The sequence below is a fragment of the Hylobates moloch genome, unplaced genomic scaffold, assembly GCF_009828535.3.
Source record: "Hylobates moloch isolate HMO894 unplaced genomic scaffold, HMol_V3 SCAFFOLD_12, whole genome shotgun sequence".
NCBI classification, from domain to species: domain Eukaryota; kingdom Metazoa; phylum Chordata; class Mammalia; order Primates; family Hylobatidae; genus Hylobates; species Hylobates moloch.
Window position 1 is genome coordinate 95,322,579 of NW_026652287.1, and position 60,948 is coordinate 95,383,526.

At 43.9% G+C, this 60,948-nt stretch overlaps 1 long non-coding RNA gene and 1 pseudogene across 1 annotated transcript; both read right to left on the bottom strand.

Moving 5' to 3' along the window:
* Positions 1-13,814: 13,814 nt before the first annotated feature.
* Positions 13,815-50,999, bottom strand: LOC131380831 (uncharacterized). The gene is made up of 5 exons (XR_009209086.1): positions 50,972-50,999; positions 45,294-45,366; positions 45,100-45,183; positions 26,313-26,819; positions 13,815-13,940 (listed from the first exon to the last, which is right to left on the bottom strand). It is a non-coding gene; the product is annotated as an uncharacterized LOC131380831 (long non-coding RNA).
* LOC116479858 (U6 spliceosomal RNA) lies at positions 47,287-47,387 on the bottom strand (annotated as a pseudogene).
* Positions 51,000-60,948: the final 9,949 nt, after the last annotated feature.

Genomic DNA, 60,948 nt, shown 5'->3' on the forward strand with positions numbered 1-60,948 from the left:
TTATAAATGCAATGATACCTATGCGCTCCTTGTTAATTGACTGTAAACACAGTGTGTAGACTCTTACATGTTCTTTATTGTAACAGATACATAAAATAATTAAATTTATTTTGGAGATATATATGTTTACATACACATATATGTATATTCCAGGTATTGACACTTGGGCATGCTATGTCATGTAGCGGGAGAAATTTGCAATGTTTTCGCTTCCCAGTCTCTCCTTTTTACCCATAACCTTCTCCTACTCAACTAAGATATTGGACATCACCTAAGGCTTCTGGAAAGGGTTATGAGAACAGAAGTGTCAAATTCTTGGCTTTTGAGTTTGAGAAGTTAAGATCTGGACATATGGCAAAGGGGATATGGAAGAATATGTAATATCAGGAGCAGGTTTTTCCACCACAGAGGAGTAGGGGATAGGAAGCAGTGTGGGAGGATGAGATCCAGGTGTGAGAGGCTCCCTGAGAAACAGCCCTGTGCTGTCCTCCTTAGGCCAAGTTGTAGGACGGGGGAACTCAATAGAGGCCCCAGATCGGAAAGCCTGGAAGCTGACCTCAGGCCCAATGTAACTCAAGAGAAGGAGAACAGATGGTTGTGCGCAAGACAGTCTCCATTTCCCCACGTTCCACCCAGGACAGGAGCAAACAAGTGTTTCTCTTGTGCCAAGGACGTGGAAGCAGCTGAGAGAGAGCTTGCCCCAAGAGGCTGGGGAAACTGGGGTCCAGGGGACACAGCCGTGAGCTTCAGGGACCAATCACTGCAGACCATTTGGAGTGAAGGTGCCTGAGTATCAGATGTCAATCCCCCAATCGCCAATGCCTTGTCATTTCTTTAGCTCCCCGGAGCTGAGATGAACTCATAGAGAAAGGATTCCAGCGCTGCAAGTTTCTGCAACCTACTGGTAGGGCCTTACCTAGAAATTAAGTTGAGTGGCAGAGTTTTTTTTTTTTTCCAAGTTTCTTTTGGCCGGCCATGATGGCTCACACCTGTAATACCATCACTTTGGGAGGTGAAAGGATCATTTGAGCTCAGGATTTCAAGATCGGCCTGGGTAACATAGCAGAAACCCTGAAACCCCATCTCTACAAAAAATACAAAAATTAGCCAGGTGTAGTGGCCTGCACTCCAGTCTGGGCAATAGAGCGAGACCCTATCTCAATTAAAAAAAAAAAAGTTGTTTTTCCTGCTCACCTGGATGTGTGGATGGAGATTTGTATCCATGACAACAGTACCTTGTAGCTTACTCATCCATTGCTCAGCTGGTAGATACTTAGGTTGTCCTCCCCACTCATGGGAAGCTACCAATACCAAGACTGCGGCAACGTGGTGCTCTCCCTTCCCTGGGTATGAATAAACTCGCTTTTGTCTTGTCAACAGGTTGATATCTGGGTGATATTTTCCAGGAGCCAGCATTCTAGAGGTCATGGTTTTGTTTGGATATGTCAAGCGTGCTCTTACCAGAAGGCTTTGTTCTGACATTTCCTTCTGCCTGGAACAGTTTGCCTACAACAGCATGTCTGCCCCCACTTCCACAGGTTCTGCTCAGATGTCCCCATATCAAACAGGCCTTCCTTGGCCACTCCCAAAATAGCATCTCCCCATTCCCACTATCCTATAGTCCTTCTTACCTGCTTTTTTTTCTTTACAGCACTTTTCTCCACCTGATATGGAATATATTTATTTACTCAGCCTCCCTTCACTGAAATGTAAGCTATACAAGGGCAGAGACTTTATCTCGTTCCCTGCTGTCTCCCCAGTGCTTAAACAGTACCCACACTATTAGGTACTTTGCAATTATATGTTGAATCAATGCGTATAAATATCTTCTACAGATAGCTTTTTGTTTCAATTTTCTGTATTTTTTCTTTTTATTTATTTATTTATTTATCGAGATGGAGTCTCGGTCTGTCACCCAGGCTGGAGTACAGTGGTGCCATCTCCGCTCACTGCAACCTCTGCCTCCAGGGTTCAAGCGATTCTCCTGCCTCAGCCTCCCCAGTAGCTGGGACCACAGGTGTGCCATCATACCCAGCTAATTTTTGTATTTTTAGTAGAGACAGGATTTCTCCCTGTTGGCCAGGCTGGTCTTGAACTCCTGACCTCAAGTGATCCACCAGCCTTGACCTCCCAAAGTGCTGGGATTACAGGTGTGAGCCACTATGCCTGGCCTTTTTTTCTTTTTAAATATTGCCCTTAGGCTCCTGATAAGACAGCTCTTAACAAACAGGAACTGCATCTTACACTACTCTTTATTCTGAGTGTCTGGAATGTAATAGATGCTCAATAAATATTTACTACAGGAAGGGAAGAAAGAAGAAATATGTAAGCAAATGAATAAAACATATAGTAATGTTATGGCTGAGGGCAGGGTGAGATGGTAAAGTAACTGCACCCCTCTTCCTTGATTTCTCACTGCCACCCCCCACCTCAGGATGGCTCATCCAAATTGTTCACCAAGTAAAAGTTGGCTGATTTGGGTGTACAGCTATAATGAGTTGAATATATCTTCCATAAGAAAATGGAAAAGCTTGGAAAGGAGGGGGTGGCATGAGAGGGGAAAAAAAGGGCTCTTAAAACAGAAAAGAGAAAAAAGAGGATCCAGGAGAGGAAAACATGAAATACTGGGCAACATTTTAGGACAAAATGAACACTTCAGTACATTTTACACTCCAAGGAAATGGCTTGTATTATTCTACTGTAAATTCCCCATGACCCAAACATCAAGATACTTGGCTACCCTCACAGGCCTTGGGTGAACGGTTTTTATGTGTGAAAATTAAGAGAAGGAGCAAATTCCCCAATTGGCTCAAATCAAAAGGGTGCCAAAATAAACCTACAGATACAAGGCACAGACGAGAGAAACAGATTCCAAGGAGACGGGATGTCAAAGCCAGAGGAGACCATGAGATCATAATCCCTAAGAACTTTGCAGAAATCTTCTATGTATGTATGTATGTATGTATCATCTATCTATCTATCATCTATCTATCTATCATCTATCTATCTCTATCATTTATATCTATCTGTCTATTTATTTTTACTTGAGACAGGGCCTCGCTCTGTCACCCAGAGTGGAGTACAATGGTGCAGTTCACAGCTCACTGCAACCCCTAACTCCTGGGCTCAAAGAATCCTCCCACCTCAGTCTCCTTAGTAGCAGGACTACAGGTATGCACCACCACGCCCAGCTAAAATTTTTAAATTTTTTGTAGAGATGGGCATCTCACTATTTTGCCCAGGCTGGTCTCGAGCTCTTGGATTCAAGCAGACTTCCCGCCTCAGCCTCTCAAAGTGCTGGGATTACAGGCATGAGCACCATGCCCAGTTCAAAAATCTCAAGGAGGATATGAGACCATCCTTGGGGCAGGGAATGGGGGTCCTGCCAGTGTTATCTAGTTCTTAAGGGGCAGGGAGGCCCGGCTGATACCTGGCTCACTGAAATGACAGCCTCCCTGTTCAGCTCCCAGCCTGTGCTTTCCTAGGGTCTTGCCTTTGTGCAGGTCCCTCTGCTCTAGAGAGCCACAGATCCCCACACAGATGGTGCAACTGGATTGAGACCCATGGTCTTCCAGCCTAAGCTACTGCAAATCTGTACAGGGAACAGCCTTGGGCACGTGTGTACGTTTCCTTTTCCTTACCTGCTTTCCCAATTAGAGTGAGAGTCAGAAAGATTGCTTCCCTTTGGTCAGGAGTTAGCTTTTCTTCCGCCCCACTCCCGACTGCTTGCCACCCGCCACCCACATCCACCCCCATACCTTACCCCAAAGTTCTAGTTTGTCTGGAATCTTATGTACCTCTTAGGAAAAGAAATGCTGCCACATCCAAAAGGTGTAAAGGTTCCAAAGATAACTGGATTTGGCAAGTCACTGAATATGTTGGTGTACACAATACCTGAAGGAAGGTCAGAATAGCTTTGACAGACAGCTAGGTGCCCAGAAGGATAGATGAAATCCAGGTTAAGGAATTGATATTCATTAACAATAATAATTCTTATATAGAAAGATGTTAGCTGTCATACATATGTCCTAATTTATTTATTTATTTATTTATTTATTTTTTGAGATGGAGTCTCGCTCTGTCACACAGGCTGGAGTGGAGTGGTGTGGTCTCGGCTCACTGCAACCTCCACCTCCCCGGTTCAAGCAATTCTCCTGCCTCAGCCTCCCAAGTAGCTGGAATTACAGGTGTGTGCCACCATGCCCAGCTAATTTTTTGGTATGTTTAGTAGAGACAGGGTTTTACCATGTTGGCTGGGCTGGTCTCGAACTCCTGACCTCAGGTGATCCACCAGCTTTGGCCTCCCAAAGTGTTGGGATTACAGGTGTGAGCCACCGCATCCGGCCTATTTTATTTTTTATTCAGCAATTTACATACCAGGCACGGTGGCTCATGCTTGTAATCCCAGAACTTTCGGAGACCAAGGCAGGTGGATCACTTGAGGTTAAGAGTTCGAGACCAGCCTGGTCAACATGTTGAAACCCTGTCTCTACTAAAAATACAAAATTAGCTGGGCATGGTCCTACAAAATACAAAAATTGCCGGGTGTGTGGTGGTGGGCACCTGGAACCACTATCTAGGAGGTGAGGCAGGAGATTGGTAGAACTGGAGAGATCTCGCCACTGCACTCCAGCCTGGGTGACAGAGCAAGACTCCATCTCGGGGAAAAAAAAAAAAAAAAAAAAATCAGCAATTTACAGATAAGGCAATGGGAGGGCCAGAGAGGGTGCCTCTCACTCCCATAGCCTCTGAGCGTGATAACAGTAGCGCCACACCAGCACACAGGCTTCATGACTTTCAGCAGCATGTTCTTCCCATCCATGCATATTTCTGCACCCTCATTTTAATCCTAAATTCTTTGAAGCCAATCTGTGAATAATAACAAGGGAGTCTGGTTAGACTGGTCCTGTTAGTGGCTAGAGTGCTGGAAACCAAAGCTCTGCATTGTGACCTAGTATTTCTCAGTGAGCTCATTCCAGCATAGAGCAGGAGGATCAGGTGTCCTGACAACATCTGTGGATAGGTAGGGGTAAAGAGGGGCTGAGGATGATTACAGTTATGCGAACAATTTCACAAAACCTACCTGTACCGACCTCTCCAAAACTGTCTGCGATGGACTCTTGAGGCCTTTTTCATTTTGGAGCTGATTATAAAAGTTCTCTTCTTTCTTAGCTAGATTCTCTAGATGCTAAATCCCCATGGCATTCTCTCTAACCAGGAAAATAAACCAAGGACAATTTGTTTTCTCAGAAACACCTGAGCCCTCAGGCACTTCACACAAATATCAGCTACACGGCTGAGTGCAGTGGCTCACGCCTGTAATCCCAACATTTTGGGAGGCTGAGGCAGAAGGATCACTTGAGGCCAGCAGTTTGAGACCAGCCTGAGCAATATAGTGAGACACTGTCTCTATTTTAATGTAATATTAGAACATTAAGTTTAAAAAATTAGAATTAAAAAACAAACAAAAAAGTGCAAAAATATATACACACGATGACCAGAGCTTCCCTTAAAAAGAAGGGAGGTTGGGCTGAGTGCAGTGGCTCACGTCTTTAATCCCAGCACTCTGGGAGGCCGAGGCAGGAGGATCCTTTGAGGCCAGGAGTTTGAGACCAGCCTGGGCAACATGGTAAAACTCTGTCTCTACAAAATATACAAAAATTAGCTGGGCATGGTGGCATGTGCCTGTAATCCCAGCTACTCAGGAGGCTGAGACGGGAGGATGGCTTGAGCCTGGGAGGCCGAGGCTGCAGTGAACCAAGATTGTGCCATTGCATTCCAGCCTAGGCAACAGAGCAGGATCCTGTTGGGGGGGGGGGGGGGGGGGAAAGAAGGTTGTAAAGTGAGGAACTTGCCCCAACTTCTTTTTTGGGTTGATTTCTCTTGCCCCCAGATTGTGGGCATGTGGACCATTGGGGAAAAGGGATGAACAAAATCAAGGTCTGAGACCTCTTTTCCCAATCCTTCCTGGGTTCTTTCTGCTGAAATGGAAACTCCCAGCTGTGAGCCCCTTCCATCACGACCTGCCCTCTTCATCCTCCTTCCCGCCTGAGATTTTCACAAGGATATTACGTCAGAGAGGAGCCGTCCACCAGAGCGTAATGGAATTTTTTCATGTTGGGGTCAGCCTTTCTGACAATTGGCATCTGAGGCTTCTTCTCCAGTAGCTCCAGCCAGAAACTCTGTGAGCACTGCTGATCCCTGCTCTCCTCCATGCCTTCCAGGTCCTCATAGTGGCGCCGGGTAAGTTGTTGACGCCCTCTTTTTTTTGCTTTGCTTCTTCTATTTTTCTGTTCAAAAGAAGAGAATTCAAGACACAGCTTGCTTCTTGGTCTTATCAAGTTCTGCAAGAGGGCCAGGGGCTCTGTTTGAGGCCCCTGGAGCCTCACATTTACATGGATGTAATAAGCTTCCTTTAAGTCGGAAGAGCTGGATTTCAAGATTCATCCTGAGTCCCTAGCTAGTGTGTATTGAGTGCTTCCAATTTTTAAACAGTTATTGAGCACCTCCTGTATGTGCAGCACTGTACCCGAGGCTGTAGGAAATATAAGGAATACTGCATCGTCCCTGTGCTCACAGGAGCAGCATGGAGCAGTACAGGCTCTGGATAAGAACTAAGTGTGAGGCCGGGCGTGGGGTCTCATGCTTGTAATCCCAGCATTTTGGAAGGCTGAGGTGGGTGGATCACTTGAAGCCAGAGGTTTGAGACCAGCCTTGCCAACATGGTGAAATCCTGTTTTTACTAAAAATACAAAAAAAAAAAAAAATTATCTGGGCATGGTGGCATGCGCCTGTAATCCCAGCTACTCAGGAGGCTGAGGCACAAGAATTGCTTGAAACTTGGGAGGCAGAGGCTGCAGTGAGCCGAGATCATGCCACTGCACTCCAGCCTGGGCAACACAGCAAGACTGTCTTAAAAACAACAACAACAACAACAACAACTAAATGTGAATCCTGACTCTGCCACTTGGCACCGCAGGAATGAGACAGACTACTAAACTCCTCTGAGTCTTGGTTTCTTCGTCTGTAAAATAGGGATGCTAATACCTATTGGAAATGTAAGAATTCTCTGATTAATGAATACAAACCTCTGTGCATAGACCCCTGCCTTTAGTATGCATTCTACAAATCCTAGTTGTTATGGTTACAATTTGGTGAGGAACATACACATTTGTTAATAATAACGTGGTAAAGGAAAAAACACCTGTCATTTCTAGGTTTTACACTGAGACCCTGATATGAAGGTAGCATCTTAGAATATTCATGTATCATTCACAAATATTCATTAGGTTTCTTCCACAGGCAAGACTCATAACAAAAGAAGTGCCTGAGTTATACAGCTACGTGACTGCGTGGTAAAGCCAGGATTCAATGTCATGCATACCCCAATTCCAAACTCATTACTAGACCTCCGCGGGCTCTGTATCTGAGGATAAAGCTGATGAAGCAGACCTTCCTAGTTCTTGCCCAGCCCAGCTTTTCAATCCCAACACACATGCACACACGTGCACGTATGTGTATGCACATACTTATAAACACAACCACAGGCACTCCTGTACCCAAGCACGCCAAGCAGTAGCTGTTAGCAACATTCCATTAGAAGCCTCAGTCAGGTGCGGTGGCTCACGCCTGTAAACCCAACACACTGGGAGGCAGAGGCGGGAGGATTGCTTGAGGCCACGAGTTTGAGACCAGCCTGAGTAGCACAGCAAGACCACGTCTCTAAAAATAATAGTAATAAAAAAAATTAAAAGGAGAAGACTCCAAGAGTCAAGCTGGCAAAGCAGAGGTCGTGTACTGGAGAGACATGCTTAGCTCTCTTGGACACCAGCATCACCTGTTTAATACCTGCATGGACTGGCTGGCTTGCCTCTACTCCTTGGCCCCAGCAGCCAAAGGCAGGCTGCTGGGCTTCTCACTCATTGAAACAGATATGGGGGCTGGGTGCAGTGGCTCATGCCTGTAATCCCAGCATTTTGGGAGGCTAAGGCAGGCAGATGACTTGAGGCCAGGAATTCGAGAGCAGCCTGGCCAACATGGTGAAACCCTGTCTCTACTAAAAATACAAAAATTAGCCGGGCATGGTGGTGCACGCTTGTAATCCCAGCTACTTGAGAGGCTGAGGCAGGAGAATCTCTTGAACTCGGGATGGGAAGATTGCAGTGAGTTGAGATCGCACCACTGCCCTCCAGCCTGGGTGACAGAGAGAGACTCTGTCTAAAAACAAAACAAAACAAAACAAAACACAGTGTGGGGATGTAACTGGGCAGAATGAAGACCAACCCTTGAGAACAGCCAGAAGTGCCAGGAATCTAGTTAGGAAAAGTTAGGAGATGTGGGAGCCTTCTTCTCAAAGAAGTCAGCAGTTTGTGCATTTCCAATGTGGACATAGAGTAAAGCTCAAAACAAACAACTAGATGTCAGCAACAGCGTGAAGACAAATCTCTGAAGCCACCCTTGGAGAGTTCCTTCAGAGTCAGAGCAGATTCCACTGGGAATCCCCAGTAGTTTTCATTTTTAAGGTGTACTTAAAATTTCCTAAAATTGAGCTGGCATATGTCAAGGAGGCTTTGGAGTGTTTAGGAGAATTGGTCTCTGTGTTTTGTGTGTGTGTGTGTGTATACGTGTGGCACATTTATTGGATGGGTGTGGGGCTTGAGGAGTGGGAAGAGCTATGCTGAAAGGAAACTTTTTAAAGGATTAAGAATAACTACTTGGAAATAATATAGCTGATTAAGAATGCAGGGAAAGGTATAATAGCCACACCATTGTTGGGGAAGGAACTAGAGCCAGAAGGGTTGCTAAGGGCCAGATCTGCCACTCACTGAGTAGCTGGAAAATAGAAATGCTTGGTTAAAACAACTGCCCCCTCTCCCTTCCTTTTTGTCTCTTGTCTTGCTTCCCTCCTCCTGACTCTCCTTTCTTTCTTTCCCATATTCTCATGAAAATGTATCCCACTGTCAAAAATGAGGTGAGTGGGCAGAATTTTTGAACAATGTGACAAAAGCAAAGCACTTATAGATTGCCACTCTTCCCCACCCCAGAACACATGCATGCCACTCCATTGAAAAGCACCAACGGCTGGCAGAATGTCAGCCTAACAACACGTATTTATAAGCCCAAGCCTAATGACCACTTCCCAAGCCCACACCTCAGCCCTTTCATTCAGTGCCTACATGGGATTCTATTTTTCTGACTTTCTGCAAATGGACCTTTTGGATTATTCTTAAAAGAAAGCTAAGTACTCTAAAGTATGAGTACCTATAATCATTGGGAGAAAAAAGGCACACTTCCCCTCCCTACTAACAAGGCCAAATATTCAGATACAAAAGCCCTTGTGCAAAAAAAACCCCAGGCAAAGTCTCTCATTCTATAAATGCCACATTAATCAAATACATTGAGTAGGCAGCTATGATTTGGGAAAGTTCCCCATTACCTTTTTAAAAGCAGTGCTTCCTTTTCTAATCCCTTTAACATGCCCTAGACAAAGAGTCTTTTAGTCATTGTGTCAAGGCCAATCAGCCTGGCATGCCAACAAAGACGGCCTTTTCTCTGCCTTTTCTCAAGGTTGACAGTGGCAGTTGTCCTGCCTTCGTCTTGCCTGAGGGCCAGAAGTTGATCCCTGGATTCTCCAACAGGTGACAATTATCACCAAGTTTATTCGTTTGTCAAAGGTACCCTAATACTTGCACAAAATGGTTTCTTGGAAGTTTCAGGTAGCTGGTCATTCCCAGGGAAAGCCATTTTCAGGTCTTACGGAACAGTCATTCTCTAATTCACAAGTTACCCAATTGTTCTAGCCCTCTAAGACAGAGGCTGGAATAAAAGGGAACTACATCTCAAAAAGGAACTATATCTCAAATCTCAAACTACATCTCAAAGCCAATCTTTATCTCAGATCAGCTCTAATCTAATGGTAAGCTAAATTCAATATGGTAGGGGCACTCGTTGAATGTAAGAGCTGAAGGATGCTTGGAGAATATCTAATCCCATTTTACAGATGAGGGAGCCAAATGCAGAAAAGGGAACAATAATCACAATATGATAGTTAACTGCTTATCAAACATTTGCTATACTCTAGAGATTGTGCTAAGGTATTTAGCTTATGATTTCATTTAATGCTTTCAATAACCCTATGAGGTAGATTCTATTAGGATTCCCATTTTACATGAGGAAAGTAAAGATTTGAGAAGCTAAATGTCTCAAATCCCATGATTGGCAAATGAGAGTCATGTGGACTCCAGAGCCTGAGTTCTAAACCTTTATGCTATATTGACTCTTATATCCCTGGTCGCACAGCTAAAGAATAGTAGGATCAGGGTTAGAAGCAAGCCCAGAATGCCCCTGCTTTGCACCGCCATGTTGCTACAGTGAACATGACTAAAACCAGAGAACTTGAGTGTCATCAACTACAGACCAGAGATCTGATTCAGGACCAGACAAAAGGTCCACATAGACCCTTCCCGGGGTATAAGCTCTGCTTTCAGAAGTACCTTGGGAACCGGTCTGGGATAGTTTCACTGTGTTTGTCAGACCAGACTTCTTGTGATAAACCCACAGAGTCTATCCCAGGGTAGACCTGCCCCTGGAGTTAGAGAAGCTTCTGTCTTTTTTCCTGCCCTTAATTTCCCTGGGCCTGACTTAATAGTAAAGTTCTATAATGTTCCACGTTGAGCAAACATAGAAATTTGGTAGGGTAACTAGGCTGAAAGTTCTGATTTGCCTAAAATTGCAGTTCACCCAGCAAGCATTAATTTAATCTCCATGGTATTTCTAATGCCAGTAACCTGGGGATGTTAAGATTTTGCTGCTTTTCTTACAGAAATGTTTCATAATACACGTAAAATTACATGTGCTGTTTTTAAAGCTTAGAGTCTACATATGACAGATCCCTTTGGAATGAATTCTAGCAACATTAGCAAATCTCATTAAAAAACCACTGCCGTGAGAGTTTGTTATTATGGGTTATGTATAATGGCCTCTTACTCATCCCTGCTGCTGTGTGCCAGCTAAACTCTCTTCCTCCATCATCTCTGGCAAGTCATCTCTTCTTGGTTCTAAACCCACTTGTTTCAAGAAAACACCTCTGGGCCAGGCACAGTGCCTCATGCCTGTAATCCCAGCACTTTGGGAGGCTGAGGCGGGTGGATCACTTGAGGTCAGGAGTTCAAGACCAGCCTGGCCAACATGGTGAAACCCTGTCTCTATTAAAAATACAAAAATTAGCTGGGCATGGTGGTGCGCTTGTAATCCCAGTTATTCGGGAGGCTGAGGCAGGAGAATCGCTTGAACCTGGGAGTGGGAGGTTGCAGTGAGCCAAGATCATGCCACTGCACTCCAGCCAGGGTGACAGAGCAAGACTCCATCTCAAAAAAAAAAAAAAAAAAAAAAAACGAGAGAGAGAAAAGAAACAACCTCTGATGGTACTAAGTTATTATTTTTAAAATACCTTTTACTTGCTTAGTGCTTTAGTGTCTACAAAACATGTTTATGTATATTGTGTTGATTTCAGCTTTATAACCTGCAGTACTAAACAGAGACGTGTTATTTTCCCTAACTGACTGAAGACATTGAGGTTCAGGGAGTTCAAGTAACTTACACAAGATCCCACACCCATTGACTATGGAACCTGAGTGTTCTGACCTCAACTGGGGTTTTATATTCTTTCAAATAAAAAAAAATGCTTCATTATTCAGAACAGTTTTAGGTTCATAGCAAAATTAAGCAGGAAACACACACACTTCCTGTACACTCCCTGCAAGTTTGGTTTTCTTTCCATTAAAATATGCTACCTACTCCTAAAGGGCTAGGATTACAGGCATGAGCCACTGTGCCCAGCCAGAAATTTCTTAAAAGATCAAGAAATACAAAGTAAGTCTTTCTAATTATTAAAGAAATAGACACTTAAAAGAGTATTTTTTTGCCTATCAATTTTGCAAAGTTGAACAAGTGTGTTAATTCTGTTCAGTGCTGAGAATGCTGTGATGGAGCTGCACACGGTGGCTCATGCCTGTCATCTCAGTACTTTGGGAGGCTGAAGCAGGAGGATGGCCTAAGTCCAGGAGTTTGAGACCAGCATGGGCAACATAGCAAGACCCCATTTCTTAAAAAAAAAAAGAATGCTGCAGTGGGATCTCTCATACTTTGCTATGAAAAGTTAGCTGGCATTTTTGTTTGAAAAGCAATTTTGTGGTAGATCTCTAGAGCCTTAAAAATGTTCATATCCTTTAACAAAATTTCACTTTGAGAAATCTAGCATTAGGAAGGACCCAAAGAAACAAAAAAATGTAGGACAGTTGTACAAACATAAATGTCCAATAATAGGAGAATGGTTCAAAAAAATCATAGACCATCCATGCAATGGAATTCAAAGCAGCCATTCAAAATCTTTTTTCTGAAGAACTTAATATCACAGGAAAATGCTAATGATCAAGTGAAAGAAAAAAAAGCAGGACAAAAATGGTATTAAAAAATAAGTATATTATATATATATATATATACACACACACACAAATACATAGTATATATTCACTATATGTATGTGTGGGGTGGGTGTGTATGTATATTGGAGAAAAGTTTGGAAGAAAATATGCCAAAATGTTGAAATGGTGTTCTCTTGGTGAAAATATTGTGTGATTTTAATTTCTTTCTGACACTTTTCTAAATTTTTGAAAAATTTAAATACTAAGCATGTATTACGTTTAAAATACACCCTCAAAAGCAATAAGTGGTTTTTTTTCACACCAAACGCTAGTTGAAGAACTGGAGTAGAAACAATTCACGGTGAAAAATGGGCCGGGCAAAGTGGCTCACACCTGTAATCCCAACACTCTGGGAGGCCAAGGCAGGAAGATCACTTGAGCCCAGGAGTTTGAGACCAGCCTGGGCAACATAGCAAGACCCTATCTCTATAAAAAATCTTAAAATTAACTGGGTGTAATGGCACACACCTGTAGTCCCAGCTGCCCAGGAGGCTGAGGCAGGAGGATCACTAAAGCCCAGTAGTTTTAGGTTACAGTAAGCCATGCTGTGCCACCGCACTCCAGCCTGGGGGACAGAGCAGGACTCTGTTTCCAAAAATAATAATATAAATAAAAAAGAAAAATAAATAAATGGACTTAGGAGTCACACAAAGCTGGGTTTTACCCCTGGCTCTGCCTTTTTCTAGCTGTATCACTGTGAACAAATGGCCACACTTTATGGTACGTCGGTACCACCAGTAAAGTGGGGATCATCATACTTGTCTCATGGAGTTTTTGTGAGGAGTATAGATGACCTATTTAAAGCATCAGGTCTGCTGTCTAGCACAGACTAGATATTTTGTCAGTGGTTTCTATTGTTACTAACACCTCCCGATTATTTGATTTGTCCTCTGTTGATTGTTAGCTTGCTGAAATGCTTAGTTTCCCATTCTAGGTAATAAGTTCCTTGAATATAGGGACTGGATTTATGTTTTCTTAGAATGGTGCTTTGCCTACAACTGACTTTTCTTTCCCTGGCTTCCTCTTTCCTTCCTTCCCTCCTCCCCACTACTTTCTTTTTTTTGTTTGTTTGTTTTTACTCCCCACTATTTTCACATATAATCCTTTACCAGTCACCTAACAAGGCTGCTGCACTGATAAGTTCATGTGCCATATAGTGAATTTCCCATAAGTTACCAGGAAGAGAGGAGTTTGTGCGTGCAGCTGTGTATATATGTTTTCATATTACAGAATACAATAGGCAGGTATCGTGATAACGTGACTTGTCTGGGGGGCCACACGTTCTGCGTTTCTTCTTGCCCATCAAACAATATGTTTTATAAAAGTCTATGATTATCAAGACTACGGAGGGCTTCCTACATTTGAATTAGGCTGCTTGTAGTCTCTTCACAGCTATACTGGGGATTGTCTTCCACTTCAGAATTTCCCATTTTGAGTAAGGATATTGAAAGATCCAACCTTAAAAAAGAAGACACACATATTAAACACAAAAAGAATATAAATAAATAAATAAAACAAACATAAAAGGGATATTTCAAAATTTATACCAGTTCAGTACTCACTGTGTAAATCCTGCCCAGCCATCAGTCTACCAAAGCCTACATATAAAAGGAATCAAAATCCATTTGTATCAAAGTATACAAATCATCAGCCTAAGAATAACTTCTCCTCAAGCGGACTTGCACTGAAATGGGATCGAAGCTTTAACCTTAAGTAATTAAGTCTCTATGATGGTGGGCTGAGCCCAGTGGCTCATGCCTGTAATCCCAGCACTTCAAGAGGCCAAGGTGGGCAGATTGCTTGAGCCCAGGAGTTCGAGACCAGCCTGGGCAACATAGTGAGATCCCATCTCTTAAAAAAAAAAAAAAAACTTTATGATGGCATCTCAAGTATTTGAGGCCTTTCAAGAATCCCTACGTACTGTGTGGACCTACAGATAAGACTTCGGCATCTCCCAGTTTCAGACAGATTCCCATCTACCAGAGAAAACACTTTCTCAGCAGTCAATAGACTTGAGTTCTGTTTTTGACTCTCCCATTAACCAGCCTGAGTACTCAGCATCTCTGAGGCCGGGCACAGTGGCTCATGCCTGTAATCCCAGCACTTTGGGAGGCTGAGGCAGGTGGATCACTTGCGGTTAAGAGTTCGAGACCAGCCTGGTCAACATGTTGAAACCCTGTCTTTACTAAAAATACAAAATTAGCTGGGTATGGTGGCACATGCCTGTAATCCCAGTTACTTGGGAGGCTGAGGCAGGAGGAAGGCTTGAACCTGGGAAGTGCAGGTTGCAGTGAGCCGAGATCGCACTATTGCATTCCAGCCTGGGTGACACAGTGAGACTCTATCTCAAAAAAAAAAAAAAAACAAAAAAAAAACCAGGCTGGGCGTGGTGGCTCACTCCTGTAATCCCAGCACTTTGGGAGACTGAGGTGGGCAGATCACGAGGTCAGGAGTTCGAGACCAGCCTGGCCAACATGGTGAAACCCTGTCTCTACTAAAAATACAAAAATTAGCCGGGCGTGGTGGCGGGCGCCTGTAGTCCTAGCTACTCAAGAGGCTGAGGCAGGAGAATGGCCTGAACCTGGGAGGCGGAGCTTGTAGTGAGCCGAGACCACGCCACTGCACTCCGGCCTGGGCGACAGAGCGAGACTTTGTCTCTAAATAAATAAATAAATAAAAATAAAAACTTTTTAAGCCAAGAGACAGAATTCATAATCTCTAAAACTCCAGGCTCTGGAGGTGTTTTGGAATCTATAGCAAGCATGTAAGGGGGTGGCTGTTCCAGCCTAACCAACATGGAGAAACCCTGTCTCTACTAAAAATACAAAATTAGCCGGGTGTGGTGGCACCTGCCTGTAATCCCAGCTACTCGGGAGGCTGAGGCAGGAGAATCGCTTGAACCCGGGAGGCGGAGGTTGCAGTGAGCTGAGATCGTGCCATTGCACTCCAGCCTGGGCAACAAAAGGGAAACTCCGTCTCAAAAAAAAAAAAAAAAAAAAAGGGGGTGGCTGTTGCTTATACCAAGAACCTTAGTGATTCTTGCAGAGTTTGAATGGAACATGGGCTTTCAGACTCCAAACCCTAGGCTAAATATATTCCATTCTTTTGCTTCCCTTTATCCAGTTTGTGTGATTACAACAGCTGGTGATGGTTTAGGTTTCTGTAAAAGGGGAGTGAGGGAGAGAAAGAAAAATAGCCTTCCTGGAGGAATAGTCTTAACCTGCCTGTTGAGTTTTCTGTGGCTAGCTCTGCCGCTGCAACAATACTGCGACTGTGAGTTGGGAGAGGAGTTTATTTTTGTTCTCATGATCTCTTAGGACCTGGCTTCTTGGCATTCTATCAGTGACTAAAAACAGATAGGCACAGCAGTGCATAGAAGTCCCAGGAATAGGAAATTTAGATGTTTTTGTTTGTTTGTTTGCTTTATTAGTTTGTTGGTGCTTTCTTACATTTCTAATTCAGTGTTTTCCTTTTATAGACCCATGCTCTCTTTCTTCTCTCTCTCTGTCTCTCTTTTTTTCTGTTTGTTTGTTTTTTTGGGGACAGTCTCGCTCTGTTGCCCAGGTTGTAATGCAGAGGCTCCATCTCGGCTCACTGCAACCTCCACCTTCCGGGTTCAAGCAATTCTCCTGCTTCAGCCTCCCAAGTAGCTGGGATTACAGCACACACCACCATACCCTGCTAATTTTTGTATTTTTGTAAAGATGGGGTTTCACCATGTTGGCCAGGCTGGTCTCAAACTCCTGACTTTAAGTGATCCGCCTGCCTCGGCCTCCCAAAGTGCTGGGATTACAGGCGTGAGCCACTGTGCCCGGCTGACTAATCACTTTCTTCATGGCAATGATGAACTTGATCATTCTGAGCACTAGGGGGGCTAAAGAAGCACTGAATATTGTCTCTGGGTATATTTTTAATTTTTATAACAGCCAGTATGGAGGGCATGGTGGGTAGAACCACACTATTGGAGCTAGAAAGACTCTAAAAGGTTTAGAATCTCAGCTCTACCACCAACCAGTTCTGTGAATGTGGGGAAATCTGAATCTTGATTTCCTTATCTGTAAAGTGAGGATGACTAAGGGTAGAATGTTGTTGGGAGAATTAAATGATATCATGCATATAATTTTCTTGTATTATTTCTTTTGATGCAACCTATTTGTTATGGGAATCTGGACTTATGGACCTCCTAATTCATTTCTAAACTTTAAGAGGCTCTCGTGAGCTTTGCTTTCTTTTCAAATGTGTCTCTTTTTTTCTTTTATACAGCTTATAAAATATTTTTTCTCCATAGGATGAATTCATTCCACTTCATAGATTTAATATAGTTTCTTGTTTTATATTTATAGTTTAGCACAAAACTTAATAATGACACAGAGGGGCATTGTGTCCTGGAAGCCTTTATGTGGGTGTGTGTGTGCTTTTACTGTTACTCAATTGCTGAAAGAAGGAGTGAAAATAAAACATGAATCCTTTATGAGTAGCCTCATGTGGAAGGGCAGTTCTTAGAACAAAAGCATAAACAGTCTTTTAATAAATCAAGAAATTATGCAGCCAAGTTTTTAGTTTAGAAGGCAGATTCATTTCCAGAGCAAATAATACACGTTTTTTCTTTTTGAGATGGAGATACACTGTGTCGCCAGGCTGGAGTGCAGTGGCATGATCTAAGCTCACTGCAACCTCCGCCTCCCGGGTTCAAGTGATTCTCCTGCCTCAGCCTCCCGAGTAGCTGGGACTATGGTGCGTGCCACCACACCCAGCTAATTTTTGTATTTTTAGTAGAGATGGGGTTTAACCATGTTGGCCAGGATGGTCTCAATCTCCTGAACTTGTGATCTGCCCGCCTCAGCCTCCCAAAGTGCTAGGATTACAAGCATGAGCCACCGAACCTGGCCAATACACGTATTTCATGGGTTATTGTTGATATTTATGGAAAACTTTGCTGATGCCCTGATAAGAATATTAAAGTACCGGCAATGGGAGTTTCTGTTGATGATGCTCTTTTTCTCTCTTTGTTCATGTTCCTCCTTTTTGCCTAGCTCTTGTCAACCACAACCACGGTTCCCAGATCTCCCAGGAGAGCAGTTTACCTGTTGTCATCCACTTTTCACTGTCATCCAAGATCTGTTTAGAAAATGGTAAGATCCCTTTACCCACCCAAATCAGGCACCACTCTGATGAGTAAACCAGAGTGAGAGTCACTTCCCTTCCCTGAATTTGGAATCTTCCCCCAGCCATCCTCTTGCTGTAACCTCAATCAGAGCCAGACATTCAAGCTCATGGATTCCAAGTCATACTTTTCAAAGGCATCCCCCTCCGACCCAGCCCTCCCTCATTTGTCCATTGTATACCCCGGGAGTATTTTCTTCAAGGTCTTGAGAAGCCAGGACCATGGCTTTGGTGACAATGACATTCATGTGCTTGGAAGTGTGGCCCAGGGCCTTTCTATCACAAAAACAACCTACCGTGTTTTGGGAACCAAGGTTTCTGTGTTCAGAGGCAAAAATATGTTCTTATATTTTTAAAATGTTATAAAGGAGACTTCCTAGGGAAGATTATGGTTGCACAAATCTAGAAAGAATATTGTCTATCCCTGAGTGAGGTAATAAAGGAAGTAATATATGGGCTGGTAGAAAAAGAGAACCTTGCCCTCCTTTGGAGCATGGACATAAGAGAGCTAACTGCTGTGTGGCTCAGGGAATGAGTGGGAGGTAGGGCTGACTGGTGTGGGTCTCATAGACTTGCTTTTCAGGACCTTTTCATCATAGATCTAACACCTTAAGAACTGTTGAAGGGTTCTTGCTTTTAGAGAATGTGCTTAGGTGTCAAGTGTTCCTTCCTTACGTCCCCATCCCCAACATATACTTCTGGACTTGATGTAATGAGGGATCAGCATTTAGGACTGGATCTGTCTCACTGGGGCGGGCCAGATAGTGAGGAAATAGACCCAGGTGCATATGCTAAGAACAAGCCCGGTAGACACTGCAAAATAGCAAGTAGGAGTGAAGTAAACCAGAAGGTATTCAGAGGACCCAGCATGCAAATGCCCCAGGACTGAAATAGGTGGTCCAGGGACAGGAATTCTCTTAGCAGCCAGTCAAGTGGCAAGCAGCTGGTTGGCCCAGCAGGTAGTCTGTGAGCAATGAGGCAGGCCTTGGTCATTGAAGGGCAGGACTCAATCCCAGGCTGGGAGGTTGGGAACAATTAGGACATTATCCAATTCTAAGTAAACCAGGATGGACCTTGTTCAGTCTTCCAGTCTAAGACTAGGATGCTTCTCATGATCCAGTGGGAGTGAGCCTGAATGTGATCAAGATTGTTAGCCAGGGTTCTCTTGGTGGTAAGTAACAAGAACTCAACTCACATTAGCTGAAGTGACAGGATAATTATTTGTTCATGTCCTGTGGGGTGGATTACAAGATTAAAAGAAGAACTGCAAGTACAGGGTCCAGGGGAGGACGTGGGGACTCAAGACTGCAGAATCTCTTCTCTATCCATCTCCACGTGGCTGCACGCTGCAGACAGGCCCTCTCCACGTGTTGAAGAGATGGTCACTGCCATCCCCAGATTTGTGTGTCCCTTTCTTAGGAGGAAAGCAATTATTTTCTCCCAAAGTCGTGTGTCAATCCCAGCTAATGACTGATTATGATTAGCTTTATTTGAATTAAGTACTCACTCTAGGCTGGGTGCAGTGGCTCATGCCTGTAATCTCAGCACCTTGGGAGGCCCAGGTGGGTGGATCACTTGAGGCCAGGAGTCTGAGACCAGCCTGGGCAATATGGTGAAACCGCATCTCTACAAAAAATACAAAAATTAGCCAGGCATGATGGCATTTGCCTGCAGTCCCAGCTACTTGGGAGGCTGAGGTGGGAGGATCACCTGAGCTTGGTGAAGTCAAGGCTGTAGTGAGCTGTGATCACGCCACTATACTCCAGCCTGGGTGACAAACCATGGTCGTGTCTCAAAACAACAACAAAACAACAGTAGGTACGCACCGTATGTGCCAATAATGGTTGCCTGGAAGATGGGTGATGGGTAATATTAGTCAAACCTGGGCCATTGGCTCATGGGTGCAAGGGAGTGTAATTATCAGCTCAGCGTGAGCCACATGGAATGGGGTGTGATAATACCCCAAAGGAAGGGAAGTCAAGTAGTTCCATAGTTTCAGAAGTGAAGATAAAGCCTGTTCTTTTTTTTTTTTTTTGGAGACAAGGTCTTACTTTGTTGCCCAGGCTGGAGTGCAGTGGCACAAACACAGCTCACTGCAGCCTCAACCTCTTGTGTTCAAGCAATTCTCCTGCCTCAGCCCCGCAAGTAGCTGGAACTACAGGTGCACAACACCACACCTGTCTAATTTTTCTGTTTTTTGTAAAGACAGGATTTCACCATCTTGCCCAGGCTGCCCTCAAACTCCTGAGCCTAAGGGATGCATCCACCTTGGCCTCCCGAAGTGCTGAGAGTACAGGTGTAAGCCACTACACCCAGCTAAAGTCTGTTCTTAATCTAGGGCTAAGGTGGGAAATAGAGGTAAGAAGAAAAGAGAGGAGCCACAATGCCCTGATTTAAAGCTTCACCTGGAATTGTGGCTAAAATGAAGAGCTTATGGCAAAGGCAAAAGACCTGGACATAGAATACTGGTTACCCTTTCTAATTACAACTAATGTTTTCCCTGCACATAGGGCAAAAATTCTGGAAGGAGATACCCCAAAATGTTGACAGTGTTTGTGTGGTAGGATTCCATATTCTTTTTTCTCTGTTTCATTTCATTATCTTCCAAATTTTCTTCTATATGTAACTTACTGGTTTATTGAATGGACTAGACTAGATGGGATGAAATAAAGAAATAGCGGGTTTTCCTCTTCTCCTAAATTCCTGAAAGCTGTCTTTGGATCTTTCCATATGTTCACTATAAGGTAGGATTTTTACAAGAGAAGAATGTGAAAGCTGAGAGGGCCTTATAGATCATCTTGTTTAGTTCTCTTCTTTTACAGATGAGAAAACTGAAGCCCAGAGATGATGTTCTTTTTTTTTTTTTTTTTTTGACAGGGTCTCCCTCTGTCGCCCAGGCTGGAGTGCAGTAGCACGATCTTGGCTCACTACAGCCTCTGCCTCCCGGGTGTGATCCTCCCACCTCAGCCTCCTGAGTATCTGCAACTACAGGCAATGCCACCACACCTGGCTTTTTTTTTTTTTTTGTAGCGACGGGGTCTTACCATGTTTCCCAGGTTAGTCCTGAATTCTTGGTCTCAAGCAATCTTCCCATCTTGGGCTCCCGAAGTGCTGAAATTATAGGCATGAGCCACTGTGCCTGGCCTCATTCATTCCCTTTTATGAGCGAATAATATTCTATTGTATGGGTATACCACATTTTGTTTATCCATTTTTCAATTGACAGACATTTTGGTTATTTCCACATTTTGGTTACCATGAATGACACTGTTATAAACATTTGTTTATAAGATTTCATGTGGCCGGATACAGTAGCTCATGCCTGTAATCCTAGCACTTAGGGAGGCCAAGGCGGGCGGATCACCTGAGGCCAGGAGTTCAAGACCAACCTGACCAACATGGAGAAACTCTGTCTCTACTAAAAATACAAAATTAGCCAGGCGTTGTAGTGCATACCCGTTAATCCCAGCTACTTGGGAGGCTGAGGCAGGAGAATTGCTTGAACCCGGGAGGCAGAGGTTGCAGTGAGCCAAGATTGAGCCATTGCACTCCAGCCTGGGCAACAAGAACGAAACTCTATCTCAAAAAAAAAAAAAAAAAAAAAAAAAGATTTCATCTGGACATGTTTTTAATTTTCTTGGATATGAATCTGGAAGCAGAATTGCTAGTCATGTGCTATCTGTTTAATTTTCTGAGGAACTGCCAAACTGTTTTCCAAAACAGCTGTACTATTTTACATTCCTATCAGCAATGTATGAGGGCCCCAATTTCTCCATATCTTGTCTAACACTTATTATTGCCTATCTTTCCAATTATAGCCATTCTAGTAAATGTGTCTTAATTTTTAAGCTTAATTTATCTAGTAGTGATTTGACGGTGGACCTAACTGTTTTACAAATATGTTATCTCCTAAAACTTTCTGTGATAGTAAAATTGTTTTATTTTTTATTTTTTTATTTTTTGAGACAGAGTCTCTGTCGTTGAGGCTGGAGTGCGGTGGCACAATTATATCTCACTGTAGCCTCAATCTCCTGGACTCAAGTGATCCTCTTGCCTCAGCCTCCTGAGTAGCTGGGACTACAGGTGCACACCACCATGCCCAGCTAATTTTTGTATTTTTTGTAGAGATGGGGTTTCACCACGTTGCCCAGGCTTGTTTCAAACTCCTGAGCTCAAGCGATCCGCCTGCCTCAACCTCCCAGAGTGCTGGGATTACAGACGTGAGCCACCACGCCTGGCCAGCTTGTTCTTATAAAGTAAAAAACTTATTGCTGAAATTATCTTGTAAAAGCAAATGTATTGGGCCTCATGAGCCGTCAGGAACCAATATTAATACCTATATAACCAAGGGTAACAATGAGGGTCATATGAGACAATGGGGATAATAGTAACAATAAACACATGTAATATCCACTATATTCAGATACTTCTCTAAATGCCTTAGTGTTGACTTATTTAATATTCAGAACAACCCTGGAGGAAGTACCATTTGTAGCACCATGTTACAGACAATGACACTGGGACAAAAAAAGGCTAAGTAACATGTTCAAAATTGTATCACTAACAAGTGCCAAGGCCAGGATTTGAGTCCAGGAATTCTAAAAGCAAAGGCATAACCACTGATGAGGTTACTTCCCTATCTCAGAGGGGTTGTTATAGGGAAAACTACAACTACCATTTATTATTGCTAATATCATTTCCATTATATGCAAGTAGAATGAGAATTAGGGATAAAGTTACAGAAAGAACATTATCCCGGGAGTCAGGAGACCAGGGTTGGGGTCATGGCTCTATCAGCAATCATAGGACTTTGGGAAAGTTACTCAGCCCCTTGGAATCTCAGTTTTCCTCCTCAGTAAAAGGGAAATCCAGCCTAGGCAACATGGCAAGACCCTGTTTCTACAAAAATTTAAAAATTAGCCAGGCATGGTGGCACATACCTCTGGTCCCAGCTCCTTGGGAGGCTGAGGTGGGAGGATCACTTGAGCCCAGGAGTTTGAGGCTGCAGTGAGCCAAGATTGTGCTACTGCACTCCAGCCTGGAAAAAAAAAAAAGCCAGGCATAGTGGCTCACGCCTGTAATCCCAGCTACTTGGGAGGCTAAGGCACAAGAATTGGTTGAACTTGGGAGGTGAAGGTTGCAGTGAGCTGAGGTTGCACCACTGCACTCCAGCTTGGCTAACAGAGCAAGACTCTGTCTCAAAAAAAAAAAAAAAAAAAGAAAGAAAGAAATTCTGTTATCATCCCACAGTGATATCAGGATGACTAAACTAGACAATAGCTAGAAAGCTCCTGTGATCTGTGGAATACTATAAGGAATATGATTTTATTGAAAATGTCAGTTCTTTTAATCTTCAAGTCCTGAATATAAAGTTTCATTCTTGGGAGAAAAGCTAGGTCTCCCAGGGCTCTTCATTGCATAGTGCTAATCTCAGATGAGGTTCTTCATCCTTCTTTAATTGCACAGAGCTGCTTCACTCACTCATTTTTCCTGGAAACTATCAAGTTTTCTGAAGTAACAATCAGTAAAGATTTCAGATTACTAAGCCTTTATTTATATTCCTGGGTTTGGTATTTGCAAATGTTTCTAGCATCTGAGAATGGCATCAATTTTTGGAGACAAAAATAGTAAACTTAATTTTAACTGTAAAAAATCTAGAGGCAGCCGGGAGCAGTGGCTCCCTCCTGTAATCCCAGCACTTTGGGAGTCCAAGGTGTTATATCACTTGAGGTCAGGAGTTCGAGACCAGCCTGGCCAACATGGTGAAACCCCATCACTACTAAAAAAAATACAAAAATTAGCCAGGGGTGGTGGTGGGAGCCTGTAATCCCAGCTACTCAGGAGGCTGAGGCAGGAGAATCATTTGAACCCGGGAGGCAGAGGTTTCAGTGAGCCGAGATCATGCCACTGCACTCCAGCCTGGGTGATAGAGCAAGACTCTGTCTCAAAACAGTAATAACAACAACAAAACATCAAACAACAACAACAACAAACACCTAGAGGCTACAATCAGGCAAAGATCACACATATTTAAAAGGATGGAACATTTTGAGAGAGAAGAACAGACATTAGAGGCAAGGGAAGAAGACAACAGAGCCGACTTCTCCATTAGGCATAGTGTGCAGGGTCTCTGATACTTCCAGGGGCCCAAGAAAATGTTTCTTTCAAAAAGAAATTGTTTTTAATTGAGATAGGGTCTTGCTCTGTTGCCCAGGTGGGTCTTGAACTCCTAGGCTCAAGCAATCTTCCCCCTTTGGCCTCCCAAAGTGCAGGCATTACAGGTGTGAGTCACCACACCCAGACAGTATTTTTTATTGTGGTTAAATATCCATAACAAAATTTACTATTTCAATTATTTTTAAGTGTATAGTTCTGTAGTATTAAGTTCACGCATGTTGTACAAACACCACCACCATCGCCAGAACTTTTTCAATGTGTTCTCCATTTCTATATTTCTATCATTTCAAGAATTTTATATAAATGGAATCATATAACATGTAACTTTTGATGATTGCCTTTTCAGTCAGTTTCATTCTCTGCAGATTCATCCAGACTGTTGTGTATATCAATAGTTCCCCAATTGAACCTCTGTGCCCATTTAACAACAACTTATTCCCCCTTCCTCACCCCCTGTGAACCACCATTTTATAAGCGAATTATATAATTGGAGTTCTCAGTGTAATATTTGTCCTTTTGTGTCTGGCTTATTTCACTTAGAATAATGTCTTCAGGATTCATCTATGTTGTAGCATGTATCAAAACATCAATTCTTTTTGGGGCTGAATAGTATTCCACTGTATGTATACGCCACACTTTGTTTATCCATTCATTCATTGATGGACATTTGGGTTGTTTCCACCTTTTGCCTATTGTGAATAATGCTGCTATAAACATTGGTGTACAAATATCTGAGCCCCTGCTTTCAATCTACTTCAGTTGAAATTAACCTCATCCTAGGCCTCTTCTAGAACTGTAAAACTTTTAGAAAAAAATGTAAATTAAAACCTTCAAGATTGATCAGGTGCAGTGCCTCATGCTTGTAATCTCAGCACTTTAGGAGGCCAAGCAAGAGGAACACTCAAGCCCAGGAGTTTGAGACCAGCCTGGGCAACATAGCAAGACCCTATCTCTAGAAAAAATAAAAAACAAAAAAGAAGAAGAAAAAGGAGAAGAAGAAAGAGGAGGAGGAAGAGGAGGAGAAAAGGAAAGAAAAATCTATACCTGAATGTTTTAGCAACTTTCTTTCTTTTTTTTTTTTTTCGAGATGGAGTCTCACTCTGTCGCCCAGGCCGGAGTGCAGTGGCACGATCTCAGCTCACTGCAAGCTCCACCTCCCAGATTCAAGCCATTCTCCTGCCTCAGCCTCCTGAGTAGCTGAGACTACAGGCACCTGCCACCACGCCCAGCTAATTTTTTGCATTTTTTTTTTTTTTTTTTAGTAGAGACGGGGTTTCACCATGTTAGCCAGGATGGTCTCGATCTCCTGACCTTGTGATCCACCCGCCTTGGCCTCCCAAAGTGCTGGGATTACAGGCGTGAGCCACTGCGCCCGGCCTTTAGCAACTTTCATAACAGCCAAACACTGAAACAAAACAAAACAACAACAACAACAACAAAAACCCAGATGTCTTCCCAAAGGTGAGTAGTTAAACTATGGTACATCCATACCATGGAACACTACTCAACAACAAAAGGAAGAAACTACTGATATACACAACAGTCTGGATGAATCTGCAGAGAATGAAACTGACTGAAAAGGCAATCATTATATAAAATTCTTGAAATGATAGAAATATAGAAATGGAGAACACATTGGTGGTTGCTAGGGTTAAAGGGAAGGTAGGGGCAGGAAGGAAGTGGGTCAGGCTGTAGAAGGATACCACGAGGGATCCCTGTGATGGTGGAAGTGTTTCGAATCTTGACTGTATCAGTGTCAATATCCTGGTTGTGATGTTTTACTACAGTTTTGTGAGATATGATGTTGCCATATAGAGAAAATGGGTAAAATGTCCATTTTTCTCTCTGTATTACTTCTTACAACTTCATATGGATCTACAATTATTTTAAAATTAAAAAGCTTAATTAAAAAATTATATAGAGACCAAGCATGGTGGTGCATACCTGTAATCCCAGCACTTTGGGAGGCTGAAGTGGAAGGATTGCTTGAGTCCAGGAGTTTGAGACCAGCCTGGGCAACATGGTAAAATCGTGTCTCTACTAAAAATACAAAAATTAACCAGGTTTGGTGACATCCTCTTGTGGTCCCAGCTACTCAGAAGGCTGAGGTGGGAGGATCACTTGAGCCTGGGGGTTGAGGCTGCAGTGACCTGTGATCAGGTCACTTCACTCCAGACTGGGCAACAAAGCAAGACCCTGCCTCAAAAAAAAATATACGTAGCCAGCATTGTATTTCTGTTGGACCAAGGATACCCTGAGGCAGAATCTTCATACCACATGGAATCTAGTAAAAGCCTAATTGATGCTTTATCTAACTGAAAGCACTATGAATGGTATCTTTCTTCTAACATTCACGAATGACTTATTAAAGTGATCAACACAAGCCAAATAGCACTATTATAATGTTTTATCAATATGTCACTTACTTGCTGCTTTTATTCATTCATCCTGAAGCCTTATTTATAAATCTAACCAGTAACTTCTACTTACCTATTTTTTCCATCGATTTAGTTGATGCAACATGGTGGTCTTCTTTTGCTTTAACTAGATGATTTTGCTGACGACATTCTTCTCTTGAACCCCTGCTCATTTTGTGTTCTAGTAAGTTAACTGTGGTCATGGAATTGCAACCTCCTTGCAGAGCATGGTCTTGCATCCACATTGAATTTTTGGATGCACGCATGTAAGCATCTTCAGTAAGATCTTTCCAACTGTTATTTATGAGATTTACAGTTCCCTCAGGGAAAGCAATGTTAAGCTCAGCATTGCTGCAATGTCTCCCCAGGTTCACACAGTGTTTTGGGAGCAATGAGTTCGTATTCTTAAAATAGGTTATTTTGCAGGCATCTTTTGGAGAATCTAAGTTTTGAAGGACGCTTGGACACACTAGGAGGTTGTGAGATGCTTGGTGAGTGGAATTCGTCTGCTTTCATAGATGTGGCTACTGTAGTTAGTCTTGCTTTCTTTAGTTCTTTTAACTTTGTTTTCTTTTTACTACTGTAAAACAAAATGTGAGCTTTAAAGATATTTTATACTCTTTAACCTAGTAATACAACTTCTAGGAATTCATCTTAAAATATAACAAAAAGATTTATAACATCTGTGCATAAAATTGCTTACTGTAACATTATATTTTGATATGAGAAAAAATTTAAAAGAACCTAATAGTGCATAGGGATATAGCTAAGTAAATAATACCATACCCATGCAATGGGTAGTCATAAAAAATTATTTTAAAAATTCCTTTTAATAATTCGAGAACATGTTCATGTTATAATATTATATAAAAAGTACACACAATTACAACTGAGTGTGGTGGCTCACGCCTGTAATCTCAGCACTTTGGGAGGCTGAGGTGGGTGGATCACTTGAGGTCAGGAGTTCGAGACCAGCTTGGCCAACATGGTGAAACCCCATCTCTACTAAAAATACAAAAATTAGCCGGGTGTGGTGGCATGTACCTGTAATCCTTAATCCTAGCTGCTCTGGAGGCTGAGGCAGGAGAATTGCTTGAACCCAGGAAGCAGAGGTTGCAGTGAGCCAAAATTGTGCCACTGCACTTTAGCTTGGGCAACAGAGTAAGACTCCATCTCAAAAAAGAAAAAAAGTTGACACAATTGTACATGTGGAATGATCTCAAATGATATATATGTATACCTGGTAGTAAAAATACTAAGCAAATGTCTACCAAAAAGCTAACTTGGCTAGGAGGTGAAGAAGGATGGCCAAATAGAAATCTCCACTGATTGTCTTCCCCACAGGAACACCAAATTTAACAACTATCTAAATAAAAAAGCACCTTCAGGCTGGGCACGGTGGCTCACGCCTATGGCTCATGCCTGTAATCCCAGCACTTTAGGAGGCAGAGGTGGGTGGATCATGAGGTCAAGAGATCAAGACCATGCTGGCCAACATGGTGAAACCTCATCTCTACTAAAAATACAAAAATTAGCTGGGCGTGGTGGCACGTGCCTGTAGTCCCAGCTACACGGGAGGCTGAGGCAGGAGAATCACCTGAACCCAGGAGGTGGGGGTTGTAGTGAGCCAAGATCTCCAGCCTGGTGACAGAGTGAGATTCTGTCAAAAAAAAAAAAAGGCACCTTCATAAGAATCAAAAAATCAGATGAGCAATCACAGTACCTGGTTTTAACTTCATATCACTGAAAGAGACACTGAAGAGCATCAGAAAGAGTCGAATCGCCAATGCTGCCCCTACTCCATCCCCTGGCAGTGGCCATGTGGCGCAGAGAAACTGTGTGCCTGGGGGAGGGAGAGTGCAATGACTGTGGGACTTTGCATTGGAACTTAGTGCTGCCCTGTCATAGCTGAATACAACATTAGGCAGACCTCAGCCAATGACCATGGAGGGAGCATTTAGACCAGCCCTAATGAGAGAGGAATTGTCCATCCCAGCAAGTGGAATTTGAATTCTGGCAAGGCTCACTACTACAGGCTAAAGTACTCTGGGGTACTAAATAAATTTGAAATGCAGTCTAGGCCACAAGGACTGCAACTCCTAGGCAAATCGTAGTGCTGTGCTGGTCTCAGAGCCAGTGGAACTGGGGGGCACTCGATCTAGTGAGATGAAAGCCAGGGTAGCCAGGGGAGTGCTTGTACCACCCCTACCCCAAACCCAGGCAGCACAACTTACAGCTCCAGGAGAGACTCCCTCTTTCCATCTGAGAGGAAAGAGAAGAGTAAGGAAGACTTTGCCATGCAACTTGGATACCATCTCAGCCACAGTAGGAGAGGGCACCAGACAGGGTCATGAGGGTCCCATTCCAGACCCTAGCTACTGGGTGATATTTCTAGACACATCCTGAGCCAGAAGGGAATCTGCTGCCTTGAAGGGAAGGACCCAGTCCTTGCAGGATTCATCACCTGCTGACTAAAGAGCCCTTGGGCCCTGAATAATCAATAGCAGTAGCCAGATAGTACACACCACGGGCATTGGGTGAGATTCTGAGAAATGCTGTCTTCAGGTGTGACCCAGCACATTCCCAGCTGTGGTGGCTATGAGAACAGACTCTTTCTACTTAAGAAAAGCAGAGGAAAGAGGAAACACAACTTTGTCTTGCATCTTAGGTACCAGCTTGGCCACAGTGGGGTAGAGCACCAACTGGGCTCTTGGGGTCCCTGATTCTAGGCCTTTGCTCTTAGACAGCATTACTGAACCTGCTGTGGGCCAGAGGGATGCTCACTGCCCTGAAGGGTGAGTCCCACGCCTGGCAGCATTCACCATAAGCTGACTGAAGAGCATCTGGGCCTTAAGCGAATACTGGTGGTAACCTGGCACTACTCTCCACAGGCTGAGACAGTGGTGGCTACAGAGAGAGACTCTTCTGCCCATGGAAAGAGGAGGGTAGAGTGGGAAGGACTTTGTCTTGTGGTTTTGGTGCCAGCTCAGCTGCAGTAGACTTGAGCACCAGGTAGATTTCTAAGATTTTCAACTCCAGGCACTGTCTACTAAATGGCATTTCTGGAGCCACCTGGGGCCCAGGGAAATTTACTGCCCTGAAAGGAAGGACACACGCTTAGCTGGCTTTGCCACCTGCTGATTATAGAGCCCTGGGGCCTTGAGCGAACATAGGTGGTAGCCAGGTAGTGGTTACAGTGGGCCTTAGTCAAGACCCAGTGCTGTGCTGGCTTCAGGTCTGACCCAGCACAGTCTCAGTGGTGGTGGCTACAGGGATGATTGTGTTACCCCTCCCCCAGCTCTAGGAAGCTCAGCACAGAGAGAGAGAGACTCCATTTGTTTGGGAGAAAGTAAGGCAAGAGAACAAGAGTCTCTGCCTGGTAACCCAGAGAATTCTCCCAGATCTTATCCAAGACCACCAAGGTGGTACCTCTACAAATCTCCAAGAGTCACAGTGTTACTGGGCATGGAGTGCCCCCTAATGCAGATATGGCTGCAGTGACCAAAAACTTAGATCACAACACCCAAGTCCCTTTGAATACCTGGAAAGCCTTCCCAAGAAGGAGGACAGGTACAAATAAGCCCAGACTGAGAAGACTGAAATAAATACCCAACTCTTTAATGCCCAGACAACAAATATCCACAAGCATCAAGGCCATCCAGGAAAACTTGACCCCACTACCTAAAGAATGCACCCAGGGACCAATCCTAGAGAGACAGAGATATGTGACCTTTCAGAAAGAGAATTCAAAATAGCTGTGTTTGTCTGGTGTGGTGGCTCATGCTTGTAATCCCAGCACTTTGAGAGGCCAAGGTGGGAGGATCACTTGAGTCCAGGAGTTCAAGATCAGCCTGGGCAATATAGTGAGATCCTGTCTCTATGAAAAATAAAAAATTGGCCAGGCACGGTGGCTCACGCCTATAATCCCAGCACTTTGGGAGGCTGAGGCAGGTGGATTACCTGAGGTCAGGAGTTCCAGACCTCAGCCTGACCAACATGGTAAAACTCCATCTCTACTAAAATACAAAAAAAATTAGCCAGGTGTGGCAGCTGGCGCCTATAATCCCAGCTACTTGGAAGGCTGAGGCAGGAGAATCTACAGGTGTGCTGGCACATAGCTGTAGTCTCAGCTACTCCGGAGGCTGAGGTGGGAGGATCAATTGAGCCTGGGAGGTTAAGGCTGCAGGGAGCCATGATTGTACCACTGCACTCCCGCCTGGGCGACAGAGTGAGACCCTGCCTCAAAAAAAAAAAAAAAAAAAAAAGAAAGTCAGAATAAAATCTTTATAATGAAGAATGGAAAGAAAAATTGAGCAGAAGTGAGGTTATAAAATATCATCTGTTTATTGCTGTCAAAACTCACTATTAATTGAAAATGATAAAAGGATAAAATGAAGGAAAATCATTTTGATGAATTAAAATATATATATTATTTGACCTACTCCATATATTCATACACACACACATTTATATAGATGTTGTACATCTGTACGTATGTATATATAATTTTATATACTGTTTGGGTTTTTTTTTTTTTTTGAAACAAGGTCTTGCCCTTTCACCCAGGCTGGAGTGTAGTAGTGTGATCATAGCTCACTGCAGCCTTGACCTCTCAGGCTCAGGCAATCCTCCTACCTCAGCCTCCCAAGAAGCTGGAACTACAGGCACATGCCACCACACCTGGCTGATTAAAAAAACACCTTTTTTTGTAGAGACAGGACCTCACTACGTTGCTCATGCTATCTTGAACTCCTGGCCTGAAGCGATCCTCCTGCCTCAGCCTCCTAAAGTGCTGGGATTATAGGTATGAGCCACCAAACCTGGCTATATACTGGTTTTTAAAAGACAGGCAATCCTTGTTAACTACTATAGTAACACAGTAAATGTATTTATCACTTTATACTTACAAAGAATTTTCACATATACTACCTTATCTAACCCTCACAATAACCCTATTGGGTAGTATTACATTATCTCCATTACATAGTATTCTATATATGTGAGGGCAAAACTCAGTTGTGTATCACTTAAATAATTGTGATTGATCTAAAATGTCTAATAATGACTGTTTGTCATCGGACAAGATGTTTCAACAAACCCATATGGTAAATCTTTTGATCTCTCTTTTTACTGAAGAGGAAATGTTATATTTATTTCTAGGATAAAGACTTTTCACTTTCAGCAAAACTAATTTAAAAAAAAATAGTGTCTCAGTGAGGGGCACTGATCTGGGCCTCTTCAGTTTTCTTAGCATTTTTCTAGAGTGTAGTTAAATATGAAAAATGGACTCAGGTTGTCAAATGAATTTAGAAAAATACCAGCCTAAACACTAGGGTCTTGTGACAGTAGACAGGTATTTGTCTATCCTATAAACTGGGTAGCTCTAGGCCAGAGTTCAGCAACTGGTAGCCCCAGGACAGGACCCATCCCTGAGATTTTTTATATATATAATTGGATATATTTGAAACAGGATCTGGCTCTGTCGCCCAGGCTGGAGTGCAGTAGTGAGATCATGACTCATTATAGCCTCAAACTCCTGGGCTCAAGCGATCCTCCCACCTCAGCCTCTTGAGTAGCTGGGACTAAATGCACAGGCCACCATGCCCAGCTAATTTTTGCATTTTCATGGAGAAAAAAACTCACTGCATTGCACAGGCTGGTCTTAAGCTCCTGGGCTCAAGCAATCCTCCTGTCTCGGCCTCCCAAAGTACTGTGACTACAGGCATGAGCTACTGCACCTGGCGCCTGAGATATATTTCGTTTGGCCTGTCTGGTGAAGAGTACACAGTATTTTTTTAAAAAATTGGATTTAGGGCAGGGCGCTGTGGCTCACGCCTATAATCCCAGCACTTTGGGAGGCCGAGGCGGGTGAATCACGAGGTCAGGAGATTGAGACCACGGTGAAACCCCGTCTCTACTAAAAATACAAAAAATTAGCTGCGCGCGGTGGCGGGCGCCTGTAGTCCCAGCTACTCGGGAGGCTGAGGCAGGAGAATGGTGTGAACCCCGAAGGCAGAGCTTGTAGTGAGCCAAGATTGCACCACTGCACTCCAGCGTGGGCAACAGAGCAAGACTCCGTCTCAAAAAAAAAAAAAAAAATTGGATTTATTGCCAGCATTTGAGGACTGGGAGTATGCTGCAAACATTTACATTCCAGGTTTCTCTTAAAAAATGGGTCCGGGCATGGTGGCTCATGCCTGTAATTCTAGCACTTTGGGAGACTGAAGTGGGAGGATTGCTTGAGCCCAGGAGTTCAAGACCAGCCTGGGCAACATAGCAAGACCCCATCTCTACAAAAAAAATTTTTTTAATTAGCTGGGTGTGGTGGTGTGCGCCTGTAGTCTCAGCTACTGGGAAGGCTGAGGTGGGAGGATTGCTTGAGCCCAGGAGTTCTAGGTTATAGTGAACTATGATCATGCCACTGTATTCCAGCCTGGGTGACAGAGCAATACCTTGTCTCAAAAAAATGTTTAAAGAAGATTTTATTTTTAAAAAGTATGGGCTGCACCTGTAATCCCAGCACTTTGGGGGGCTGAGACAGGTGGATCACGAGGTCAAGAGATCAAGATAATCCTGGCCAACATGGTGAAACTTCGTCTCTACTAAAAATACAAAAATTAGCTGGGCGTGGCAGTGCGTGCCTGTAGTCCCAGCTACTCAAGAGGCTGAGACAGGAGAATCGCTTGAACCCGGGAGGCGGAGGTTGCAGTGAGTGGAGATCACGCCACTCCACTCCAGCCTAGGTGACAGAATGAGACTCTGTCTCAAACAAACAAACAAAAAAGGATGGGCTGCATTCCTGTACAGAAGAAATATCATTTAAGTTGGTTCCTCCTGTCGTTATGTTAAGGCTGTGACAGGGCAGTGGTATTAACACATCTAGAGAGATAAAGAGCTATGCTGTATCTATACTAGTACTTCACACTAGTATTTATATGAATGTGAAATTTCTATAAAAGGGAACAAACTCCATGGCCACTGCTATCCTGAGAGTTCCAGTCAAGGGATTGTTTTGGCGCTCCTCGTGCCAAAGCGGTTCACTTTTGATATGGCCCTCTGAATTCTGAATGTTTAACTCTGCTACCAAAGTGATTGCAATGAAGATCTGGCCTACCCTGGAAGAGAGAATGTGCTGCTGACCCAGGAGTATGTGAGTACTGTGCCTCCTTAGAGATTTTTTTCAAAACAATTAGAAATTAATTCACGACTTGGCACCCACAGGCCTTCCCAGTCTCACAAATATTTTGGTTGGCTCGAGTCCATATCTCAGGTCCTGATTACCTTTATCTTTGATAAGAGCCATCTCTGGGCCCTTAGAAGCACAGGGTCTGAATCTGGAATGCAGAGGCTAAAGGAAGGTGAGACTCCAGCTGACCCTCCCTTAGATGCGTTACCAGCAATCTCCTCCTACAAATTTCTTCAGTTCTTTCCTCCATAACCTTTTAGGAACTTTTTTTTTTTTTTTTGAGACAGCATCTCACTCTTGTTGCCCAGGCTGGAGTGCAGTGGCACGATCTCGGCTCACTGCAACCTCCGCCTCCCGAGTTCAAGTGACTCTCATGCCTCGGCCTCCCGAGTAGCTGGAATTACAGGCACCTGCCACCACACCCAGCTAATTTTTGTACTTCTGGTAGAGATGGGGTTTCACCATGTTGGCCAGGCTGTTTGCTCCCTCTTTTTTAAAACTTTTTTTTAAAATTGTGGTTAAATACACACAACAGTAAGTTTACCATGTTAACCATTTTAAAATACACAGTTCTATAGCATTAAGTCCATCCATATTGTTGAGCAACCATCACTGCCATCCACCCCCAGACCATTTTCATCTTGTGAAATGTAAACTCTGCACCCACTAAATACTAACTCTCCATTCCCCGTTTCCTCCAGCCCCTGACAATCGCCATTCTACTTCCTGTCTCTATGAATTTAACTACTCTATGGACTGTATATAAGAGGAATCATATGATATTTGTCCATTTGTGACTGGCTTATTTTGCTTAGCATAATGTCTTCAAGGTTCACCCATGTTGTAGCATGCTGTAAAATTTCCTTCCTTTTTAAAAGTGAGTAATCATCCATTGTATGGATATACCACATTTTGTTTATCTATTCAACTGTCAATGGACCCTGGGTTGCTTCCACCTTTTGGCTATTGTGAATAATGCTGCTGTGAACATGGGTGTACAGCATCTGTTTTGAGTCTTCGTTTTCACTTCTTTTGAGTTTATACCTAGAAGTGAAATTGCTAGATCATATGGTAATACTATGTTTAATTTTTTTTTTCTTTTTGAGATGGAGTCTCACTCTGTCTCCCAGGCTGGAGTGCAGTGGCGCCATCTTGGCTCACTGGAACCTCTGCTTCCCGGGTTCAAGCAATTCTCTTGCCTCAGCCTCCCGAGTAGCTGGGATTATGGATGTCCACCACCACACCTGGCTAATTTCTGTATTTTTAATTTTTAGTAGAGACAGAGTTTTGCCATGTTGACCAGGCTGGTCTCAAACTCCTGACCTCAAGTGATGCCCGTCTTGGCCTCCCAAAGTGTTGGGATTACAGGCATGAGCCACTGTGCCCAGCCTCTATGTTGAACTTTTTGAGGGTCTGCCGTATTATTTTCCACAGCATCTGCACCATTTTAAATTCCCACCAGCAATGCCCAAGCGTTCCAACTTCCCCACATCCTCACCAATACTTGTTGTTTAGTTTTGTTTTAAAATAATAGCCATCCTAATGGGTGTGAAGTGGTATACTAGAAAACTCTGAAAGTTGATTTCATTCTCTATTCAACCCAGTCTACTTTTCTACCATTTCACAGATAAACCTCTTTTAAGGTCACTGGAGTCTTATAACGCATCATCCAAAGGTCACTATTCAGCCCCCAACTCATAATACTATCCCCATATAGCATTTGACACAATTGAAATTCTTTCCTCACTTGGTTTCTGGGACACCACTTTCTCTTGGTTTTCTTCCCTCACTGGTTATTCCTTCTCCAGCTCTTCACTGGTTTCACCCATGGGTCAACTTCTCCCTGTCAGGCCTCTTTTGTTTTCTTCTCTCTACCTATACTCCCTGGATGATCTTCTCCAATTCAGTGGGTTTTTTTGTTTTTGTTTTTTTTTTTTTGAGATGGAGTCTCACTCTGTTGACCACGCTTGAGTGTGGTGGCGCGATCTTGGCTCACTGCAACCTTCACCTCCCGAGTTCAAGCAATTCTCCTGCCTCAGCCTCCCGAGTAGCTGGGATTACAGATGTGCGCCACCACGCCTGGGTAATTTTTGTATTTTTAGTAGAGACAGGGTTTCACCATGTTGGTCAGACTGGTCTCGGAGTCCTGGCCTCAAGCCATCCACCCGCCTCGGCCTCCCAAAGTGCTGGGATTCTGGGCATGAATCACTGCGCCCAGCCAATTCACTGGTTTTAAAAACCATCTGACAACTCACAAATGTGTATTTCCAGCTTTAACATCTCATCGGTACTCCAGACTTAAATATCTTACTTCCTATGTAATGGATCTTATAGGTATCTCATATTCAAATAATCCAACATGTTCAAAACCGAACTCTCGGTTTTCCTCCCCAAATGAGTTTTCCTTTAGTTCTTATTTACTTCAATAAATGGGATCTCCATTCTTCCAATTACTCAGGCCAAAAGCTCTGGAGTTTTCTTCGACTCCTCTCTTTCTCTCGCACCCTGTATCCATCCCGTAGTCAAATCAGTAAACTATATCTGAAATGCAATCTCGTTACCTTCTTTCACTATTGGCTGACCTACCATCATCCCTCAAGGATCATTACTGTAGATAGCCTCATACCTGGTCTTTATTCTGACCATTTCTCCACTCTTTAAAATGGAATCTCAACACAGGAGCCAGGTCTTTACTCAGATTAAGTCATGCCCCTCTTTGCTCAGACTCTAATCCCACTCAGTGTAAAAGCTTATAATCCCAGCATTTTGGGAGGCTGAGGTGGGCAGATCACTTGAGGTCAGAAGTTCGAGACCAGCCTGACCATCATGGTGAAACCCCATCTCCACTAAAAATACAAAAATTAGCCGGGCATGGTGGCGGGCACCTGTAATCCCAGCTACTCAGGAGGCTGAGGCAGGAGAATCGCTTGAACCTGGGAGGTGGAAGTTGCAGTGAGCCAAGATTGTGCCACTGCACTCCAGCCTGGGTGACAGAGTGAGACTCTGTCTCAAAAAAAACAAAAAAAAACTTGTATAACAGTGGCCTCCGAGGTCTTTCATAATCTGACCCTCTCCCCTTCCTCTGATTTTTATTATATATCCTACTATCCTCTCTCAATGCATTCTGCTTCAGTCACACTGGCCCCCTTGCTGTCCTCAAACATACCAAGGATATGTCCTTCCTACACATCCCATAGGCCTTTACATCCACCAAGTTTCATTCAAATATTACTGTAGAATAAGGCCATTTGAACACTGTATATAAAAAAGCATCAATCCCATTTCCTTAATCCTGCTTTATTTCACTGCCCATACCACTATTTGTTGTCCTACATTTACTTTTTTATTTGTTTCCCTCTACTCCAATGAAGTCTCCACGAAGCAGAGACTTTATCTTGTTCACTGCTGTTTCTCTAGCACATATTTGCTCAACAAGTAGTAGAATAGTCTTACATTTTCAAGTGTTGGCAGAAAAAAAAAGTATTAGAAAGAATGAATCATTTAGGACCAGATAGCTGAATTCAGTGAGTTCAAGCCTTGCTCTGATACAATTCTCCTTCAAGACAAGAGCCATGAGTTGGATACAGAACATTTATATCCCAAGCATATATTTTACTGAACAGCGTCAACGGTATCTCCAAGCCTCTAAATAGTTGACACAATAAAATCTAGGAAGGTGCCGGGCACGGTAGCTCACACCTGTAATCCCAGCACTTTGGGAGGTCAAGGCGGGCAGATTGCTTGAGGTCAGGAGTTCGAGACCAGCCTGGCCAACGTGGCAAAACCCTGTCTCTACAAAAAAATACAAAAATTAGCCAAGCATGGTGGCAGGCACCTGTAATCCCAGTTACTCGGGAGGCTGAGGCAAAAGAATTGCTTGAACCCAGGAGGTAGAGGTTGCAGCGAGCTGAGATAGCGCCACTGCACTCCAACCTGGGTGACAGAGTGACTCTGTCTCAATAAATAAATGAATAAATAAAATCTAGGAAGGTAATTATCTTAGTTCATTTTGTGTTGCTATAAAGGAATACCAGAGGCTGGGTAATTTATAGAGAATAAAGGTTTATTTGCTCATGATTCTGATGGGTGGAAAGTTTACAATTGGGCACTTTCATCTGGTGAGAACCTAAGGCTGCTTCCTCTCCGGGCAGAAGGCAAAGGGAAGCTTGTGTACGCAGAGATCACATGATGAGAGAGGAAGCAAGAGAGAGAGTGGGGAGGCGTCAGGCTGTTTTTAACAGCCAGCTCTTGTAGGAACTAATCGGGTGAGAACACACTCACCCCCAAGGGAGGGCATTAGTCTATTCTTGAAGGATCTGCCCCCATGACCCAAACACCTCCCATTAGGTCCCATCTCTGACACTGGAGCTCAAATTTTAACATGAAGTTTGGAGGAGACAAACATCTAAATTATAGTGGTCATCAAGATATCATGGTGGGGGCACTGCACTACATGGATTATAAGGAGAGGACAACACAGTCCTTCTCTCTTTTATTCATTTATTTATTATTTTTTTTTTGAGATGGAATCTAGCTCTGTTACCCAGGCTGGAGTGCAGTGGCGCAATCTTAGCTCACTGCAATCTCCACCTCCCAGGCTCAAGCGATTCTCCGGCCTCAGCCTCCCGAGTAGCTGGGACCACAGGCATATGCCAGCTCGCCCGGCTAATTTTTGTATTTTTAGTAGAAATGGGGTTTCACCATATTGGCCAGGCTGATCTCAAACTCCTGACTTCAAGTGATCTGCCTGCCTCGGCCTCCCAAAGTGCTGAGATTACAGGCATGTGCCACGGCGCCCGGCCAGTCCTTCTCTTTTCTGGAGCTTAAAATCCATAATCTGACGACTGTCATCATTCATTCAACAAATGTCTATTGCACAAGGAACCAAAACAGATTTCACTGCACTGCCCGAGGCATGAACAAGAGAACTTTAAATGAACTCTCCTCTGAAATGTTCTCCAAACCAGTTGTTCAAAGAATTCTAAGTAAGGCAGCTGCCCCCGTCATCATTATTTCAGTGTTTTCTTTCACAAGCCAATGTGGTGAAATATATCGACATTTGATGGAGTTTCACCTGAATAAAATTTTTATAAAATGGTGCCCACCACTAAAGAGCTACTTGTCTTTTTCTTCTAAATGATGGTTCCATTAGCATATTTTGAAAAATAACATTGGTTTTCCAACTAAGTGTTTAATGTGAAATAAAAGAGAAAATTTTTAAAGAACAAGAAGTATCTGAGTTAGCATAAGAAGTCCAAATGACAGCTGGGTGCAGTGGCATGTGCCTGTCATCCCAGCTATTCAGGAGGCTGAGGTAGGAGGATTGCTTGAGCCCCAGAGTTTGAGTTCAGCCTGGGGAACATAGCAAGACCCCATCTCTAAAATAAAAAAAAGGAATTCTAAATGTAAATCTCAAATCTTTGACAATTGGGCATTGGTTATATATTCATGTTGACATTTAAAAGACAGAAAGCCCATTTAAGAAATATTTATTTATTTATTTGTACTTATTTATTATTATTATTTTTAGAGACAAAAGGGTCTCGCTCTGCTGCCCAGGCTGGAGTGCAGTGGTGCAATCATAGCTCACTGTAACCTCAAACTCCGGGGCTCAAGTGATCCTTCCATCTCAGCCTCCAGACTAGTTGGGACTACAGGTGCATGCCACCACACCTGGCTAAGTTTTAAAATTTTTTATAGAGATGAAAAATTTATAGAGATGAAAAATTCTTGCTGTCTTTTTTTTTTTTTTTTTTGAGATTGGGCCTAGGTCTGTTGTGCAGGCTGGTGTGCAGTGGCATGATCATGGCTCATTGCAACCTCTGCCTCCTGGGTTCAAGTGATTCTCGTGCCTCAGCCACACCAGTAGCTAGGATTACAGGCTAATTTTTGTATTTTTAGTAGAGACGAGGTTTCACCGTGTTGGCCAGGCTCGTCTCGGACTCCTGACCACATGTGATCCACCCACCTCGGCCTCCCAAAGTGCCGGGATTACAGGCATGAGCCACTGCACCCGGCCTGTTTATCTCTTTATAGGTTTGAAAGTTGCCCTCATGAATATCATTTCACCAAACCCTAATGCTAATGCCATGTGGCATTTATTGTGTTATCTCCATTTTATGGTATATTCTTTGTAACATTCTGAAAATATGCATGTATAACTATTACTCAGATACAATGATAAAGGCTGTGCTTTTTACAATAGTAATTGTAACAGATACTATTTATTAATTGCCTCTGTCTTGTTTTCTTTTTGTTGTTGTTTGTTTTTGGAGACACGGTCTCACTGTCACCCAGGCTGGAGTGCAGTGGTGTGATCTCACATCACTGCAGCCCAGCCTCGACCTCCTGGGCTCAAATGATCATCCCAAATAGCTGGGACCACAGGCAGGCACCATCATGCCTGGCTAATTATTTTTATTTTTAATTCTTATTTTTGGTAGAGACAAGGTCTCACTATGTTGCCCAGGCTGGTCTTGAACTCCTGGGCTCAAGCAATCCTTCCTCTTTGGCTTACCAAAGTGCTAGAATTACAGGCATGAGCCACTGTGTCTGGCTAATTGCCTTACTTTTATCATATGTAAAATGGGGCCGATAAGTATACCTCCTTCAGAGGGTTTTAAGGTTAAGAAATTTAATGTGCACTTTTAAAAATATTTATGTGCTAGCTAATTTTTCAGATAGGGTGCTCAAATAATGGACTGTCCAGTTCAAAACCAGACTTAACAATCTTAACAACAGATAATCACCAATGAAGGACTTGAAGAAGAATGAAGACTGGCCCAGTCTTAAAGTAGCCTCACTTCTCTAGGCTTAGCACATATAGAGGAATGATTCATTCATTCCACGAATATTCATCAGGCACAGTTCTAGCTTTTGTGGAGACAGAGTGAAGAGGGCAGATCTCTGCCTACATGGACCAGTTAGGGAAAGGCAGGAAGAAAAGCATGGAGGGAGAGAGAGGGAGAAGAAAACAAAGGAAAATAAAAATTACAGATAGTGATAACTGCAATGATGAAAATAAAACAGGCCACTGTAACGTGATGGGGGTATGAATGTCTGGCTTCTTTGGACTGGGAGTCAGGGACACCCTGTCTGAGGAGGCCACATTTGAGCTGAGACCCAAATGATGATGAAGACGAGGAGCCAACCATAGAATAGTGAAAAACATCCAAAGCAGAGTGCATAGCAAATGTAAAGAATGTGAAGCAGGCTGGGCACGGTGGCTCACACCTATAATCCCAGCACTTTGGGAGGCTGAGGCAGGAGGATCACTTGAGCCCAGGAGTTCAAGACCAACTTGGGCAACATAGTGAGAGCCTGTCTCTATTATAAAAAAAAAAAAGAAGAAGGAGGAGGAGGAGGAGGAGGAGGAAGAGGAGAAGGAGAAGGACAAGGACAAGGAGAAGAAGAAGAAGAATCTGAGGCAGCAATGAGCTTGGTTGGTCAAAAAGCAAAACAAAACAAAACAAAAAATAGAGAGGCAAGGACAGTTGGGGAGCAGGGAGTAGAAGGGAAAACTGCCTGCGAGGAAGTCAGAAGGCAGGCACGGAGAGGAAACCTCAGAAGGGCTTGCAGGTCAAGGTAAGAAGTGTGGATTTTATTCTCGGTGCAATGGCAACGGCAGGACAATCAGTGCAAGAAATGGGGTGTCTCCAAGCAGAGTGGGCAGAAGCAACACTCAAGACCTAAGGAGGGCATCGAATGAAAAACGTGGCAGCCTGCAAGCCCCTGGAGCTCTAGGATACACATACCTGCATACTGCTCATATGATAAGCAAACCCTATTGATTGAGGGCCAATGATAAGCCAAGCAATGTAAACACAAAATGATCGAGTTATGCTGAATTGTTTTTTAAAAAGAAATTGGGGGCTGGGCATGGCGGCTCATGCCTGTAATCCCAGCACTTTGGGAGACTGAGTCAGGCAGATCACTTGAGGTCAGGAGTTCAAGACCAGCCAGGTCAACATGGCAATACCCTGTCTCTACTAAAAATACAAAAATTAGCAAGATGTTGTGGCAAGCACCTGTAATCCCAGTTACTCGGGAGGCTGAGGCAGGAGAATCGCTTGAACCCAGGAGGTGGAGGCTGTAGTGAGCTGAGATCGTGCCATTGCACTCCAGTCTGGATGACAGAGTGTGACTCGATCTCAAAAAAAAAAAAAAAAAAAAAAAATCATGAAAAATAAAGTGGTAAAGGAGATAGTGGACTTTTAAAAACAGAAGCAGCTGGGTGCAGTGGCTCATGCCTATAATCCTCGCCCTTTGAGAGGCCAAGGCAGGTGGATCACCTGAGGTCAGGAGTTAGAGACCAGCCTGGCCAACACGGCGAAACCCTGTCTTTACTAAAAATATAAAAATTAGCCCGGCATGGTGGTGGGCGCCTGTAATCCCAGCTACTCAGGAGGTTGAGGCAGGAGAATCACTTGAACCCAGGGGAGAGAGGTTGCAGAGAGCTGAGATCGCGCCAGCTCAGTCCAGGCTGGGCGAAAGAGGGAGACTGCATCTCAAAAAAATAAATGAAAATAAAAACATAAAAACAGAAGCAAATTGCAATGGTTTTCATTTTTAATTGTTTTAATAGTGATGGGGTCTTGCTATGTTACTCAGGCTGGTCTCAAGCCATCCTCCTGCCTCAGCTTCCCAAAGCACTGGGACTATAGGTACGAGCCACCACGCCCATCCTTGCAGTGATGTTGAGGAAAGGTATAGCAGGTTCCAAAACACCCACATACAGATTAGTGTAAAGCAGGGTTTGTCAACCCTGGCACTATTGACATTTTGGACCACACAATTGTGGGGTGCTATCTTGTGCATTGTAGTATGTGTAGCAGCATCCCTGGTCTCTACCTATGATGTCAATAGCAACCAGCAGTTGTGACTACCAAAAATGTCTGCAGGCATTGCCAAATGTCCCTTGTGGGGCAAAATCGCCTCTGTTGGATAATTCACTGATACAATTGACAACATTTAATCTAATATACTTGTGTGATATATGTTCTAAGACAGGTTTGAGTATTTTAATTTTCCCTTCACAAGCAAAGAAATTCTATGAGTGGGCTGGGCAAGGTGGCTCACGCCTGTAGTCCCAGCACTTTGGGAGGCCGAGGCGGGAGGATCACAAGGTCAGGAGTTCGAGACCATCCTGCCTAACGCGGTGAAACTCCGTCTCTGCTAAAAATACAAAAAAATTAGCCGGGAGTGGTGGCGGGCGCCTGTAGTCCCAGCTGCTTGGGAGGCTGAGGCAGGAGAATGGTGTGAACCCGGGAGATGGAGCTTGCAATGAGCTGAGATCAGGCCACTGCACTCCAGCCTGGGTGACAGAGCGAGACTTGTCTCAAAAAAAAAACAAAACAAAAAGAAAAATAAATTGTATGAGTGAGTGCAAAAGTAATTGTAGTGTTGGCAGTTGGAAATTACCACTTGACACTGGAATACATTCTTAAATAAATGTGGTTATGTTATACATCATTTTAATGGGTATTTCTTGCTTTTTGTTTTTGTTTTTGCTAAGGACTTATTACTTGCCATTTATTTTATGTTTATTTTAGACTATGGAAATGAAGTTACACAAAATGCAAATTTGAATGATTTTCATATTCAAGTTCAAAGTGGGTCATAAAGCAGCAGAGACAACTTGAAATATCAACAATGCATTTAGCCCAGGAACGCTAATGAATATATAGTGCAGCGAGGGTTCAAGAAGTTTTGCAAAGGAGAAAAGAGGCTTAAGGATGAGGAGGGTAGTGGCCAGCCATTGGAAGCTGACAACAACTAACTGAGAACAATCGTTGAAGCTGGTCCTCTTGCAAGTACACGAGGAATTGCCAAAGAACTCAGTGTCTACGATTCTATGGTTGTCCAGCTTTTGAAGCAGGTTGGAAAGGTGAAAAAGCTTGATAACTAGGTGTCTCATGAGCTGAGTGAAAATTTAAAGATCATCGTTTTGAAGTATCGTGTTCTCTTAATCTACACAACAACGACAAACCATTTCTAGATCGGATCCAGATGTGCGATGAAAAGTGGATTGTATACAGCAACCAGCGATGACCAGGGCAGTGGTTGGACCACAAAGAAGCTCCAAAGCACTTCCCAAAGCCAAATTTGCATCGAGAAAAGGTCATGGTCACTGTTTGGTGGTCTGCTGCCGGTCTGATCCACTACAGCTTTCTGAATCCTGGCGAAATCGTTACATCCGAGAAGTATTCTCAGCAAATTGATGCGATGCACAGAAAACTGCAGTGCCTGCAGCGGGCGCTCGTCAACTGAAAGGGCCCAATTCTTCTTCACGACAGCACCTGACTGCATGTTGCACAACCAATGCTTCAAAAGTTGAAAGAATTGGGCTACAAAGTTTTGCCTCATCCGCCATATTCACCTGACCTCTAGCCAACAGACTACTTCAAGCATCTCGAGAACTTTTTGCAGGGAAAATGCTTTCACAACCAGCAGGATGCAGAAAATGCTTTCCAAGAGTTCATCAAATCCAAAAGCACAGATATTTACGCTACAAGATTAAACAAACTTATTTCTTGTTGGCAAAAATGTGTTCATAGTAATGGTTCCCATTTTGATTAATAAAGATGTGTGTGAGCCTAGTTATAATGTTTTAAAACTCAGGGTCTGAAACCGCAATTACTTTTGCACCAACCTAATAGTAACTAGAGGGTTAAAAAAATGTGGAATGATTCATTATTTCATTCATTTTTGTGGGCTTGACACAATTCTATGGTGTTTAATAAAGAATCTTTATTAAGCACATTCTACATGCCAAGTACTGTTTTTGGGGACTAGGGATAGAGAAGTGAACAAGTACATTAAAAATATATATATCTCCTGCCCTTGTGGAACTTATACTCTCATAAGAGTAGAGAGGGTAAACAAATAAGTAGGTACATAATTTAGAATACTAGAAATTCTAAATTATATAGAATTTAGTGCATTAGAAAAATTAAGTTGGGAAGAGAGATGGGAGTGCCACGATGGAGCAGGACGGAAATCTAAAATAGAGGCCGGGTGCAGTGGCTCACGCCTGTAATTCCAGCACTTTGGGAGGCTGAGGTGGGTGGCTCACTTGAGGTCAGGAGTTCGAGACCAGCCTGGCCAACATGGTGAAACCTCGTCTCTACTAAAAATACAAAAATTAGCCAGACATGGTGGTGTGCACCTGTAGTCCCAGCTACTCGGGAGGCTGAGGCAGGAGAATTCCTTGAACCCAGGAGGTGGAGGCTACAGTGAGCTGAGATTGCACCACTGCACTCTAACCCGGGTGACAGAACAAGACTCTGTCTCAGAAAAAAAGGAATCTAAAATAGAGTCTTATTGCAGCAGTAATATTTAAGAAAAGAGTTAAAGGGAATAGGGAGAAAGTTGTGGAGAAAGCAGAAGGAACATTAGTGCAAACTCCGTAAGGCACGAGCAGAGCTGGGTTTATTGCAAAATAGCTGGAAAACCAGACTGACTGGTTAATATGAACAATTATGTTTAAATTAGCCACTGGCCTGACTTAAATAAAGCTCTCTGAATGACTGCACGGTCAAATCTGAAATGGCAACTCCTTGGTATAGTTTTTCAGCGGATGAGGGAATGGGAAACTATTGGTCTTGAGCACCTTATGAGCCTCTAAAGATGTAAAGTAACACCAACAATTAAAGAGTAATTCCAAATGTTTTACCTGTACTTAGCTCTTGAGGTGCATTTCGGGTGGGATAACTTTCTTCACAGGTTATCTTTTCCCATCTTTCCGTTCAGGTTTCAACTAAAATAAAACAAAATGTTCTGAGTAAAATGTAGGGGGAAACACTGTCAAAAGTGAATTGATTTTTGAAAAGTAAATTATAATTTGATGAGAAGGAGCAGTATTATTACCTAATCAAAGAAATAGATGGGCCCAGTGTCCAAGGGCTTGGCTTTGGTAAATTCCTTCATTCTGCCATGAGACCTGAGACAGAGCAATTAAGAATCTGAAGACAAATGATCACGTTCATAGATGATATTTCAAAGTACGTTATGGTTTTAAAGTTTAACTCTTTTCATTTTTTTTTTTTTAAATAGAGATGAGGTCTCAGCAGGTGCCAAGGCTCATGCCTATAATCTCAGCATTTTCGGAGGCTAAGGCAGGCTGATTGCTTGATACCAGGAGTTCAAGACCAGCCTGGGCAACACAGTGAGACCCTGTCTCCACAAAAAATACAAAAATTAGCCGGGCGTGGTGGCACACACCTGTATTCCCAGCTACTCATGAGGCTGAAGCGGAGGATCAATTGAGCCTGGGAGGTTGTCGAGGCTTCAGTGAGCTGTGATTGTGCCACTGCACTCCAGCCTGGGTGACAGAGTGAGACCCTGTCTCAAAAAAAATGAGGTCTCACTATGTTGCCCAGGCTGATCTCAAGTTCCTGGCCTCAGACAATCCTCCCACCTCAGCCTCCCAAACACTGGGATTACAGGCATGAGCCACCATGTCCAGCCAGATGTTTTATTTTCACTGAAGCATAAAAACACTGGGGGGAGAGGGACGCAACTGTTCCTTTATCTCCATCTTTATTTCATACGCTATTGATTTGACGTAGATACAATCAGAACTGAAAGCTATTGGCAAACAAAGCAATAATGGGGTATTAATAGAGACTTTCTCACCCTCAGCACTACTGCCATTTGGACCAGATAATTCTCTGTGGCAAAGAGCTGCTTTGTGCATTGTACAATGTTTAGCAGCAACCTTAGCTTTTACCTCGTTGGATGCCATAACATAATCTCTCACCCAGTTGTGACAACAAAAAATGTCTCCTGACATTGCCAATGGTTCCCTGGGGGTCAAAATCACCCCTGGTTGAGAACACTGCGCAATGGCCAAAACAAAACAAAAAAAAAGTTTTGTTAAAAGAGGAACGGTTGTCTGTGAGGATGGGTGGCACTGATGATGGCAGGGTCATTAAAGCAGTGACACTCAAAATGTGGTCCCTGGACCAGCAAAATCAGCATCACCTGGGACCTTGTTAGAGATGCAAATCCTCAGGCCTTACCCAGACCTAATGTTAGAATCTCTGCAGGTGGCACCTGGAATCTATGTGTGGGCAAGCCCTCCGTGGGATTCTGAGTACACTCAAGTTTGCAAAGTCCTAACCAAAGTGACACATTTTACTAAGCACTTCATAGGCACTAGCATAGTTATAATGAAAAAGACAATAAAAAGGGACACATTTTACTAAGCAGGTTGTGAAAAGCACATGACTGTGATTGGAGAGGAACTCTGGGGCTGGCTAAACCAGAGCTAAATGGCCTCAGGGATTTGCAGTGACCACACAGTGGAGGACAGGGCACCAGCAACAACATGAGGACTGGGACACATGGTGGACTGAGGCTTATTAACTATTGTGATTATTGGCCGGGTGTGGTGGCTCATGCCTGTAATCCTAGCACTTTGGAAGGCTGAGGTGGGCAGATTGCCTGAGCTCAGGAGCTCGAGACCAGCCTGGACAACATGGCGAAACCCCATCTCTACTAAAAATACAAAAAATTAACCAGGTATGGTGGTGCGTGCCTGTAAGCTATTCGGGAAGCTGAGGTATGAAAATCGCTTGAATCTGGGAGGTGGAGGCTGTGGTGAGCCGAGATCGCACCACTGCACTCCAGTCTGGGCCACAGAGCAAGAATCTGTCTCAAAAAAGCAAAAACGAAAACAAAAACAAAAAACGAAACAAACCAAAAATAATTATTTGATTATTAATAATAATCATTTCCTGTGAATATACCAAAAAAGTTTAAAAAAAGAAAAAAAATTTTAAGGCTCAGACTAAACTAACCTTTCCTTAAAGAGGAGTAGGAGAACACCTTTATTTTTTTCTTTTATTTATTTATTTATTTTTTAATGGAACGCTTCATGAATTTGTGTGTCATCCTTGTGCAGGGCCCATGCTAATCTTCTCTGTATCATTCCAATTTTAGTATATGTGCTCATTGTACAGACAGAATCTCTATTTGTTCCCCAGGCTGGTCTCAAAATCTTGGCCTGAAGCTATCCTCCTGCCTTGGCCTCCCAAAATGCTGTGATTACAGGCATGAGCCACCATGCCTGGCCTGGGAAGAGCTTTAAAATGAAATTTAAGGGACACCTAAAGCTTCTGTTTATCTAAATTTTTCTATCTCTAGAGAGGGAAAAATAAATAAAATAAATTTCTCAGCCAGGCTCTGTGGCTCACACCTGTAATCCCAACATTTTGGAAGGCCAAGCGGGGGCAAATCACTTGAGTTCAGGAGTTCAAAACCAGCCTGAGCAACATGGTGAAACCCCATCTCTACAAAAAAAAAATACAAAAATTAGACAGGTATGGTGGCACATGTCTGTAGTCTCAGCTACTCAGGATGCTGAGATGGGAGGATGGCTTGAGCCTGGGAGGCGGAGGTTGCAGTGAGCCAAGATAGCACCACTGCACTACACTCTGGGTGACAGAACCAGACTGTCTCAAATAAATAAATAAAGTCCCCTATCTCATTGTCTTGCCACTGTAACTGAAGATTCCACTTTGCATGAATCCCATATCTCCAAAATCCCTGATTAAAATGTAAATTTAGGCATTTATGCTATAATATGCTGTATGCATTCATGAAAAAGTCACATCCTGCAAAATTGTGTGCACTGAAATTAATAGGACTTATAGGAAAAATAGTGTTAGGGCAGACCACGGAAAACCTATGCCACTTTGTAACCAGAGCACAAAAGGAAAATAATGATTGGTATAGCAGGAGAAACTTGGATAGTCCAGGCAGCCGGTTGTGGCCAGAGACCGCTTCAGGAGATATGAAAAAAAAATCAACAGAGTATAAATGCAAACTGATGGGTACTAAGATAATGTGGATGGAAGTGGAGCTCCTTGCCAGTGAGGTCAACTTTAAGGTGGGCAGGGAAGGAAGTGAAACCTGCCAGAATCAGAGAGCCGTGGAAGACTGGGAGTGCACCATTCCGGGGAGGGAGCCTTTGCTACTAGAGCTCATTTTTAATGTTTGAGTTTTTAAAAAAGAGTTGACCCCATGGTGCAAGTCTCTAATCCCAGCACTTTGGGAGGATGAAGTAGGAGCATCACTTGAGCTCAGGAGTTCAAGATCAGCCTAGGAAACATAGTGAGAGCTCCCCCATCTTCCCACCACCCGTCTCTACAAAAAAATAAAAAATTAGCCAGGCGTGGTGATGCATGCCTATTGTGGCAGCTCCTCAGGAGGCTGAGGTGGGAGGAGCTCTTAAGCCTTGGGAGGTAGAGGCTGCAGTGAGCAGTGATTGCACCGCTGCACTCTGGCCTGGGCAACAGAATGAGACCTTGTCTCAAAAAAAAAAAAAAAAAAGACAAGCCAATGTAAAATGTAAAAATGGGCAAATGATTTGGATAGACACTTCTACCAAGAATATATACAAATGGGCCAGGCACGGTGGCTCACGCCTGTAATCCTAGCACTTTGAAAGGCCGAAGCGGGTGGACCAGATCACCTGAGGTCAGGAGTTCAAGACCAGACTGGTCAACAGGGCAAAACCCCATCTCTACTAAAAGTACAAAAATCAGCCAGTCACGTTGGTGGGTGCCTGTAATCCCATCTCCTCGTGAGGCTGAGGCAGGAGAATTGCTCGAATCTGGAGGGTGGAGGTTGCAATGAACTGAGGTTGCATCACTTCACTCCAGCCTGGGTAAAAGAGTGAAACTGTCTCAAAAAAAAGAATATATACAAATGGTCACTAACACATGAAGAGATGCTCAATGGCATGAGTCACCACATAAATGCAAATCAAAACCACAGTGAGATACCACTTCATACCCAGTAGGATAGTTACAATGAAAAAGACAAGAAACAGTGTTGAAGATATGGAGAAATTAGAAGCCTCATACACTGCTGGTGGAAATGTAATATCATGCAGTTCCTTTTGAAAACAGTCTGGCAGTTTATCAACTGTGCTGTAGTCTGAATGTGTTCCTTCAAAACTCATATATTGAAACTTAACTGCCAATGTCATAGTATGATTGGAGCCTTAAGGAGGTGGTTAAATCATTAGGGCAGAGCCATCATGAGGGGGATCAGTGCCTTATAAAAGAGGCTTGGGGGATCCCCTTGCCTTTTCTGCCATGTGAGGACACAGCAAGAGGTGTCACGTTTGAAGCAGAGTAAGCCCTCATCAAACTTTTTTTTTTTTTTTTTGAGATGGAGTCTCACTCTGTCACCCAGGCTGGAGTGCAGTGGCACAATCTCAGCTCACTGCAACATCTGCTTCCCGGGTTCAAGCTATTCTCTTGCCTCAGCCTCCCGAGTAGCTGAGATTACAGTCATGTACCACCACTCCTGGCTAATTTTTGTATTTTTAGTAGAGATGGAGTTTCACCATGTTGGCCAGCCTGGTCTCAAACTCCCTCCTCAGCCTTCCAAAGTGCTGGGATTACAGGTGTGAGCCACTGTGCCCAGCCCTCATCAAACATTGGATCTGCTGGTGAATTGACCTTGGACTTCCCAGTTTCCAGAACTATGAGAAAATGAATTTCTGTTCTTTATATATTACCCAGTCTAAGGCATTTTGTTAACAGCAGCCCAAACAGATGAAGATACCTAGCAATGGTACTCTTACATAGATACTTAAGAGAAATGAAAAGATGTCCACAACAAAAGTTGCACAGGAATGTTCACAGGAGTATCATTCATAACAGTCAAAAAGTAGAAACAACCCAAATGTCCACCAATTGATGAGTGGATAAGCAAAATGTGGCATATCCGTACAATTGAATATATATATTTTTAATTCTTTTTGAGATATGGTCTCGCTCTGTCCCCCAGGCTGTAGCTTGGTGGCACGATCTCGGCTCACTGCAGCCTTGACTTCCCAGCTTCAAGTGATCCTCCGAACTCAGCCCTCCAAGTAGCTGCAACTATAGGCATGTGCCACCATGCCCAGGTAATTTTTGTGTTTTTTTGTAGAGACAGGGTCTCACCATGTCGCCCATGCTGGTCTTGAACTCCTGAGCTCAAGCAATCTGCCTGCCTTGGCCTCCCAAGGTGCTGGGATTATAGGCATGAGCCACCATGCCTGGCCACAACAGAATATATTCAGCCTCAAAACAGAAAGAAGTATTTATATATGCTACAACGTAGATGAACTTTGAAAACATTATGCTAAGTGAAAGGAAGCAGACATAAAGCCACAAATTGCATGGCTCCATTTATATGAAATATACAGAATAGGCAAATCCATTGAGACAGAAAGTAAATAAGTGGTTTCCAGGGATTGAGGGAGAGAGAAATGGAGAATGACTGCTAATCAGTAAAGGGTTTCTTTTTGGGTTGATGAAAATGTTGTGTAATTAGGTTGTAGTGATGGTTGTATGACCTGTAATATACTGAAACCACAGAATTGTAAACTTTAAAATGGTGAATCTTACATGCGAATTATCATAATTGTTTTAAAGGAGTACTGAAGAATCTCAGCCAGTTCCAGCTTCCACCCATACCCATCTAGAGATATGAACTGCCAAAGATCAGCTCCTCGAAAACATCTGAGCACCTTAAAAACTACCTACCTCTGGATCACCAGCTGCTGCCAGTTTTCAGACCAAAGAATATCAGAGATCTGTTGGTTCTGACCCCAAAACAGCCTTATACCAGAGTTCCATGCAGAACCTCAAGACCAGTTGATTCCACTCATGCCTTTTGTCTTAGTGATCATCTGTCACCGAAAGTGTAAGCTTGGAATTTCTGGATCAAGAGAAAATTGATGGGGTGCAGTAGCTCACACCTGTAATCCAAGCACTTTGGAAGGCCAAGGTGGGTGGATCAGTTGAGGTCAGGAGTTCGAGACCAGCCTGACCAACATAGTGAAACCCTGTCTCTACTGAAAATACAAAAATTAGCCAGGCATGGTGGCAGATGCCTGTAATCCCAGGTACTCAGGAGCTTGAGGCAGGAGAATTGCTTGAACCGGGAGGCAGAGGTTGTAGTGAGCTAAGATCCCACCACTGCACTCCAGCCTGGGTGACAAAGCGAGACTCTGAGGTATTGCTCCTCACAAGAGGGCATTAGCTGCGGGGGTCTGCCCACAGACCCTGACCCAAACGATGGATGAATAACATGTACACTGACACACGCATATTCTGTGTTGCCAGTTCTGCTGAGTGTCCGATCCGCCTGCACACCAAGAGAGGTTTGTCACTGCGGCCGGCCTCAGCTCGGCAGGCTTGCATTAATTCATTAAGATTAGTTAACAAAAACCTGAGTCAACACCATTAGAGGGTAATTGACATTGGGGACTTCCCGAGTAAAAAGCATACATCAAAGGCTTAAGGCTTAAGACCACATGAGTAAACAAGTTAACTAGATAACTTCCCCACATCCCATTGCAAACTACTCTAATTTATTTAACTAAAGGTAATGGGACCAGGCTGCCTTCAGCCCGATCTATTACCAAAGTCATACGAAAACCCTCAGGCCTTCCAAAAGGATTTTGTGGCTATTATAACTAATATTTTTCCCACTAGCCTGATCGAATCCCAATAGGACTCCATCTCAGAAAAAAAAAGAAACTTGAAGGCTGAGTGCCATGGCTCATGCTTGTAATTCCAACTCTTTGGGAGGCCAAGATGGGAGGATTGCTTGAGGTGAGGAGTTCAACACCATCCTGGACAACATAGTGAGACCCCAATCTCTACAAAAACAGAGAGAGAGAAACTTGAACTGAGCACACATAACTTTCTTGTTGCTCCCAGTGTGTCCAGAGTTGGTTCCTGCCAGTGGGTTCGTGGTCTCGCTGACTTCAAGAATGAAGCTGCAGACCTTTGCAGTGAGTGTTACAGCTCTTAAACATGGCACGGACCCAAAGAGTGAGTAGTAGCAAGATTTATTGTGAAGAGCAAAAGGACAAAGCTTCCACAGTGTGGAAGGGGACCGGAGCAGGTTGCTGCTGCTGGCTGGGGTGGCCAGCTTTTATTCCCTTATTTGTCCCCTCCCATGTTCCATTTCTGTCCTATCAGAGTGCCCTTTTTTCAGTCCTCCCCACGATTGGCTACTTTTAGAATCCTGCTGATTGGTGCATTTTACAGAGAGCTGATTGGTGCGTTTTACAGAGTGCTGATTGGTGCATTTTACAAACCTCTTGTAAGACAGGAAAGTTCCTGATTGGTGCGTTTTACAAACCTCTTGTAAGACAGGAAAGTTCATGGCCGGGCACGGTGGCTCACACCTGTAATCCCAACACTTTGGGAGGCCAAGGTGGGTGGATTACCTGAGGTCAGGAGTTCGAGAACAGCCTGGCCAACATAGTGAAACCCCGTCTCTAACTAAAAGTACAAAAATTAGCTGGGCGTGGTAAAGGGTGCCTGTAATCCCAGCTACTCCGGAGCCTGAGGCAGGAGAATGGCTTGAACCCAGGAGGTGGAGGTTGCAGTGAGCCAAGTTCGCACCACTGCACTCCAGCCTGGGCAACAGTGAGACTCCGTCTCAAAAAAAAAAAAAAAAAAAGAAAAGAAAAAAAAAGACAGGAAAGTTCCCCAAGTCCCCACTCGACCCAGGAAGTCCAGCTGGCCTCACCTCTCAATGCCCCCTCTAAACAGGACACCCCAACTGCTGTTGGGATATGGGCAATGACCGCTCTAGCTACTTTCTGCTGGATAGGGGCAAAGAAGGGGCCCTGCAGTTGTAGTGTCCTCCAGAGGGGAACTCTCTAGGCCAAAGAGCCAGTGGGTCAGTACAGGGATCCTCGGTAGAAGTTGTGAGTTGAGCTCATTTGGGGTTCCATTTGTCAGACCATCTGTAGTTTGATGGCCTCAATCCTGGAGGAAACAAATTTGACAAGGAGGTTAAAAATACAGGACCCGAAGGTGAGTAATAGCAAGATGGCTGTCACGGGACCTAAAAAGGGGAGAGGCCATGTCACCCAACCCCAGAGGTTGGTATAAGAGTTTGAAAGGCATTGTCTGATTTCAGAAGCCTTTTCCTATAAACACCAGGTGGCGTCTCATACTATCCCTGACTGATTAGTGTAAAAACAACACTCTTCCCCTAAGAAGGTGCAAAGTCCTCATTTCTCAGTAGTGAGGAGGTCTAGGCCTCGGCGGTTTTGGAAAGTCACTGCTGCCAAAGAGTCTATTTAGGATTGTAGAGTAATGACAGATTTTGTTATTTCTTGCCAACTGAGAAATCCTTTGAGAGTGTGTGGTAGTAGGATAATGAAGTAGATAAACTGGCTATTCCAGTTCCTGTAGCTGTGGCCATTCCTAACCCTATAAGTAGGGGTGTTAGTTGTATGGCCCTGTGCTGACGGACTAGAGGTTTGAGGGGCACTGATAGGGTCTGATTTCCTGGGGCAATGTCAATGTTGGGACTTAGGAAGACTAAGGTGCAGGTGCCTTCCAGTTGGTGGGGAGGCAGATATAGGTTGAAGTTCCACATAAGAAAAATATGCCTTGGCTGGGTAGACAGAACTGGCTGTGTATGTTAAAAAGGTGTGTGAGTTTGTTGTTTTCATTTTCCCATACTCCTAGAGTACTTGCCAAGGTAGCTCTGGTGAGCGGCTGGAAAGAGGTGTTGGGAGCAAACTGAGTGGCTCCCTGCATTCTATTTTCCCATTGGAGAAAAAACCATTTTGTATCTACTAGGAACCATTCGAGAGAGTAAACGAAAGAGGGGATGAGAAGAAATTCACTAGTGGTGGGGTCCAGGGTGAATGGTCATGCCGGGAGTATATTTGCCATTATAAAACCTGGACTGTTTGTTAAGCAGGGAGGAGGTGATGATTTTTGGAGGCCCTGAGAAGCGGACAAGCCATCTGAATAGAGCTGTTTGTGTGACTTGGAAGTTACTATGATCAGCTGGGGCTTGAAGTTATAGGGTGTAATTACACTGATGGGATAGTAGGTACTCCAGGGGCAGGCCTGATAACAGGTTGTGTTGGATGTATAAAGGGGCTTGGAAAGTTAAGATGGTATTCGTGGTTACAGGGCCATGTATGGGCTTTTTATTGCTCGTGTAATAGGTGAGGTTGGAAACGTAAGAACATAAAAGCTGGATTACGTGTCCTGTTAGGGTATTTTTGGTCCTATCAAAGATGAGGAAGTCGGCTAATGATTACATATTTAGAAGTTTGAAAGGATCTCTTCTTTCATAACGGGGGTGGTAGGTTAAGTTAGTAAAACCCATTTTTTCTTTTGCGGGAATGGGAGTGGCAACGTAAGCAGTGGCTGATAGAGAGATACAAAGCCGACAGTCGTTTGCCAGGGAAGGATTGGACTGGTTTAACAGAGAATGGGTTAAGTTGAGAGTCTTGTAGAGGTAATTAGGAGCTGCTGGTGATCCCAAGGAACCCCTGCAACTGTTTAAATGTCTTAGGGCAAGGACAAGCCAGTATAGGCTGTATTTGTTCTTTGCTGAGGGCCCTGGCTTCCTCTGGCTAAGATTAGGCCTAGATTTTTGACTTATTGTAGGCAGATCTGGGCCTTCAATTTAGATGCCTTGTACCCTTGCTTAGCCAGAAAGTTCAAGAGATCTAGAGTAGCCTGCTGGCATGAGGCTTCCGAACTGGTAGCCAAAAGTAAATCATCCACATACTGAAGGACCAGAGTGCCTGGACTTGAGAAGTGGCCTAAATCTTGGGCCAGTGCCTGACCAAACAGATGAGGGCTATCCCTAAACCCTTGAGGCAAGACAATCCATGTAAGTTAGGATATGTGGTCTGTGGGATCCTCAAAGGGAAATAGAAACTGAGAGTCAGAGTGCAGAGAAATGCAGAAAGTGGCATCCTTGAGGACCAGAACAGTGAACCATTCTGCTTCCTCTGGTATTTGAGAGAGCAGGGTATAAGGGTTGGGTACAACTGGATATAGAGGAATTACTGCCTCATTGATGAGTCTAAGATCTTGCACTAGTCTCCACTGACCGTTCAGTTTTTGTACTCCTAGAATTGAGGTGTGGCAGGGACTGCTGCATTTCCTTACTAAGCCTTGAGCTTTTAAATGTCTAACAATGTCCTGTAATCCTTTATGAGCTTCAGGCCTTAAGGGATATTGCCTTTGATAATGAAAAGTGGTAGGGTTTTTTAACCTGATTTGGACTGAGTGGGCATTTTTTTCCCTTCCGAATTGTCCTTCCAATGCCCAGACTTCAGGGTTGATTCCCTCCTCAAGTAGGGGACAACAAATGGGTAACTTGTTCCCCATATTCATATAGATAATAGCTCCAGCTTTGGCCAATATGTCCCTCCCTGATAAGAGTGTAAGACTTTCAGGCATAACAAGAAAGGCATGTGAAAAGAGCAAAGTCTCCCAATTACAACTGACGAAGTGGGAGAAATACCTGGTTATAGGCTGTCCCAGGATTCCTCAGATGGTAACGGACCTTGGGGATAGCCGTCCAGGGCAGGAGATTAAAACTGAGAAGGTCACGCCAGTGTCCAGGAGGAAGTCAATTTCCTGGCCCTCAGTGGTTAATCTTACCCGGGGCTCAGTGAGGGTGATGGCATGAGCTGGCACTTGCCCCAGGCACCCTCAGTCCTGTTGTTGGATCATCTGGTTGGGGGCTTCTGACCCAGAGAACCTTTGTCCTCTGGGGCAGTGTGCCTTCCAGTGATTGCTTTGGCATAGTGGACATGGGCGAGGAGGTGGCTTGTTTCTCATTGGAAAGTATTGTAATTTATACTTCCCTCAGGTGGCCATTTTTCCCCATCAGAGAGAGAATATTGGGGCCAGACCGTAGTGCAGAAAAAAAGAAGCCCTTCTTTTTCAAGGTTTGTGGGTCAAATTGATCCCAATGGTTTAGGATGCATCTCAAGGGTGAGCTTGTTGATGCCTGAGTGTTTCCCATCTGAAAGAAAAAACTGCCCCTGTTTTGGTCTGCTTTTTTCCCCCCACCCAAGAACCCACAACAGTCCCTAGACCCTGCTGTTCAGAATAGTTGTGCTCACCGAAGCAGCACTGGAAACACTAGTTTTCCTCCTAGACCACAAAGAGGACTGAGGAAGGTCGGATTTAGTGGCCCTTACTGATGCATTCTTGAAAACCTGCACCCTTGCCTTTCCTCTTAGACCACAAAGAGGACCGAGAAAGGTCGGATTTAGTGGCCCTTACCAATGTATTCTCAAAAACCTGTTAAAGTCCTAAGGAATTTCTCCTGTTGGTATTGGGACCTTACCCTTGTCCTATAAAGATGATATGCCTCAAAATGGAGTGGAGGGCCATACCCTGAGGGATAGAAGGGATCTCCAGGGTTGGAAGAGTGACGCCTTTTGTCCTTACTTCTCATCATATGAATAGGAAGGATATCCCCCCAATCTTGGAGTCTGTAATTTCTGGGGCTCCCCATATCCTAGCTTCGGGAATAGCCTTTGTTAGGCCTGCAAGTCTGACGAGGGATCCTAAAATTCCAGATATTGCCCCCACTGACAGGGCTTCAGGCAAAAATTATGTCTTTCTGATTGGTGAGCCCAGGTGCCTAAAGAAGGGAGCAGAGTCCCAAAATTTATATTAGAAATCATCCTTATAGGAGAAACTGGAAGAGAACCAGGGACAGGGAGTGGTTTTTAGAATCAGGACTAGCCTCAGAAAAGAGAGGCGGGAGGAAGTTTGTCTGACAGGCATTAGGACCCAGGAGGCAGGGGTCAGGATAGATAGGATAGATGGGTGATCTCCCTTGGGTGGCGTAACTTTGAGAGTTCCGCTCATGGCTGCAGGGTCAACCACTTTTTGTCGGGAGCCCGGAGCTGAATGGCTTTCCTCTCTGTTGACCCTCGACTCAGCCCAGAAGTGCAGGAAAAGCAGAAGCTGGTTGCAGGCAAACCAACACTCCCTATTCCAAAAAGTCGGAGGTTGTTAGAGAGCCCTTTCCCAGAAAGCCTGACACCCATGTCTTTAGTCCAGTGGCCACACTACTCACTTTTAACTGGCTGACAGATGCCCAGTGTTTAGCACCTGAACTCTAAGGCAAAATAGGACAGAATAGCAAGTGAAAGGGGTCCGATGGTACTCACCACGTGGCAATATCCTGGATGAGCCCACAAGATGTATCAGGAGTTGGTTCCTGCCGGTGGGTTCGTGGTCTTGCTGACTTCAATAATGAAGCTGCGGACCTTTGCGGTGTTATAGCTCTTAAAGATGGCATGGACCCAAAGAGTGAGTGGTAGCAAGATTTATTGTGAAGAGCAAAAGGACAAAGCCTCCACAGCATGAAAGGGGAACTGAGCGGGTTGCTGCTGCTGGCTGGGGTGGCCAGCTTTTATTCCTTTATTTGTCACCTCCCATGTTCCATTTCTGTCCTATCAGAGTGCCCTTTTTTCAATCCTCCCCATGATTGGCTACTTTTAGACTCCTGCTGATTGGTGCGTTTTACAGAGCGCTGATTGGTGCATTTTACAGAGCACTGATTGGTGCGTTTTACAGAGTGTTGATTGGTGCATTTTACAGAGTGCTGATTGGTGCATTTTACAAACCTCCTGTAAGACAGGAAAGTTCCCCAAGTCCCCACTCGACCCAGGAATTCCAGCTGGCCTCACCTCTCACCAGGACCTTATTAAAATGACACTAAAGGAATTTTTTAAAAAATCAATCCACAACACATAAGATAGGAGCAGGTCTTCCAGGGATGAGAGTTATAAAAGTTCTGACTGAAATTTGATGAAGGAGAGAAAAGTCATGAAATAGTGTGGAGGAAGCACAGCCAAGAAGTCAGTAGAATAAGATGCTTTGAAAAGGGACCCAGTTAGCCCTGCAAAACCTCTGAGAAATTCAGGACTTGGAAACACTAAGCAAGCCAGAGAGTGGGACCTGGGGCTTAAAAAGGAAGAATTAACTTAAAATTTATATCAAGAATTAAGTCAACAAGTTTACTCTTACAAGCATAATGTCTGCAGTTTAGGTGTTTCTCCATCTTCTAGGAAAAAATACAACAACAACAAAGCTAAAAAAAATAGTGTTCTCTTCTAAGAAATTTAACAAATGATCTGGAAGCATTATGGAAATTAGAAAGGAAGTTCAGGCCGGGCACAGTGGCTCACGCCTGTAATCCCAGCACTATGGGAGGCTGAGGCAGGTGGATCACGAGGTCAGGAGATCGAGACCACAGTGAAACCCTGTCTCTACTAAAAATACAAAAAAAAAAAAATTAGCCGGGCGCAGTGGTGGGCGCCTGTAGTCCCAGCTACTCGGGAGGCTGAGGCAGGAGAATGGCATGAACCCGGGAGGCGGAGCTTGCAGTGAGCCGAGATCGCGCCACTGCACTCCAGCCTGGGCAACAGAGCAAGACTCCGTCTTAAAAAAAAAAAAAAGAAAGAAAGGAAGTTCACATTTAAGCACCAAGTCCTGTGTATTCTGGAGTTTGTATCACTTAGGATGATTTTATTTATAGGTATCAGAAATCTCTGATCCTTTTTTTTTTTTTTTGAGACAGAGTCTCGCTCTGTTGCCCAGGCTGGAGTGCAGTGGCGCAATCTTGGCTCACTGCAAGCTCCGCCTCCTGGGTTCACGCCATTCTCCTGCCTCAGCCTCCCAAGTAGTTGGGACTACAGGCGCCCGCCACCACGCCCAGCTAATTTTTTGTATTTTTAGTAGAGACGGGGTTTCACCATGTTAGGATGGTCTTGATCTCCTGACCTCGTGATCCACCCATCTCAGCCTCCCAAAGTGCTGGGATTACAAGTGTGAGCCACCATGCCTAGCCAGAAATCTCTAATTCTAAAAATGTGGAGATGCGATATCTTAACATGTTTGAATGTAGAGTGACTAAGATTTTCCAATTCAATGGCTGAATGACACCGTCAAGGGCCCAGCATCATTCCACCCCTCTGTCTTGTGCTCTTCATATCCCCAGGGATTATTCGTAGACTTGAAAACATCTAAAGAAGAAAAGAAACTCTATTTTGTTTCTTTTTTTAACTTGAAACACTTTTTCCAGAAGTTCCCAATGGTTTTACCTCCACTTTTTTTTGTTTTGTTTTTTTTTGTTTGTTTGTTTTTTTTTGGAGACAGGGTGTCTCACTTTGTCACCCAGGCTGGAGTGCAGTGGTGCAATCTTGGCTCACTGCAACCTCTACCTCCTGAGTGCAAGTGATCGTCCCATCTCAGCCTCCTGAGTAGCTGGGATTACAGGTTTGTGCCACTACCCAGCTGATTTTTTAAGTATTTTTTTGCAGAGCCTAGGTCTCACTATATTGCCCACGCTGGTCTCAAATGCCTGAGCTCAAGAGATCCTCCCACCTCAGCCTCCCAAATCACTGGGATTACAGGTGTGAGCCACCATGCCTGGCCCTCCATGTTTCATTGACCAAAATTGCAACACAAGCCGATGCCTAAACAAACCACTGGCAAGAGGAATTGGAATTCTCATGTATTAGTTTAGCCAAATCAGGATTTACCCTTGAGTTAAGGACAGGCTCACCTAGCTAGGCAGAAAAGCGTGGACACCTGAACCCAAAGAAGGATTATGTTAGCAAGGGAAAAACTAAAAATGAATTCTGGGTAAGTATCCAACAACGTCTATTTTCCAAAGTATATGGTCTGCTTTTCATCCATTCACACTAAAGCAAACCTCCTAACTGACAAAGCTCTGGCTAAAAATACTGAGTTTCCAGTCAGTTTTTCTACTGCATCATTTAAAAACAAAAAACTGGGCTGGGTGTAGTGACTCATGCTTGTAATCCCAGCACTTTGGGAGGCTGAAGGGGGCGGGGGGGGCGGATCACTTGAGGTCAGGAGTTCGAGACCAGCCTGGCCAAGATGATGAAACCCTGTCTCTACTAAAAATACAAAAATTAGCCAGGCATGGTGGTGGGCACCTGTAGTCCCAGCTACTTGGGAGGCTGAGGTGGGAGAAACACTTGAACCCGGGAGGTTGAAGTGAGCCGAGATCATGCCACTGCACTGCAGCCTGGGTGACAGAGTGAGACTTCATCTCACTAAATAAATAAATATAAATAAAAACTGGCAAGCAAAGCCCATCAGATGTTGACAGAAAGCCTGCAATGTGGAAGTGCTTCCACTTTCAGCCTTGATGTAGGAAAAGGACTGATACTGGACAAGACTTCCCAGTATACGCAGCTGTCAAAGTTGAAAAAAGAAATAAGTCCTTTTAGACATCCATCAATAGGAAACACAGAACTGTGATACCAGGTGGCAGGGAAATGATGCAGGATTCACAATCACCCCGGCCCTTTGTGTGGAAACACTTTCCTGCATGGTGGTATCTCTGAGCTGAGGAGACATATCAGAGAGAAAGAAGCTGCACAGAAAAGAAACTCCAGGCCAGGTGAAGTGGCTCACACCTGTAATCCCAGAACTTTGGCAGGTCAAGGCAGGCACATTACTTGAGGTCAGGAGTTCGAGACCAGCCTGACCAACATAGTGAAATCCCATCTCTACTAAAAATAGGAAAATTAGCCAGGTGTTGTAGCATGCACCTGTAATCCAGCTACTCAGGAGGTCAAGGTGGAGAATTGCTTGAACCTGGGAGGTGGAGGTTGCAGTGAGCTGAGATCACACCACTGTACTCCAGGCTGGGTGACAGAGCGAGACTCCGTCTCAAA